The 57,589-nt window shown below is 37.1% G+C and overlaps 1 protein-coding gene and 2 pseudogenes across 1 annotated transcript; 2 read left to right on the top strand and 1 right to left on the bottom strand.

Moving 5' to 3' along the window:
• Positions 1-2,339: 2,339 nt before the first annotated feature.
• On the top strand, positions 2,340-2,455 carry LOC120591187 (uncharacterized; annotated as a pseudogene).
• A 12,703-nt stretch (positions 2,456-15,158) lies between these two features.
• Positions 15,159-51,110, top strand: DSG2 (desmoglein 2). The gene is made up of 15 exons (XM_039846712.1): positions 15,159-15,408; positions 29,552-29,587; positions 30,814-30,948; positions 34,409-34,570; positions 34,723-34,867; positions 35,707-35,873; positions 37,854-37,991; positions 38,102-38,287; positions 41,022-41,287; positions 44,036-44,178; positions 44,519-44,746; positions 45,623-45,850; positions 46,826-46,947; positions 48,158-48,493; positions 50,061-51,110. The coding sequence occupies exons 1-15, from the start codon at positions 15,283-15,285 to the stop codon at positions 51,108-51,110; spliced, it is 3,468 nt and encodes a 1,155-aa protein (XP_039702646.1). The 5' UTR covers positions 15,159-15,282.
• LOC120591005 (uncharacterized) lies at positions 18,421-18,536 on the bottom strand (annotated as a pseudogene).
• Positions 51,111-57,589: the final 6,479 nt, after the last annotated feature.

The following is a 57,589-nucleotide window of genomic DNA, read 5'->3' as shown; positions in this document are numbered from 1 at the left end:
CTTGGTGCTGGGAGACCTTAAGTGCGTCTTTTGCTCAAGCTAAGGGCTATTGGCTTATGCATTAAACTTGCTACATATATATTTCTCATATTCTCACAAGACAATTTTGAAACAGAAATATCACAGAACATTTAGGAAAGTTTAGTATGGTGTAAATAACATTTCATGTTTCTTTAATCACCTTGAAATCATCTATCCAAAGAAAATATTTTACACTGAATTCTTTCCTACAGCTTCTCAGTAACAAATCCTGTGTTAATAGTTTAAAATGCTCCTTATTTTTTTTTCATGTCAGTGGGTAGACATAACTTACCTATGGCATGTAATGATGTTCATCTTTGTGGGAATACAAAACATGGCTTTTGTCACAAGCAAAAGGGCCTCTGATTAGAATAACAGGTGAAATTTGTGAATATGTATTATAAACAGCATTTCGGGTCAAATAGGACATGAAAAGAGATGATCAGTAACCTCTACTTTTTTAAGCCTGGCTCTTTTTAAATTAAATAGCTACAGCAATTTAATTCTTGAGGGTAACAATGTTAGGTCAGTGAAGGTTTAGAATATATTATTTTATGCCTGTTACCATGACAGTGATGCAGTTCCTCAGCTCATTTCTTGTCATTCAAGATCTTCAGCCTTTAAACCCATAGAGAGCACCCTGCATCCTCACTAACATTACTGTCTTGGCTGAGTCTTCCCAAGGTCATTAGCTCTAACTGTAAATAAATTCTCCTTTTTTTTTTCTATATTCAAGACATATTTGTTTTTTCCAGATGGAATGTAAAGTAACAAAGTGTTTGCGTTTTAACACAGAAGGGCGCAGTCCTGAGGATACCTGGAAGGAAAGGGACCCCCTAAATGTCTAAACGTCTAGCATTCATCCCTCCTCTCTCAAATGCCATAACTACCAGGAAGGCATGTGCTAGGACAGCCCGAGAAGCATAGGCAGACAGTTCTTGCAAGACAGGACTGCTGCTGCAACCAGGCCTGCAGTATTGTCTAAGGAGAAGGGAACTTGACCCTATGGAGCAGCCTGCCGGGTTCTAAGGAAGTCCCCCTGCTTTTCACTGGGGCCTCTTCTCTTGCTTCTCAACAGAAGCTTTCTCTGGGATCTAGTGTGCACACAGTTGATCTGTGCTCTGTTTATACATAAGAATTAAATTAATAATCATAATAATCTTATTCCAAGTTCAAAAGTATATTCGGGATCCTAAAGTATTTTTATTTTGCCCCATAAATTGAACATATCAGGAATTAGGAATTTTGCTGCAATGTCAAACTGCTGAGGAAACCATGCTATAGCAGTAAATGTTATATAACAGAAAAAACAATTGAAAGTAAGCATGTTAGAAACGAAAATGAATCAATCTTGTCTAGGAGGAACTAAAATTGATTTGCCATGTAAAATTAAATTCAAAGCAAAAGTGTACCTGTATTTTTTCAACAAAAATAAAAATTGTTTTAAGCAGAAAATTTTTTTAACTGTCTTTTTACTTGATGTGTCATCAATTTTCAACAGTATATATTAAAATTTTAACATCGTGACATTGTTATAAAACTGTTTGGCAACAGATTTATGAGTGCTTCCTCAACAATTTAGTAAAAGCTGAACTACTCTCTATAATTAATCTCTATAATTAACAGTTATTAAGAAATATAACATAAGAAAGTGATTACATATATATTTTTTATCAATATATGACATTTTTTCCAGCTGATACCTATTCTGCATCCTCCCAGGCAGGAAAGAAGTACTTGGAGACTGAAGATCTCCTATTCAGGTGGAGAAGGTGATGGATGAAGTGCTGGATGAGGTTAAGGCAAGCTTATTAACTAGATGCTTTAACTCGTTTATTAATTGGTTGGGAATTTAGAATCATCTTTTGGGCAAAAGTTCTCACATTCTATGATGACTCAGAGAGAAAAGCTATGGTAAAGAGAAGGTAAGGTTTCTCACCCAACATGATGAAAAAATGTACCATGGCTCTGGTGACAGTCATTAGCCATAGCAGTGAGTTTGTTCCCCAGTAAACACCTGTTATTTTTATGTCTTCCTTTAAAGAGATACCACAAAATAAGTTCTTCCAGAACTTCAAATCTTGCTTCTGACTGACCTTCCTCTTTCCTAAATGTGAACTTGGACCTGGGTTACACGGAGCAGAAACTGGATTAGAGTGGATGTTGAGTGAAGAAAAGTGGATGGATGGCTTAATTTGATGTTCCAACTCAATTTCAGGAAAATAAAAGCCAGGTAGGTAAATTCCAAAAATATCATGTTTCTCCTATTTGTAAAAAATTCAAGGAATAAAAATCTTGACTTTCAAAAATCAAGTGTAGTCCATGGCCATGCCATCCTGAGCAAGCCTGCTGTCTGATCTCGGAAGCTAAGCAGGGTTGGGCCTGGTTAGTACTTGGATGGGAGACCACCTAGGAAGACCAGGTGCTGTAGGCGTAAAAAAAAATTAAAAAAAAAAAATCAGGTGTAAAAGGAAAACATTCAACTGACTAGCTTCAATGCAACTCACAATTAAGAAACAAATGAAAGTTAAGGATCTTTCCTTCTTCTTAGCAATTCAGCATTTTCTCAACTCCTTTACTGGGTCTACAAAAAGTAATGCTGAATCAGAGATTATGTGATTTAACACTAGATCAACACTATAGTCTGAGATTGTTTATGTAAGGAGGAATAACTGACCAGAAAACATGACAATGATTTAAATTCTGGGTGCCAAAAACATGTTTTCTATAATGCATACTGAGATTCCTTCTGTTTTGCCTGATCCAGACTGCACTGAGTCCTCCATGCCAAGATATCAGCCATTCTAGGTTGATGTTTTTACTTTCTTTTTCTTTTATACATTGACTTTTTTTTTTTTCAAATGCAAAACAAAAAAATCTAAACTCCATGTAGATGTAGTTAAAACTTCAGAGAATGGTGATCTAAAAGAACAAGTGCAAACAGATGCAGTTACCAGAGCAGGAAGAAATGAGACACTGGTGAGGCTACCAGGTGGCCAGGAGAATTACATATTCTAATTTAATTCTTAGATTAACCCTAAGATTACAGTCATGAAAACGGAGGCTCAGAGAAGAAAAGTAACTTCCTCAAAGTCGTATAATAAAGTGACACAAATGTAAAAGTTTAACTATAGTTATTCAGCAATAATAATTATTAGTCTCACAGAATAATCTATTTATTTTCAGCTCTAAAACTAGAGTAGAAGATGAAAAATTGGAAAGAATACAAGAAAAACAATGAAAATTATTTCTAAAAGAGAATGGAAATCTAGATATAGTTCTAAAGATTAAAGAAGCAGTAGGCAAATATATATATTATGCTATATTTCTATATTATATATTTATCTATATAAACACATATACAGAGAGAGAGAATGAAGAGATCTATATATCTCTCTATGCATCTAACATTGACAGATGAAGAGAGAGATATAGACATAGAGACGGAGAGATAGATAAAAAGAATGCAAATACATGATTTGCTGCTATTTTGAAGTAAATGTGAGGTTATTTTTCAGGGCACAATGACCAGTTCTCCATTACACTTAATAACAGAAACAAGCTACCTAGAAGTCACAAAATCTCTTTTCAGTAAATTCTTTAAGAATTACTTTGATGGCATACTTTTCAGAAGAGATTACGTGACAGGTGTTTAGATTTAAAAAAAGGAACTTTTTTAATTTGGTATTTGTATATATTGCAAAACAATCATCACGGTAAGTCTAATTAACATTAGTTACAAAGAAATTTTTTCTTGGGGTGAGGATTTTTAGATCTACTCTCTTAGCAACTTTCAAATATGTGATTCAGTAAAATTAACTACAGAGACCATGCTGTACATTATATCCCCAGGACTTATTTTATAACTAGAAGTTTGTATATTTTGACCCACTGCACCCATTTCTCCCATCCCCACAACTCCTCTTCTCTGGCAACCTCCAATTTGTTCTCTGAATCTATGAGTTTGGTTTTTGTTTTGTTTTGGTTTGGTTTTTCAAAAACAACCTTAAATGGGTCCTTCCATCTTAGTTTCTCCATGATTTGTAGAAAGCAACACATTTTATTTTGAAGTTTTATTTTTTATTATTTTTCATTCTTATTTTTTTAAGTTTATTGGGGTAACATTGGTTAATACGATTATATAATTTTAGGATGTACATTATAATTTGACATCTATATATCCTACAGTGTGATTACCACCCAGAGTCCAGTTTCCTTCAGCTACTATATATTTGATCCCCTTTACCCACTTCACTCTCCCTTAAACCCCCTATAATTGACCACCTTTACCCTGTCTACCTCTTCCCTCCTCCACCACCCTCTACCCTCTAGTAACCACTAGTCCATTGTCCATATTCCCGAGTCTCTGTTTGTCCTGTTCATTTGTTGCTTTTAGGTTTATATCCCACATATAAGTGATATCGTGTGATTTTCAACTTTTTCAGTCTGGCTTATTTCACTTAGCATGATCATCTTGAGGTCCATCCATGTTGTCACAAATGGCAGTATTCTATCTCTTCTTATGGCTGAGTAATATTCCATTGTACATATGTACTATAGCTTCTTTAGCCAATCATCTATCATAGGACACTTCGATTGCTTCCATGTCCTGGCCACTGAATAATGCTGCTATGAACATCAGTGTGCAAATATGGGTTTCGGATATGGGTTTTCAAGTTTTGGGGGTAAATACCCAGTAGAGAGATTGCTGGATCATATGGTAGATCAATTCTTAGTTTTTTGAGGAAACTTCATACTGTTTTCCATAGTGGCTGTACCAATTTGCAGTCCCACCAGCAGTGTATGAAGGTTCCTTTTTCTTCGCATCCTCTCCAACATTTGTTATTACTTGTCCTGTTGATTATAGCTATTCTAACAGATGTGAGATGGTATCTCATTGTGGTTTTGATTTGCATTTCCCTAATAGTGAGCAATGTTGAGCATCTTTTCATATGTTTGTTGGCCATTTGTCTGTCCTCTAGGGAAAAGTGTGTGTTCAGGTCCTCTGCCCATTTTTTGATTGGATTGTTTGTTTTTGTTGTTATTGAGTCGTATGAGTTCTTTGTATATTTTGAATATTAAGCCCTTATCAGAGGCATTGCTTGAAAATATAATCTCCCATTTGGATGGTTGTCTCTTTACCTTGTTGAAGGTTTCTTTTGCTGAGCAGAAGCTTTTTAGTTTGATGTAGTCCCATTCATTTATTTTGAAAGCAACACATTTTAACAACTACAATAACTATTTTACTCCTTAAAGTCATTTTCGTTTTTCATTTAATGCCATGAAATACGTAGGACCATTACATTCTTAATTTTATGCCTCAGAACATCTCTGATATTTTCTGTGTCCTGTCATTATTAAATTAGCAAACAGTAAATTTTGTGTGAAAATACAGAAAATCAAATCGTGACAATACAAGCAAAACCTTGTTATAGAAAGAACACGTATGTCCTCATTTCCTCAGAGGGCAGAGGACATATTTATATTGTTTCATAATCAAGAGAAGATTGCCAAAAACTTTCTTAATTACAAAGATGTACAGAATCAGGTATTTAAGTGGCATAATGACATGGTTTTCACTGCTGCAAGGAGGCTTTTTAACTAAGCCAAAAATGAATATCTAAACACAAAATATGAGTTTAACTTCAGCCATGCCTTTCTATGTCTAACTGACTAGTATTGATAATAAGACTTATATGGTCCGAATTCAGAGGTAACACACACACACACACACACACACACATTGCTCGCTGCCACAAGATACACACACGCCCATCTATTTGCATGGTCATTACACATGCATACACATTCACATATATTTGCCTCAGGTAACCACATAGCTTGGCATAGCTAAAGCAGTGTCTTTCTATCATCAAACCCATGGACCAAACATTAACGTTTAGTGTGTGTTGCAGGTACAAAGTTTCTGTATGCAAGAAGTCTGCTTTCTAGGTTTATTATTAAAAAGAAAAGAATCATCTAGATATTTCACCTAACTTTCTTTAGGTAAAGCACAATGAAGAGGTCTTGTTTGACTTAACTTTTAATTATTCTCATCCAGGGCTGACATCACAACTTTTGATTAGTAAAAATTGTATAATAGGAAATGGAGGTATTAGTCAAAGGATACAAAGTTTCAGTTATGCAAGCCCTAGAGATCTGTAGAGCATAGAGCCTAGAGTTAATAATACTGTATTGTATACTTAAAATTTTACTAAAAAGGTAAATCTTTTGTTAAATGTTCTTGTTGCCATAATAATAATAATAATAATAATAATAATAATAATAATAAAAAATAAGATTATGGAAGGAAACTTTTGGAATTAATAGATAGGTTTATGGCATAGATTGTAGTGGTGATTTCATGGCTATATACTTGTCTCCAAACTCATCAAGTTGTATACATTAGTTATGTACAACTTTTTACATGTCCAAAATTTTTTAATGTGTAATAAACCCTTAGTCTAATCAGTTCTGACAATATTTATTTTTCTGCATCTTCTCTCTTCTTCTGTTATTATAAATTGCTATGGGTTTTTTTTCCTGGAAGATATTATATGGCTGCTAACAGCTGAAGTTTAAGTTGATTTTCTTTATACTTTCTTGGACTCTAGAACTGTCCTCTTTTTTTTTTTTTTTGTGCTGCTCTTTGGTGTTGTCAAAGATGCAAACCGACAACAAAGGCATATGCTGCCAAGGTGACAAAAGACCTTCTCCTCTATGCAACGAAGACTTTCTCAGGGCCTCCAGAACAAGCCAACGCATGCTACTGCAACCTTAGCCAACTCCAGCTAGAAAAGGATGATGTCTCCACTGAAAGTACAAGTCAGGAGATGTTGAGTATTTTGATAGGAAACAATGAGTTGTCAGGCAAAAAAAAAAAAATCCTGCTAAAGTTTGCAGAAAATTAAAACTACTACTGGAGGACTTGAAAGAAAATTTTTAAATCTCATTCCATCTATTAGTCAATCAAAAATAATGGAATATTATACATATTTTAATGATTAACAGATAACTCTGAAATGTTTTTCGTTTTGTTTTGTTTTTTAATTTTGTGTTTTAAGTTAATGGTTAAGAGTTCAGACTTTGGAGACAAAACACTTGAGTTCAAACCCCAGCTTCACTATTTACAAGCTGTGTGTCTTTGGGCAAGTTACTTAACTTCTTTGTGCCTCTCTGGACTGCTATTATCTCCTAGTTCATGAGATTTTTGTAAAGAAGTTACAAAAATGCACTTAAGACATAATAAGTGCTCGTGAAGATTTGCTATTTTTATTGTTTTTATAATTATAATTTAAATCTTTAAAATGAACTCGAATAAAGAGTGCTGACATCCAAACTACTGAAACCATACAAACTCAAAACATCTATACTATCTGATCCAAAGTCTTGTTTTACATATGCTCAAAAAGGCTGAAAAGTAAATCGTTGATCAAAGGCAGAGTTAGGAATTAACTATGCTAATTCTCATTTTGCAACTCCAAACTGCCACTGCAATATTTCTTTTTCACTAATCTTTTGCCTTAGCCACAGCTTGTTCTATCTAGTCTACTCTGCACTGGAAATTCCTCTGAATTCGCAAGCAAATACAGATGTACAGCCAAATTCATGAAAATTGCAGACGACTGCAATTTTCAGTTGCACTTTATTGGAAAAGGGCAGAGTGGGAGGTTTTTTTCCTAAGAGTTCTAATTACTTTATTTCCACCACGTAGAATCTGACAGCCAGGTGTCTTTAGGGGGCGGAGGGGAAATAGCTACTTAAAAATTAGCATGAAAGGAATAATGCTGTTGACCCAACATCAGTTGGATGGTATGTTAAGTACTGCTAGTAGAATAGCAATCGTTGTGGCAAAAAAAAAATCACGCTTTATCTTCGCCTTATATATGATTTATGGTGCCAAGTTTCCAGCCAAGTGAAGAGTTTCATTTGCAAAAGCTAATTGACCCAACATAAAATAGAAGGAAGTGAAATTTGTCTTTACCTTTGCATATATTTTTACCTTATTACTAGAACATGATATGTCTAATGGTTTCATAATTGCTAACTCCTGCTTTCTTTAAAAATTTGACAATAACTATTTGATAAGTTTTTTAATTGTTTGATAAATTAATTCACAGTATAAATCACACAAAGCACTTTGTCACTCTTCGTTGGAGTAAATAGCTTTAATATTTAAAATATCTGTTGACTCAGAAAACAAAGTGAAATTTCATTATCATAGATCAAGAGGCACAGTGTTTTGTGCACAGAGACTTTCCAGTGTCCCTCAAATCACATATTTGGCATTTGTCCTTGTAGGACCACAGATCACACCTGTGACTCAGGCTTCACATTCTGACCAATCAACCGACTGCATCTAGTCTGTAAGAAATAAAAGTAAATAACATGTTCTATAGAAGTCCCATCATCTTGTTACTCCTGAAAGCCAAGAAGCCACAATCTTCCTGTGATTTGGGGAGTGGGGAGGTTAGATAGCTCATTCATACTTCTAAAGTGAAAATCCTAGGTATAAAGAACAATAAGCCATACTCTATGGACTTAAGATTCAATTATTGAAAATTTCAAGGTTTAGACTGGTTCTCCCACAGTGCCAAACAATGAAAGCTCACAATGGCACTTTTATGAACCATAAAGCAATTCTTCACACGAGCTTTCACATGGATTTTACTTGTTCAGCTTTAAGTCTTCCCTGTAATACTGCTCTGCTTAACTTGTTGACTTGTCATCAAATTTACTGATTACTTTAGATGAATGTTCTAATTCCAAAGTTAAGAAAGAAGTACAATGATACACTCTCTTTCTCTTTTATATCCATAGGAGAATTAGTCACAAGAAATCATCGTCGCCTGACTTACCTTTATTGTAGCTGATTCTACATGAAATGGGTGTGACTCTCTCCAAAGGTATGACATCATTCAGATACTGTTTCAGTAGTAGTTAAGATAGGTCCACCTGAAAAAAATGTTATAATAAATTAACAGACAATGTCTAGTAAAATAAAAGGTCTGCTTTCAAGGCATATGTTCATAATGAATATTATGATTTTTTAAAAAATATTAAACTATAACTCGGACAAGCTGGTAAGAGTACTGTGATTGTTAAAATTAAATTATCAAGCACAATTTTTTTCCCATTGCCTTTGTGGAGGAGGAAAAACAATTTTCCAACTTAGAAGGGTAGAAGAAAAACTATTTTCCTTCCCCCACACATTCTTTGTATCAACATTCTGCTGAACTGATTTGCTTAATGTTTGAACATATTTCTGTCTAAGAAAATATCTATTTTAAGTGGGAACTAGATGAGATGATGAAGCTCAAACTAGGCCCACTGCAAAAACAAAAAGAAAAAAATTACAGTTCAAATAAAACAGGTTTGAAAACAAACATTTTCCTGAAATGCTCAGACCCTAGAGACATTCTGATGCTCTTCTCTATGATATCTAAAAACTGCTTCAACTCTCCAATTCTCTGGCTGTATATAGATGTAACTAAGTTAATTAAATTATTATTTATCGCATTGAAAGATTTCCAATTGCTTTTATTACAAAAGCAAAGTTACTACGTAGAAATAATTTGTCATTTGTAATATCTAACTTGGGATTCAAGAATAACATTGTCACTTTTGGTAAGCATGGCTTGTGTAAGTGTGTCCTCCAAAGTAGTGATTCCCAATATTTTTTCTGACACTTGTGACAGATGACATTCAGAAATTCATGCTTTCCTGTGGATAGGTTCTCCCTGAGGCTCTGTTCACCTTCCCCTCTGGAATTCACTCTCTTTCTTCACCCAAGAGGGATTTCAAAATGCAAGTAAGTAACATCATTATTGAATAACTTTAAATGTTTTCTAATTGTATTAACAAATCATTCAAAAATTCAGAACTTGATTATTAATAAATTTCTACATCGACTGGTATGATACTAAATAAAAAAATAACCACCAAGATTAACTCTGAAAGTAAATTAAAATAAGTAATTTAATATCTTTGAATACTTTTTACTTTAAAATGGAAATTAATTTTGGAGATTCGCTTCTCTCTGCTAAAGTATTTATAGTCATCATTCTGGATCATTTAGAAAAGATCTTTAAAGCCAATATTTTACTTCCATATTTGCTCTCCAAAGCTACTGCATCATTTCTATTTTGCTTTTTCATTAAACTTTTAAGATGTCACTTGTCTATGTGACAAGTGAATGAACTGTCAGGAAACCAGTATTCTTTTCTGTCTTCTGAGGAATTCTTTTGTGAATCTCACTAAGCTCATTAGTCTCATGGGGTCAGCGTTATGGTTTCTGTCTGACAATCTGAGTAAAAACACTCCTGTGCCTGCTCTAAACCCTGCAAGTCCTGTCATGCAGGCAATGAATTCCAGTCCAGGGCTGCTGTTAGTAACCAAATACTCCCCTACCCCCACCTCTTCCCCAGCCACTGCTTATCTTTCCAAGAATTCCCATAAACAAATCCTAGGGTGAAACCAAAGCCAGAGATTTATTCTGAAAATTTTTCAGAAACTGTAGTTCAGTAAATAGAACTGACATGCTCAAGTGCCGCAATCCCCTAATGAATGCTTACTTTGTTCAACTCCAGAGGGAAAGGGGATTTTCCATATTGTTTATAGTTTCACATTTTGTCCCCGCATAAAAAAAAAAGAGTCTTAAAGGAGAGAAAGAACACAGAAATGTTCTCCACTGGCCTCTGAACTCCTCCCATTTACTTGTTCAGGCAGTTCTAGCAAAGCCTATCCTTGCGAAAATGGTGAGGTAAGGGGATGTTGTCCACAGAGAACCAAGCCTCACTGTACACCCCCACCTCCGCTGGTGACGTTTACTCACATCCTTCCAAGAATATAATGGTCTCTTGCTCTTTTCCCCTTTACCCTCATTTTACACACTCACACACGCACGCACGCACGCGCGCGCGCACACACACACACACACACACACTCAACTTATCCTCCAAAATAACCTTGAAAATATATCACTTTTTCATACATCCACACAAACAAATAATATTCACTGAAGACCTTCAATGGGTCAAGCACTGTTTTATATGCTGGATACATGGCAGTTCACAGAGAAAATCCCAAGCCCTCATGAAGTTTACATTCTAGTGAATGGCAACAGATAATAACTAAGTGAATAGTCTTTTAGCTTATGATGTACCAAGAAGAAAAATGAAGCAGGGAAGGGTAATGGGAAATTCGGGTGGGAATAATTACAATTTTTAAATGATGGTCAGAGAAGGCCTCACTGATAAGCTAATATTTAAGGGGTTAAGGTGAAGAGTAAGGTAGTAAACTTTGTACATGTCTGGAGCAGAACCTTCTAGGGAAAAGGAACAGAGAGTGCAAAGGCTCCAAGGCGGAGCATGCCTGGCCTATTTGCGCTATCATGCTCTGATAAAAAACTGATGTAAATAACATGCCACCCTCCCGGCAACATGCATGCAACAAGGAAGCCTTCTGCTTAAAGGATTTCAGACATCAGTCGGTAGGAGAGAGAAGTGTTCTGATGAGACATCGAGGCCTTGCTGTGTTTCCCAGACAATTACTGCTTTGAACACACCTCTCAACTCAGCATTACATAGTCTTACACTTTTTAAAACTAGCATGGTTTATTTTGAAAACAAAATAAAAGATCTAAGTAGATATCCAAGAACAGACAATATTCTTGCTGAGCCAAAACGTATTTTGCAACTGTAGTATCTTCTCCCAATTTTCCTCTGTTCCATGAACAAAGTCAACAATTTCCTTAAACCATTTTGATTCAGGGACTTCTCATTCAAGCAGCCATTCCTCATATATTGACTCACAAGGAGCCTGTGGGGAATAGCTCAGTTAGATACTATGACTCACTGCATGGAGCTTCTTCACTCTTTCAGGGTGTTGGTGTCTATGGCTGTGCTTTCAGGACTGATTGTTGCTGCCTCCAAAGTATAGTGACTGTTTATTAAGGATGTGCTGGCTTCTCTGTGCTAGACCATCGGGCTTGTAGTCTACAAGTTGATTACTCTAAGTTCTAGCTCAGAAAGGCAACAAAGCTTTTCCCACCCCGTCATTATTACTAGAGGCCATCCCTCCTCGCCCAAGTCTGCCAATGCTCTTCTCTCATTGCCTAAGGTGGAGGCAGCTCTTGATCCATCTAACTGGAGAGAGAGTCCATGAGAAGCTCAATATCCTGACTCCTAGTGTCTGTGATGTCACCCTTGCCTTGGCTCCTTCTCCAGATTAAAGAACAATCTTCTCCCATTTTTCCACATCTGATTTAATACATTGTCTTCTCAACTGGCCCCTGAACTCTTTCAGCTTTGTCCTGTCCATCTCTCCTGCCACACTCACCTCCATGTACATCCTGGACACTTATACCTCTCAACTATCAGCTCGCCACTCTGCAACCCTGACTTACACACACCATCTGCTATTCTTCTCCTGCCCCTGGCTACACTGTGGTTGGGGGAAAACGCACATACACAAATCAATACATGTACATTTATGTGTGCATCCATGTACACATACACAAATCCCAGACCAACATTTTCTGACCAGATCCACTATTAACTTATCCACAGTGAATATTTAAAGCACCTTCCCCTACAATACCACTTTTTACTTATAATTAAATACTTCCAGAATGTGTGCTTGGTTCAACAAATTTTTATTGATCATCTAATATGTGTTAGATACAAGAGGCTGGGCCTACTATGAATATGATACATCCTCTACTTTCAATGTACTAAAAATCTTAAAAAGAAGGATGGGTGGAGTAGCAGACATGGATGAAACAACCATTAGCCACAGTGTAACTGCCACTAGGTAGGTATATGAATCATTGTCAACAGGGCCACAGTAGATGGAGGGAAAGTAAGTAAGTAAGGAGGTCATGAAAGTAGAAAAGGGACACATTAATTTTTCCTGTTCCTTATGAAACCTTTTATTTTTGACAAAATTTTTGTTTGAGATAATATTAAAGGATAATTCTAATAAGCTAATCACTTGAAGCTTATTCTCATCCATGTGATTGTGTGAAGCAAAGTATTCTGGGAAACATAACTGAGGTAGATATTTTGGAGATATATATATATGTTAAAGCCAATTAATTGCATAAAGTATATCTTGAACAGGTGCACTATAAGTACGTTTCTTAAGAAAAATACATTTACTATAATGTTCACATAACTTATGGAGGAAAACTTGTAAGTTAAGTCTTTCGCATCTTGTTAACACTTCAATTTACTTTAAAGCAATCATTAGTGCTTTGTTGGTTATGGTCACATTTGTTTTTGTGCACAGAGATTTATAAAATAGACTTACTCTCATCCCAGCAGAAAGAAGTCAGGAGCTAGAGAATCAGCTGTGTATCATTTGACTTTTAACAAGTCTCTTCAACTCACTGAGTCATAAGTTTCAGAATTTTAAAAGAGGAACTAATTCAAGAATGACATGCAATGGCATTGGATAGTGCATATATTGACACCTTCTCTCAAAGCCTTGGAATAAATGTTTTATAGAAGGAATACTACACTGAAACTGACTTTGACAGCCTCTGGTGGAGGCTGAATAACCCAACAGAAATAAAATTTGCATTAGCTATTTCTCATTCTGGAAGCTACAATTATCTTCATTACTAAACGGTAACCAAAGTTTTGATAACACCACATAAATACCTGCTTATGAGACTCAATTGTAAGAGCACTAATTTCAGATAGGACTTATATACAGTTTCCTGGGATAATTAGTGAAAGTGTTTTGGTAAAGCCTGCCTTATTTAATTAGGAGTTTTCCTAGCATGATGGGGAATAAGAATTATTACCAAGGTGTGCTACCATCCATGTCAGGCTCAAGAGAAAGGAGTAGAAACTAGAAGATGGTAAATACTTCCTTCCTGATTCAACTATGTAACCCTGATAGCACTTTCTAGGCACTGCAAAGTGGTAAGCTTAGCAGACACTCTTTCTAGATGCTTAGTCCTCAGCTAACTTAACCACCACACTTAAATTAACAGTATGGGAAATGTCACTCAGCACTTAAGCCCTAAATATGTGGTTATCTCAGCTCAAAGAGTGAGGCTTGGCTACTGGGGAAGAAAGGGACTAAAGAGATGGTAATTGTACTGGATCCAGTAAAGTGGCAAGATTAGAACTGGGGAGAGAAGGGTAGGAGGTACTGGGGGAGGGAGATAAAGACTTCTCTTTCTAGTAGCAAATCAACCCTGTATACTTTTATAAGCTCTTCCATTAGTCCCACATCAATAGTTAACTTCTCTTAAAAGTTTCCTAATTTGTTGTTGATGCTAGTTTTTCAAATGGAGTTCGACTTAACATTTAAACTTGAGATAATAATTATAGTTATAACTACTATTTATTGAACCCTTATGTGCTAGACGCTGCAGAAAGCTTCACATAGATTTTCTGATTTAATCTTTACAAGCATCGTTATGTGTTGGGCGCTATTGATCCCATTTGACAGTATCTGGAAACTGAGGCACAAAGAGATTGTCCGAGTCACACAGCTAAGTACTATTGGAGCGAGGATTCTGACTTGTAGATACACTTTGTGTAAGAGATTTTGTAAATCATATCAAAGAGTATATCTTTCCCCATAACATCTCTAGAGTTTCCCCTAGTTGAGTCTAGTCAACAAGGGGTCACAGAACTGTCCCTTTAGATCAACCGTGATTCCTCTAATAACTCTTCTTCCTGAGCCATATAAGCTGAAAACCTGTTGGAAGCAATGAAGGGGGCTTCAGGAAGAGGTGAGAAGTCTTCGCAGTTACCTCCACCTGAAATCCTGCTCCAGAACCTCAGCTGCAGTGAGGACACGGGTTTCCGCGTCACTCGTCTTTCTTCGCGCCACCTGACCTCTGGGCCCCACGCACGTGTACAAAGCTATGGGCCTATAGGCGACAGGGCCCCGCCGCAGCCGGGCCAGCTCGCTGGACACCGCAGGTTTCTGCTGGAGAGGGCGAGGTATGCCGTATGGCCAAGCCCCACCCTATGGCCCAGAGCCTCGCTCCTCCCGGCCACTCTCCTGGGAGGAGGGGATTGGGAAAAAGAGAACGGTGGGCCTGCCACTCAAAGTCCCCAACCCGGGACGTCACGGTCCCAGGTGCGTATACGACAGCAGGCGGGGGTCACCAAGCGCCTCCCTCCTCAGCGAATTCCCCACCTCCACTTTCCCGTGGCCGCCACACCTGGGACCGCGCCTCGGGGCCGCGCAACTCTCGCGCCGCAGGGCGAGGCGGGGACTCTGGGGAGGAGCCGAATGCGCGCTCCCGGGGACCTGGCGGAGGGGACGGCGTGGAACGGAACGGGCGGCCGGAGGGTAGGGCGCGGCGGAGGTGAGGGCGCGATGGCGCGGCGCGTGGAGAGTGCCCTGCTGCTTCTCCTGGTAAGTGCCGCAGCGGGGACGCGGAGCCCGGGCGGGCGAGGGCACCGGCGAGCGCCAGGTTCGCGCCCCGACCTGCCTAGTGCCGCCTGAGACGTCCGCGCCCGCCCGGCGCTCCCTCTTTGTGCCCGGAGGTGGGAAAGGGCAAGACAGGCTGCAGCTAGCTCGAATCCTGGGGCTTTGGGAAATCTGCTGGGGCTGAGCCAGGCGGGTTGGAACGTTTCTACAGCTCAGTTGTTCTGCCGCCATACCCGAGCCCTGCGCCTTTTTGTATCTGTGATCTGCGGGTGTAAAGAGCCCCGGAGCCGGGGACACCTTTTCTAGAGATCTGGGGCTTTGTTCGGAGTCTTCTGCGGGAGACATGGAGGCAGGTAGAGGCAACAGCCATGCCTTCTTCCAGGGTCGCTCCAATTCTCCACGATTCCCCAGGTACACCGGTGCACCTCCGTGAACCGGGGAAACCAGGGAAATGCCAGTATTCATAGACTCAAAAGAAATGGCTAAAAATAGGCTTATTAAATGTATTTTGCAAAGATTTTTGTTTGCTTTTAAAGCCACATTGTTAAAATCAACCACATACAGTTTTAACTTAAGAGTTCACAAGGTTAGTGTTTTAAAACAATTTTCTGATATTAAAAATAATGAATATATCTAATAGTGTTAAGATTTCATTTTAAACGGTTACAGAAAATCGAAGTCTGGAGCCAGTCAAGTAAGGTTTTCAGAGATTAATTTTAAAGAAGAGGGCTTCGACCACTGGAAAAGTGTTCAGTCCCTTAGATCTACAAGTCTTAGCCTGGGTTTCTGTGCTCCAATTGGATTTTAAACTGTATTAGCTTTCTGTTTGTTAAAGGAATTGCACATAATTTAGAAATGTATCAGGTTTATCGGGCTTTGCTAAGTGGGTTTTGCTAAAGTGTAAATATATATAATCTAACAGGAAAAAATTCATAGGTATAAACCAGAAAAAAGCATGACTACTCCAATCTAGAGATTTCAGTGAATTCTCACTTACAGTAAATAACATGATAATTATACCTCCAAACCTTGGCCACACCAGTTCATTCACCAGTTTCATGCTGTATTTATTCATTTTGCCCAAGTCATGAGGTAATTTTCAATTCATGTTTTGTTAATAAAGCTTTTCCAAGACATAATTTAGAGGTTTGTTTTTGGTGTCCAGCATAACAGAGCAACCAATTCCATCACTGTGATACTTCCTGGCAAAGGAGAATACCAGGCTAACACAGCACCTGGCTTCCTTGGAGAATTTAATGTTAACTCCCTTTCATATAAGAAAAAAGTTACCTTTATCCTCATATGGTATAACAAAAAGACCAATTCAAGTACATTTACAGAGAAATAGGTGAATAATTTAAGCATATTTTTTCCTTTAGCAATTTAATGTTTTTATTCTTTATTTTAATATTTTAATACTTTATTTGGCAATAATTGCTCCTTAAAAAGTGAGTATAACTAACTGAACCAAAGTGGAATTCTGGACTCATCTTTGTATTTTTTACAATACATTTTGTGACATAAATTTGAGTACGTTCTGGTTTCGGTCAAAGAACAGTGGGAAGTTCAGCCTTTTGCCCCTGATGTAATTTAAGTTGGAAGTACAGGTCCTCTTTGACTTATAATGGGTCTACATCCTGATAAACCCATCGTACATTGAAAATATTGTAAGTTAAAAATGTATTTAATACACCTAACCTACTATAAACATCATAGCGTAGCCTAGACGACCTTAAATGTGCTCAGAACACTTACATTAGCCTATAGTTGGGCAGTTATCTTGGGTTTTATCTCAAGAGCGGTTGATTGCCTTCTTCTCAACAGAAGCAGGAGATACAAATGAGTATTTTGTAGACATGAGGGGATACAAAAACACAAAATATCCAAAAAATGCTAGCAACACTGTACAGTCATGGGTCATTTAACAACAGGGACACCTTCTGAGAAATGCATCATTAGGTAATACCATCGTGCAAACATCATAGGGTGTACTTACACAAGCCTAGATGGTATAGCAGAGGTCCCAACCCCGGGGTCAGAGACCTGTTAGGAACTGGACCAAACAGCAGGAGGTGAGTGGTGGGCTGGGGAGGAAGTGAAGCTTCGTCTGTATTTGCAGCCGCTCCCCGGCACTAGCATCACCGCCTCAGTTCCACCTCAAATCATCAGGCAGTAGATTCTCATAGGAACACCGGTCCCTGATGTCAAAAAGGTTGGAGAACCTACTACATACCTAGACTATATGGTATAGCTTATTGCTCCTAGACTGAAAACCTATACAGTATATTACAGTAGTGAATACTATAGACAACTGTAACACAATGGTATTTGTTATCTAAACATAGAAAAAATACAGTAAAAATACAGTATAAAAGATAAAGTGTGTGTATGTGTGAATTGGGGGTCAGGGAGGCCTGTGAAGGGAGATGCTCTTTGAGAGGGAGTAGACATCTATAGGAAGGAGGGAGGAAGGAAAAGAAGGAGAGAGAAAGGGGAGAGATAAAGCTTAATATGAGAAATAATAAAAGGGAAGGTGGAAGAGAGAGAGGGAGGTGGGGAACAGGACTGGAAGGAAAGAGATAAAGGGAAATGGAGGGAAGGGAAGTGAGTTTAGTACATGAGCATGTGTGTACATGGCAGGTAGATAGCATGCTGTACCTCTTCTATTGAAACTACCCAGAGCTAATAGTAAATTTGACATTGTAGTCAGTTTCAGCCTTTCCTTGCAAATCACAAACATTTTACTTATCCATTATAATCTTATAGGACCACCATCTTATATATGTGGTCCATCATTGACCAAAACATAGTTGTGTGGTGAGCAAATGACTGTATACTGTAGAGTGTTGGTTGTTTACCCCGCTGATAGCATGGCTGACTGGGTGTTGTGACTCGCTCCTGCCACCCAGCATCACAAGAGAGTATTGTTTATCACATATAGCTAGTTGAGGGAAAGATCAAAACTTCAATTTTTAAAAAATTATTTATTATTATTTATGCCTACAGCATCTTATCTTCCTACATGGTCTCCCATCTAAGTACTAACCAGGCCCAACCCTGCTTAGCTTCCGAGATCAGACATCGGGCTTGTTCAGGGTGGCATGGCTGTAGACCGTGGACCGTGGCTCCACTGGGGTCCGAACCCAGGACCTTCTGTCTGTAAAGCAGACGTGCTAACTGCTACACTATGGAACCACATCCTAAAAATTCAAATTTTAAGTATGATTTCTACTGAACACTTACCACATACCATCATTAAGTCACATCATTGTGAGTTAGGGACCATCTGTAAAGTGTTTGGTGAAGAACAGAAAGCAAGTCATCTGACAGAATTAGTTCTTGTGGAAACAAGTCTTTTATAGAAGAGAATATAAACTCTGGTCTCTATGGGTCAGAGTTCAGTGGCCGGTAACAATTCACTCTAGCTAGTCAAAGCAAGAAGAGATTTATGTCAAGCCATTAAGCTAATTACATAAGTGTTAGAAGGATTGAGGAAACAGACTGCAGCTTGAGTTGTCAGTAATGACTTCAAAGTCACACAGCAGGACCCAAAGCACTTAGGGAAGGGCTGTCTCTCCTGTGATGAGAAACAACACTGCCTCTCTCACAATCTGGAAACTGCCATGATTGGGATACTACTTTTGCCAGTTCCAGAACCATGTCACATCTGCTAAGGTTCATACCAGCTAAATGTACCTGTACCCTGCCCCTTGGCACCTATGAAACTAGTGGACACTAGCATCATAATAAAACCACTGCAAAAATCCAACTATATCCGTATCAATGCCTGCCAGCAAAAACAACAACACATAGCTTGTGCTTCACTTCCTTCTTTCATATCTTATATAAGTACTGATTGGTTGGACTTAAATCACATTTCAGAACTCTAGCTGCAAGGGAGTCTATGATATGTGGTCTCCAGCTTTCCTCTATAGTTCAGAGAGACCCAGCAGAAGGGAGATGTTGAGTGACACCCAACCACACAGTCATTTAGGCCAACTATCGAAAGGGGGAAAAAGGACACTTTTGTGAATAAAGGCAGAGAATCTCTTCTTCAAGAATTCTTTACTTTGGATCCACCAACTCCTAAATGGTCCATAGATAGAATTTAGGGGGTCCTTAGACAAGGCTGAGAATAAATTACATATCTACTTTCGCTAACCTCTAACTGAAATTTAACATTTCTTTAAATTATGAGTGTAGGAAAGACAGTACAATAGCCTTAGTACCTGTGACTTTGTTGCAGTAGAATTCACAAATATTTTTGCATCATACTACAGTTGTCTCAAAATAACATTTATGTCATCACTAATGGACTTTCTACTAGATCTGATTATTTAATGTGTCGATAATGAAGCGTATTATATTACTACATCACAAACGGTGGGTTTCTTTAAATTCTGATAACTATTACAACATAATTGAGTTTATTCATAATCTAATGTGGGGTTTTTTTATTATTTTAAATTTAAAAATATTATGCTAAGAAGGGGTGCATAGGCTTCACCAGACTGCTAAAGAGGGCACTTGGGGGAAAAGATTTTCTGATAGTTGCCTTGATTTTGCCTTTGACTAATTAAGTTTGTCCTTTAAAATCAAACTACAGCTTAAGGATTTAATGAAAGCAGATTGTACTGTGAACAGCTATATCTACTAGCGTGTTCATTTTCTAGGGCTGCTATAACAAAGTACCAAAAGCTGGTTGGCTTAAAACAGTCTCACAGTTCTAGATGCTAGAAGTCTGAAATCAACCTGTTGGCAGGGCCGTGCTCCCGCTGAAACCTGTAGGTTTCCTTCCTTGCCTCTTCCTAGCATTTGGTGGTTTACCAGCAATCTCCGGCATTCCTTGCCTTGTAGATGTATCACTCCAGTCTTCTATCTTCACATGGCATTCTTCATATCATCTTCCCTCTGTTCATATCTGAGTCTGTGTCCAAATTTCCACATTTTTTGAGGACACTGGTCATGTTGGATTAGGGCTCACACTAATGACTTCCTCTTGGTTACATCTGCACAGACCCTGCTTCCTAATAAGGTCATATTCTGAGGTACTGAGGTTAGGACTTCAAGCTGTCTTCTTTTGGGAGACAGTTCAACCCATAACAAGTAGGTTTGACAATCTATAATTTATCAATAACATCACAGTTATACTTAATGCACTAATGTGCTACTGGATAACAGATTTTAGCATAAATTTAAGTATAAATTAGATGGTAAATATTGAACCCTGTAAGAATAATCTATCATACCCAGGGATTTTAGAAAGGTGATATCATATTTGTTTTTGCTTCTAAAAGTTAATGGATAGTGGGGAAAAGGCAACTCAACATTAGTTTCTTTAATTATAAACTTGGGGAAAAGTACAAAAAGACATGAGCATTCATTTTGTCTAAATTCTCCCTGATCGTTAGAAATACCGATAAGCTAAATTAAAATTTCCAAGGTTGAGATTCAGAAATATGTATTGATAGAAATTTTTCATTAATCTAATTATCAGACAGGTCTAAGAGTGAAAAATACCTCTCTAAATTTTGCAAAATAGTTCATTCATGAATGAAGCATACACATATGTATATGGAAAAAAATTATACAGTGAATAGGAATTGATTGGTATTTCTAAAACTGCCAAATTATAGTAAAAATCAGAAACTAATTGAAATCATAAATAAGCTTTAGATCAATTTGAGTATTTCTTAATCACAGCTTTTTTTCTGTATTTCAATGTGCCGCAAATTTTAACAACTGATAACATTTTTCAAACATATGTCCATGTAGGATGAAAGATTGTATTCTCAGTTAATTTTAGCTTAAAATATCAGATGTATACTATATATGACACTACATTATTTTAGTTTTTTTCAAATTATTTAAAAAATTTATTGAGATTTTTATCATATGCAAAGCTTGGTGATTAGGGTAAAAGAATCTGGAACACTAGGATTTAAACTGTAGTCTAATGATAGGATGAGTAATGCCTGCAAGAATAGAAACTATGTAGAAACTAACCGCACATGACCACTCTTTAGTGACTCCCTGCGCGATAATAGGCAATGTGCTGGACATTGTGAGACCGTGAAAAAGCCTGACATAGTCTGCCTTCGTGGTGCTTGCAGTCTAGTAAACAGGTAAATAGCTAACTTCCAAATGGTTGATGGTAAGAAGAGTGATGATAAAAGAACTCAGAGTACCATAGAGTCTACAGAAGGAGCTCCAGGACTGAGCATCCCAGCCAAGATTTGAGAATAATTATAAATTAGTGAGATGATATGAAGAGAAGAAGTAAGAAGAATGTTCTAGGTAGAGAGAAGAGCACATGCAAAGACTTGAAGACATAGGTGTGTAGTTCCTTGGAAGACCTGGATGAGTTCACTGTAGTTATAACAAAGAATATAAGACAGAACAACGTGTAGAAAGATGGGTCTCCAGCCTTGATACCAAGGGAGGTACAAAAAGCTAATAGACTAATGAATGTTTTTAGGGAGAAGTGTTCAAATCAGCAAGAAGAGGAAAAGAATTTTGGTTGGGTTGGTCAGGAAAGGATTGAGAAAGATGAGAGAGTAGTCGACTGGGTACAGCTTTGCCTCTTTATTTTTAAAAAAGGAGGTATTCCAGGACTTTGGCTATTGTGATCAAAGACAGGCAGAAGAACCCAGAGAGCACAGTGCAGGGCAGGAGGCAGCCTGGCAGGAGGGTCGGTTCAGTAACAAGAGTTCTCGAGGAAATGTCAGGGGTCAGGAGTATGGAAGGAGCATTTTGATTGTCACAAGGCTCAGGATGCTACTGGTATTTAGTACTTGAAATCCAGGGATGCTAAACCTGCAGTCTCCAGAACCTTCGAGAAAAATTGGCTACTCATGAAGATTTTTCCCATCATAAATGGTAGTAGCACCCCCACTGAGAAATGGCGACTGGCAAATAGTGAGGGGTTCTAATTAGAGATTCCTCTTACTTATCTCTGTCCTCTTTAAAATGCCAAATCTCTCTCCAGGTGATCGAGATTTTATGCATTCATTCGTTCAACAAATATTGAGCACCTACCTACTCTGTACCAAAGTTTTTCTATGTCTTACATCAAAATTACCATCATGGGAATTACTTACATAAGCCAAGCTAGTGCTGCCTGGCTTATTAGACAATGAGATTTGCATGGAGGTGAGAGGAGATGAGAAGACAGAGTTCAGATTTCCATTATTCTAAAATGCCTCCATCTCACTATTCTTTCAAATTGACTACAATGCAAACTTAAAAAAAAAAAGTTAAAATGAATTTTCCATACCCACTGCCTCATCTTAGAGATCCAATCTCCTTTGACCCCAGAAGTACTCATTGAGAAATTGGACAAGGGGCTGAAGTCAATCATCATCTTCCTTTAACACTTACCACTTGTCTCTTTTTAAAATATCTCCTTCCTTTGCTTTTGCAGTATTCTGCTGGGGGTCCTTTCACCTCTAGGAAGCTGCAGTGGTTCTCACCCTCTTTTCCGCCCAGCACAGTAAAGGGATATGCTGTACACCTCACCAGGAGACCTATCAGATACACACAGGAGGCAGGGGAGGCAAGAGTGGGTGGCAGCAGCCATGGCTGAGAGGGTGCTGCCCTTAGGACGGTGTGTGTGTGCAGCCCCTGCCTACCTTTGAGCTGCAGCACCCTACTCTGTATTTACCTCCCTTTCCTATCTGCACAGACACAGATTCTGCTCTCTCTCAAGGCCAAACCCATTACCACCTGCTGCTCTAAAAGCCTCCTGATTTCCCTAGCAGGAAGTAATTTAATTTGTCTTTTCCAAGCTCCCCAGAACTTGTTTTTGTAGTTGTCCTTCACACTGTTAAGTTTTTCTGCCTCACATTATACTTTCTGTCTCCTGCTAAACAGTAAACTTATTTGAGCAGAATCTACATGTTACATAGCATCTGTAAATTAATTTAATGCCTTGGACACAGAAGTAGCCTTTAAAAATTTAAAAGTTAAGGTATCTTTCGATGTTTAGAAAAGCTGGAATCATAATCCGAATTTCATTTGTTTAGAAGAAATATTTAATACCTGGATAGGTATTAAATTGAGTGGTAAATTTTTGTTTAACACATTCAACAGTTACTACTGTGCTTATACTACATGCCAAACAGTTTTCCAGGTGCTCATGAACTGTCTTGTGGTCATGGAATTTGCAGTGAGGGAAGAGGAATATAGGGAAGAGAACTCAACATTTTTTGACCACTCACTGTGTGCCAGTAATTTGATTTAGTGAATGTTATTAATGGGCGAAGCCCAATAAAACCCAGATCCCCTCACACCATAAGCCTCTTGTTAATCCGAAGACATCACAATGACTTTCTTTTACAGCAATTTTCTATACTTTGTCATCGATAAGTCCTGAACTTCTGGAACTAGGTAATTGGTTTTGTTTCATTACAAGTTCAAATGCTAGAAAGGAAATAAAAAAAGAGATGTGAATTAAGATTCGTCTGGTTTCAAAGATAATAGTCCTACAAAAGTATTCATACTACTCTTGAAAAGCCATTGATTTTTTACTGTTTTCAGCTTTGCCATGCACTTATTTGAGGTCAATTGTAAATGCCTGTTTTCCACTGTGGACCTTGGAGTCAACTAACTGTTGGCTGTTTTCTGGTAGTTCCTGAAGTTAGCCTTCTTGATAGACTAGTGCCATCTACTGGTGAGAAAGAACAATCTGAAGCTCTTAGTTTCTTAAACTTCTGGGAGGAAAAATCTGTTTTTCTTTACCCTATTTTTAGTATAATTTTCAGGAATATATTGCATCAGAAAAGGTGGAAACCACTCATCATTTTTGTCTATCAAATTCTGTGAGATGTGTTATACAGATTTACTTATATTTTCCCTGATTCCCAAAACATTTGTAGCAGTTATAGGCAGTACATACAAATAAAATGGTAAAATGTTTCCGAAAAATGCTCAGGATCAAATAAAACTTTAGCTAGAAGAAGAGGTATGAACCAGGCGAAAAAACTATTTAAAGCGATCCTGTTGTAGTTATTACTGGTAAAGTGGGAAAATCGTCTTGTGATACACATAACTCAGGCCTAATTTCCTTATTTAGAATCCATAATGTTTCACACCTCTCTGTAATCTGGAGTTTATTATTCAGTTTATGAATTACCCAGGCTCTCTTCTTCCTTTTCGCTTGCTACTCTGTGATTTTACACATTGGTTTTCAGAAGTGTTATTCCCAAACGAGCAGCATCAGCATTACCAGGAAACTTGTTAGAAATACAGATTCTCCTACCCCACCCCGGAACTGCTGAATCAGAAACTCTCAAGTGGGGCCTGGCAGTCTTTGTTTTAAGGTGATTCTGATGCCACTCAAGTTTGAGAACGACTGTTAACATCCCTACTAGAAACTCATTGGGAGTAGAAAAAAAAATTAAATATGAAAACGCTCCCTTTTTAACGAGTTGTTAAAGTTCGATTAACTACTTGTCTGATTTTTTTTTTAATGCTCTAGGGGCCAAAGAATTGACACTAAATAAAATAATGTTGACTTTTTGGGGCCCTCAGTTTATTTATCCTTGTTTCTTACACCAAGGAAAAAATAGGAGCTGTCCGTGATTACACAGAATTCATCTTGAAGTGAGAATGCACAGCATGATCTAACAATGCGAGGGTGTCACAGCATTGCCAAATCCATATCTTAAAAATCATCGAGGCAATAAATGCAAAGAAAATATCTCTTTGAAGCTAACTTCACTATAACTCACCCCAAATCCAGTTCGTTACATTAAGATTAGCCCAAACATCTGAAAAGCAGGCAAAAAATTATGATAAATCATATAATTATTACAGTTAAACTTAAAGTATGTATTTTTACTATCTAAAATTCAAATTCAGAGTTCAAAACTTAAAGTTCAAAATATTGCTTTTCTTGGCTATCAAGTCTTTTTTAAGTTAGCAGCTGTGAAAACAAAAATATAATTGTTTAAATTAGCTGTTGAGTGAAGCAGCTATAGGAATTACACCTATGTATGGGTCATTTATATTTAGCCATAAAATGAGAAACTTTATAGACTACCTTCCTGAGAACTTATCAGCCAGGAGGAGCTGTCATCCATTGACTCATAAATCCTGCTGGATTCTGCTTGTTAAACTCATCAAGGTGACTTCAGAACAGGAAGTCTTTTTTAAAGGTGCAGACCTTGAGAACAAAGAATACATTGATTGATTTGATTTTTGCAGTACTGTTTGACCTTCCCTTGGGCCTCTGCCAAAACCAAATTATTTTCTTACCAGTTAACAAGGGAGGCCAGTTTTTTACAAGATGCGTAGGACTCAACTGTAGAAATTAAAAAAAAAAAATTCCAATTTTAGTAAATCAGGAATGCTTTTGAAGGATTTATCTGGTCCATCTAAAACCACTACTTTGGATACAGAGACTAGAAGCTTTCCTCTTCAGTCTTAAAGGCAGATTGCACATGACATTTTTCTATCACCAAGTTCTTTGTGAGAAAAAAATGGAGTTACAAATTTCATATGTTGGGAGAAACCATAACGGTCATCTTGTCCAGCTGTCCTTCCAATGCTTGAAAGCCTTTTACAACATCCCCACAGGAGGTCACTCAGACTTACAGAGCTGGAAATGTTCAAAGAGGAATGGGAAGGAGTGGGAACAGAGGACAGAGACAGAGAGTGTCAGTTATTTTATTTATATTGCCCACTACATGCTACCAATTTGGAAATTTACATAAATCTTCATGGTCCTCTGGAACTCGTAGGACCTTCTTGCACCTAGGTGTTACAGGAATTTCCAATCAGAGAAACATGGTCTAAATCAGGATTTCTTGGCACTTTGCCATTTGGAACCAGAAATTGCTTTAGATGGGGGGTGTAGGGGTGGCATTTTAAGATATTGAGCAGCATCTCTGGTCTCTACTCACTAGATGGCACTAGCACCTCCCCACCTCCACCCCAGCCCTGGATGACAACCAAAAATATCTCCAGACAATTACCAAATATACCCTGCGGGAGATACTGAGTCCCAAGGACACATCCAAATTATTTACTTTAGAAAAGAATAGTTAAAATCTTAACTTTTTAAAATCAAATAAACAGTTCCGCAGTTGACAAAATACTTGTACAATTCTCTTGGTTTTTTGTACAATGACTGTAGAGCAAATATTTCAATCTGTCATGCCTTATTGTCTGTGAAAACAAGCTACTGCAGTAGGTGCTGTAAAAAGCAAATAGTAGAGCTATTACATAGATTCCAAGAAACACGCAGCTTTAAGATGCACACAAATTTTTGAAACTTTTTAGGGTAACACGTATAGAAAAGTGCACATATCAAAAATGTACTGAATTACTGAATTTTCACAAACTGTACAGAATTACTGAATTTTCAGAAACAATACACCATGTAACCCAGAGTAAGAAGTAAGATTACCAGAAACCCAGAAGCCCTGACATCATCCCCACTGACTCAGTCCCCTCCAGCAGTACCAGCCTCAGTCACGCTGCTATTATTCCCACTTGTGGCCTAGCTATTCCCTTTGCAGGGGGCTCTGTCTGCCTTGTCTCCTCATTCCATTCAGGTGTCTGCAGATATAACCTCTTCTGAGAGCTTCCCCACAGTCCTAAGTTACTCCCTTCCATCCTACTCCTGCTTTAATTTTCTTTACAGCTCTTATCACAACCTATTTTTGTCTATCTCCTCAACATGTAAGAATCCAAGAGGGTAAAAATGTTCTATCACTTAGCATATTGTAGGAGTTCAGGAAATGGAAGGCATAAGTGAATAAATTCAAAGTTCAGAAATTTTAAGATAAGGAAAATGCAAGTCTTAGAATTGAGGAAATACCATTATAATTCTCTTGACTGTGTGCCTGCTATGTGCCAGTCATTGCAATTAATACACGGATACTTTTTATTTTAATTTGTATAATAACCTTGCCAAGTGGATATATCAGTTAGGTTGCTTTCAAATACAAGTAACAAAACCCAACGTTTATTTAACAGTGGATTAAATAAAAAGAAATTTAGTATCATAAGAAATGGATCAGAGATAAGATGGCTCCAGATTTGACCAGTTCTGTAACTCAAAGATGTTATGGTTACACTTTGGCTTTTCTGCCATTTTATTAGCTTTCTCCTCGTGTCCACAGATGGCTACGAACATTCTAAATGTCACATCATTACTCATCAGTTTCCAGAAGCAGGTGAAGAGAGAGGCTCTGCATGTTTCTCTTCTGAGGATAATCTTTTCTAGACTCCTGATATCTCATTGGCCAGATTTCTCTTATGCGTTGTTATGAACTGAATGTTTGTATATTCCCCAAACATTCACATGTAGAAGCCTTAACTCCCAGTGTGATGGGATTTGGAGGTAGGGCCTTTGGGACACAATTAGGTTTAGATGAGGTCATGAGGAATAGTATGATAGGGATACAGTAAGCGATACAAAGACAAGGCGATAATAATTTACGGTCTGAGTGAGCATACTTTTGAGAATGAAAGGGTTACTAACAGGGGATGCCTGCACAACAGGTGTCGGCCAGGCTCTCGTGGGCAAACATAAACATATGGCCACCCTAAAAATGAACACCAGCCCTGTAGAGGGGAGCCCGGATGTGTGATGCAGCTCTCTAGAGCAATGTTGTCAGTACAGGGTCAGAATCAATGAGAATAATAGTTAGGCTTTTGGAGTTGGGGGAAAAGAGAGGCAGGGATATTAGAGAAGGTCAAAGGAATGAGGGATCCCTGAGTCACTGACATTTTTGGAATGGCTAGCGATAATCTAGAATTGTCCAATAGAGATGTCTACAGTGATGGATGTCTGCAGTATCTCAAGCCACTTACCTTATGCGGCTATTGAGCAAATGAATTTATTAATTACAAATAATTTAACTGTAAATAGTCACAAGTGGCTACCATATTAGCAAGTGCTGGTTTAGATTAAGCCAAGTGAAGGCAAGAGGTGGTTAATGGGCTATAAAGAAAATGAAGAGGGAGAGTTGTTTATTGTGCAGATTTTAGAGTGAACATAAGTGTATTTAGTTCTGAGTAATGATGAAGTCCAAACTGTGACAGAGCTTGATAAAAACCAAAGAAAAATGTTGGTGAGACTGAGGAAGGTGAGGAATTAAGTCTTAATATGGGCAGGTGTGTGTGTGACCGCAGAGAATGATGAGGAGTTAGCTGTGTGGGGGGGGTGGGGGTAAGGGAGGGTGAAATACCATGCTGAAGGCCTTGAGGAAAGGTAGGTGAGTCCCCAAGAACATGAGATGAAAACCACAGAAAAAGGAGAAGATCAGGGATTGGATAAGATTTCAAAAATAAAGTTTTTGTGTTTTTTTTTCAGATAGTGGTTGTGTTCTCAGCTTCCTGGAGGAGGCAGTGTGGATCAGAAAGAGTGCAAATTGCACTCTCTGTCCCAGGTCATGGGGGGCAGGCAAAGGGAAAAATTAAAATTTGTTTCCTTTTGACAAAGGAAGATAGTAGTGGTGGTTAAACTTTTTTTTTTTTAACACTATAATATCCCAGGTGGTAGGTTATCCATTAACCCACTTCCTATTTAGAAAAAAAAAAAAGTGCAGCTCGCTGCCAGCGTTATTTTAATTTTATGTAAACACTCTCTTTGACGCTAAAGCAAATCTGACTGGTTTTCAACATGAAAATAAAATATAAAAACTGTTCTTGGAGTTATTTCTAAAGAGAGTTTATCTCTAATCCTAATGTAACAGAAATGTGTACGTCAGTCGGATTCATCAAAGGAATCTTCGGCTAACAACTGTTGGAGAACGATGTTAACATCACGCGTAGGAATGCTACGTTTTCTAGGATTTGACATTTTCAGCAATTGAGAATTACTATATTTCGTAAATGGAACTACCACTACTAAAAACAGAATGGTATAAATAGAATGGTGTCATTTGTTTCCAAAGACTATCGATATACTAGAGTGATGTGAAAATAATAATAAAAGCAAGCTATTTTGTGGTAAACTTTGGCAGTAAGGTTAGGACCATAATTTGCGGTTATCTCGGGGTAAGCGCTGCAGCCACAAGCGAATATTCTTGGGGCAAACAGGAAATGAATTAACAAAATTATTTAAACTGAATTGAATGATAAATTGTATCAAGCAACAAATAATTTTATTTTCCAGGTCTGCTTTAACTTTGGAAATGCACTCCATTTAGAGGTAAGGAACCAAGAGGATTATTTCTGTCTTTTGGACTCAGAGGCTTAATTTCATGGAAGACAATTTGGCTTTTCCTCACCAGATTAAAAATGGACTTAGACCCAGCCACTCTCACTCAAATAAGTCCAGAGAACATATACCCAGGGATGTTCTATACAGCGTTTTTTGACGATCTCACTGCCCATCAATATAAGAATGTTAAAACAATTTGTGGTAAGTGGTAGAATGTCCATGATGAGGTACTGAATGAAAAATCAAGGAGCAGAATGAGAAGTATAGTGAATTCTGTTTTTATAGGAAAAAGACCTTTATACATGTGCAACTGTGTGCTCATAAGGAAAGATCACAAAAAATATTCATCAAGCTGTTAACAGTGAGTGCACAGAAATGCAAGTGAAAATATAGAAGGAAGTTTTACATTTTCCTTTATAAACTGTAATGTTATTTTAATGTTTTGGTACATAATTTAATTTTTTCAAGTGATAGAATTTTTTTTCAACTAAAAAGAAAAAAATCACTGACCTAGTGATAACCACTCTTTCAAAGTACATGTTATGTAGAGCAACAAAAAGAGTAAAATGATAAACCTAATGTAATAATCATTTCTGATCTTAAAATACTAGGTCAGATGTATTGAAAATTTCCTCAGATGAAATATATATGTATCTATTAAAGCCCAATTGAAAATTCACAGAATAGTTTTCTACTTAAAGGTTCTGAAAACTAAAGATGGGCAATTTAATCTTTCACCCCATTTCTAAAACAATTAACTAACACTTTCACTAATTTTAATGAAATTGATATCAATAGGTTACTAAGATTTAGTCTTAAAACATTTAGTAATTCATTTTTAAAATATGTCACCACAGAAAAATGGAACTTCATCTTCAGTTAGTAAGAAAAAAATTCTTGACATGGTATTTTAATTTAATTTGCCCATTTGTAAAATCACTAAATTCCTCTTCAGCTTTTTACTTCCCTCTGGGAAGTCTTTTCTTACTGCTAAAAACTAAACTACTGTTTCACTAGTTTGGAGACCACCTCTTGAACACCTATGGTTTGCCTGCGTGTTTACGTTTCCTCCTTGAAAATGAAGCCTGTTAAGAAATATGAAATTTATACCTTAAAATTTACACTGTTATTTTTAAAGTTTTAGTAAATTACATGATACCATACTGATGTCTGAGGGTACGTAATAGTTTTTTGGCAATATTTTATGGTTGTAGGTCTTAAACGCAAGAAATGAAAATAAGCTGCTTCCCAAACATACTCATTTAGTGCGGCAAAAGCGTGCCTGGATCACCGCCCCTGCGGCTCTTCGGGAGGGAGAGGACCTGTCGAAAAAGAACCCGATTGCCAAGGTACCTTCTAATAGAGGAACAGAAAACATATGTACATTACTAAAACATGGTGTGAGAAGACTGTCATTTTCACTTTAAAATTTAAAGCCAATTGTATAATGTACTTACTCAGTCTTGAAATATTCTACATGTATTTGAAAATTAGCAGAGCTTAATTTTTAGCAGAAAGAACCAACTTTAAGATCCTATTTCCCACTCTGGAAGATGCAGCATCATTCATGAAAAAATATATAATTTGAGGTTTTGATTCGACTAAAAGTTAAGGCATCTATCACTAGTCGAATCTTTATGTAACAAAGTGTTACAGTACTTAAAAGAAGATCTTATCATATGTAGGGGAGGAAAAATTCTTTTTCCTGGCACCCTGCTAGGTTCTCTGACTGGGGCCCTGTTGGACTGACAAGAGAAAGATTAATAAGAGAAAAACAAGTTTATTAACGTGTATTTTGCCTGTAACACATGAGAGTACCCAGAGAGGAGTAACTCAAAGATTCGGTTGGAATTTGGGCTTACATAGCATCTTAGCAAAGGAACAATAAATTTTTAGAGAAATGACAAGGTAAAGAAAGCAGACCTTGTGGGAAGGCAAATATATGGGAAACTAATGGTAGAAAAAGGCTAGTTAGTAAAGTTTGTTTTGTGGATTCCTTGTACCTACCATCTCCAAGCAGATAAGGGTCTAAAGTTGTCGGTTATGATTAACTTTGTCCTTGGTAGAGAGAGGAATGAGGTCACTGTTACAAATTTATGTCTTGTTTTTAGACAGGGGGTCAGCAGAGAGCTTTCCTTGTATCTACTTCTTGATTGCCTTCAGCTCAAAACAGCCCTCTACCAAAGTGACATATTTTGATGGCATATTATGCCACCCTACACTTAAAAAGTAATTTTCAAAATGAAAATAACTGATACCTAATAGGTAGGGTGACCATACATCCTGCTTGCGATAGTAGTCTTGGTTTTTATGCCCATCGTCCTGGCTTAATAATTAATAACTTCCTTTTCACGCTCAGTGTCCTATTTTTTGATAAATTGTGTGGTGATATCTCAGGCTTAGCATGTGCAAACCTGAACCCTTGATTTTCCCCCTAAAGCTGTTCTCCATAAATTCTGCCCGTTTCAGTAAGTGGCATTATAATTCCATCCAGTTTTTCAAAAATGTAGCAAGTACTATCAGTTCCACCCCCAAAGTATATTCCAGGTCTACTCATTTCTCTCCACTGCCAGCCCCCTAGTCCAAGTCAGCATCATTTCTGAGCTATATTACCAAAAGACCTCCCTGACATTGTGTTTCTGCTTTCACTCTTGCCAACTCCCACCCCATCCCCCACAGTTCAGTCTCCCAAAAGCAGCCAGAGTGATCTTTTGAAAAGACAAATGAAAGCATGTTCGTCCCTTCAGTGAGACCATTTCAATAGCTTCCTGCTGCAGTAAAAGTAATAAAGTCTTTACCCTGGCCTATAAGATCTCTTGGGGATTTATTGGCCGTGACCTCCTCCTCTCTGACCTCAGCTCCTACCACCTCACATCCCCTACTCTGCTACACCCCTAAACCGACACAAGCTCATTCCAGCCTCTCACCCTTTGCACTTACTGCTTCCTCTGCCTGGAATCCCCTCTCCACAAATATTTGCAGTATCTCTCTACATAAAGCCTCTGCCCAAGTGTCTTCTCCTAAAAGAGTTTCCTGTCTGTGTCCCATTCCTCCATTCTACTTGGATTATGGCACAGTCCACTCCAAGACATTGTCTCCTGCCTGGCTTGCTTGTTATATCTTATTATATGGCTCCCTCAATGGAGTGTAAGCTCCCCGAGGATAGGGGCTTCGTCCTGAGGCTCACGGCTCATGCCCGGTGCCCTGAGCAATGCCAACGTTCAGTAGGTGCTCAGTAAACATTTGTAGGAATAAATGAATGTTCATATCCAAGTTTTCATCTTTTCAATCTTATAAACGTACGTGAAGAGCCTCTTAAAAGAAAGAGCAACTATAGAACGGAAGAATGCAGTTTCCTTTCCAGCAACATGTTATTATATAAAAGCCTTCTAAAAACCAAAATTTTAAGTATAGGTTTACATAATAATATATATACAAACAGTTACGTTTTTTGTTTGGGTTTGGTTTGGTTTTTCTGGGATAGCTGAGTCATTCACATCTTCTAATAGATTACCCTAAAATGCATTGATTCTTTGGGATTCAATAAGCATTAACTGTTCTTCTCACTGATTTTAATTATACAAGTTGTTAAGAGGAAAATTTATATAAAAAGCAAAAGATCTTGTTCAATTTCCCCAACTTTCCAAATTCTCTGTCTAGAGGTAATATTGTCAACAGTTTAGTATCTTCCAGATCTTATGAAATGCATAGTATATATATACTTCTATACTCTTATGTGCATACGTGTATGTACACAAACCAACAGTTATGTTCGCATGCAGTTTTATTGTATTCCGAACATAAGTGGAATTCTGTAATACACATAATCATTAAAAATATAGAATATTTTTATAAATATTATAACATATACATATACATATTCATGTGTGTGTATATGCATATACTTGGCAAAAAAAAAGAGAGACAGACAAAAGCACAGAGAAAGACAAACAACTAGGCAGACAGAGACACAGAAACTCAGTTACATGTAATTGTGGGACTGCACTGGTTGACCATTCCACTCCAGGAGCAGAGTGGGTATATATAGCAGGAGGTTGGAGACCCCATCTGCTGTCCCCTTGGTTATTCTCAGCAGCGACCCCATAGCCCCAGCGCATGTTGAGAAACCTATAGGAAGAAAGTGTTCTAAGGTTTCAGGACAAAGAACTGACCGAGCAGGTCGGTGGTGATGACCTCAATGGTGTCTGAAGGAGAAAGTCAAGGAACTAATAGGGGGCCACAAAGACACATTTACTAGTGAAGAATTAGAGATACAAGTAAAATTATTTATAGAGGATGAAGATTATAAGTCCAGAAGACCCAGCAGGTTAGAAAAATTAATTTGCTGAAGTATTCTAAGCAAGGAAGGCGCTTGACTTCTATGGAAGTATGCCTTGTTCATACTTTCCAGATGATCAAGTGTATTTATGAAGGTGATTTTGACTCTGCAGTTTTTACCTTCTATGCTAAATTTAAAATCTACCCCCTACAAGATGTACCCTCAGCAATATCTTAACTTCACCACAACCCTAAGAGGTAGGCAATAGTATCTCTTGGCTTTACGAATAAGAACAATGAGGCACAGAGAGGTTAAGTAACTCTTAGTATCACGTAACTAGTGAGTGACTGAAACAAGATTTGAACCCAGGTTCTCTAACACCAGCACATCTGCTCTTGAGCTCTTGTGTTCTCCAACCTCCGTCCTATGACCATCATGACACCTTCAGAGGGACATTTTCCATTAAAAATGTTTCCATGTAAATTATGGAGAGTTTAACTTGAGACATTCTTCTGTTATTTTCATGTTAGATACATTCTGATATTGCAGAAGAAAGAGGAATAAAAATTACGTACAAATATGCTGGAAAAGGGATCACAGAGCCACCTTTTGGTGTGTTTGTGTTTAATAAAGACACTGGAGAACTGAACGTGACCAGCATTCTTGATCGAGAAGAAACACCATTTTTTCTGGTAAGAAGAACAATTTTACATTTATTAGTTTATAGGGGTTTTTTTTAGTAATAGTTAGTATTTATTTTACTTTTTTTTTTTTTTTTTTTGATGCTGGTAGTTTAATTACCTTAGCTTAAATCTAATCTCTATTGTTTATATCGTAATTTCAGCTAATTGGTTACGCTTTGGATGAACAAGGAAATAACTTAGAGAAACCATTGGAACTCCGCATTAAAGTTCTCGATATCAATGACAACGAGCCAGTATTCACGCAGGACGTCTTTGTTGGGTCTGTTGAAGAGTTGAGTGCAGCACGTAAGAGTCTATTATTTTTATGAATGAACACTCAAGGTCAGCTTAACCCCATTGTGTAACTGAAGACTAAATCCTCTATCTTAATGGAAGCTGAGTATTAACCACAGGACAAATAGTAATAAATCTTTTGCTTTAGGTTTGGAACTGGGTTTTTTTGTGTGTGATAAGTTCAAAAGATTGTATATGGCATTTTTTTACCCTCAGAACAGATATGGTAGATTGATGTGACACATTAGGTCTCTATAGCAGCAGTTCTGCGAAAACAAATGGCTGTGGCCATGTTCCAATAAAACTTTATTTGCAGAAATAGGTGGCTTGGCTGGCTTTGGCCCACTGACAGTAGTTTGCTGATCTTTGACATATATTATTTCTACTGTTAGGTTTATTGACAATGTTTAATCCAGTGCTCTATATGAAGACACAAGAGAGATTGCTCTTTGATCATAGTGTAAAGAATAGCTGTGCTTCTCCTGAATTGTTTGTATTTTAATAAGTACCTGTTTGTATCTGTTCATTCTTCTTGCTTTGTATTGGTTATTTGAACTATTATAAATAAATAATAAATTTGTGGCCCTCCTGTAGCAGGTGTTCAGGACTTCACCTTAAGAATTGTGTGTACTAACCTTGGCTTGCCCTCATCTTGTTTTTTTCTACTACTATATTCCATTCCCACTTATTTCCTCCCCGAATTCAATTTTTTTTTTTTACCTTGGTAAACTGATTTTGATAAGTACTTGTGATCCTTTTTGGAATGAGCTGAAATTGTAAATAAAAAAATAATGTATGTGAGTGTACTTAAAGTTGAGTTTCACTTTGGACACCTCTGTTTCTAATGCCAGATACACTTGTGATGAAAATCACCGCAACAGATGCAGATGAACCCAATACTCTGAATTCCAAAATTTCCTATAGAATTGTATCTCAGGAGCCTCCTTATCCTCCAGTGTTCTACCTGAATAAAGATACGGGAGAGCTTTATACAACCAGTATTACCTTGGACAGAGAGGTAAATTAATATTTTATGTTGCTCATCTTTTAAACTCTCCTTTATTCTTTCTTGAAGGTACTCCTCTCTCTTTATTCCTTTTCTAATTTTCCTTCTTTGTTGTATATTCCTCATCCATAGGATACTCTTGGAACTATCTTCTCGTGGGGATGCGCTGTCCAGTATAGTAGCCATTGGCTATATGTGGTCATTGAGCACTTGAAACGTGACTAGTCCAAACTGAGATGTACTATAAGATAAAATCATCACCCAAATGGTGATAATTAGTATTAAAAAAAAAAAGATTAGTATGAAAAAATAGTAATATAAATAATTTTTTGTTGATTACATGTTGAAGTGATAGTATTTTAGATACCATAGGTTAAATAAAAAATATTTGTTTGAAATTAGTATCACCTATTTCTTTTACTGTTTTAAGTATAGCTGATGGAAAACTTAAAATTACATAAGGACAGTGCTGTTCTAGGCCTCTCCAGTCGGGATTCTGCTTGCTAGAGAGTTGTAAAGCAGTGCTCCTTAATTTGTGGTTTTGGAACAAAACACCAGGAGTCTCCTCTACGGCAAATACATATACAGAGGAAGGAAAAAGATGAAAATAGCCCTATTTAGCGTAATAGAACTATTTGTAAAGGAAGAATTATTGTAAATCTCAAATTGGAGAAAAATTTGAATAGGTTTTCCTAGGAAAGCTGTTCTCTCAAACATTTCACTTTTTTTTATTTCTAACTCAAAGGGGAAATTTTAGATGAAGAAGGGAGCTAGATTTTTTTAAATGCTACATACATGAAGATTTTAACAGTGCTCATGAGAAAAATGTTGATGTACATAACAACATTGTATTGTCATCAAATATAAGTCACCATCAAAGTGTAGTCCATATATTTTGTATTACGTGGAAAAATGATTTTACTACCCAGAGAGGGAGAGGGTTGTGCTCAACATTCCTATCAAGATCTTTGTAAAATTAAAGAATTTTATTACTCTTAAAATTCTACTCTAAACCTTTTTACATAAAATTAGCATGAGAAATTATTATTTTGAAGTAGTGTGTGATTTTTTTTTTTAATAAGCTGCTGTCCCTGAAGTATGGAAAGTTTAGCCAATAATAATGACTGTTACTTATTGGGCATTTGTCATGTGCCAGGTGCCATTCCAAACCTTTTGTATATATTAACTCATTTAATCCACCTAGAAACCCTGTAAGACAGATCCAGTTATCCTCCATTTCACACAGAAGGAAATTGAGGGTCAAAGGGATTAAGAGTATCCAACACAGCTAGTTAGTGACAAAGCCAAAACTGGAAACCCAGGCAGCTGGCTCTAGGACCTCTTCTGTTCTGCCTTTCACTGAGCAGTTCTACCCTGCACAGGACCCCCATGCATTGGCACTGGCTGCCCAGCTCCTTCTTAAACTCCAGTCACACTAACTAGAGCCACTGTAAGGGTACCATGTAAAAAAGAAGGGTTCACCGTGGAGTAACATCTGAGACCTTGTTCTCAAAAACACATTCTCGAAGAATCATATCTCTCAGGATGTCTGGACAAAGTTCACCAAGCTTTGCCTTCACTAAACAACTTTTCTTGAGGACTAGGTCTTCTTAGCCTAGCTATTAGCTGAAAATGAAGTGTGATGCAGAAAAAACCAATTCCTATAGTCCTACCATCACTTCCAGGATAGAGCAAACTGCATTTTAAACAGCACTCTTCTGTGCACAGGCTGTTTTAAGGAGAGACTCATCTGATAATACCACCAATGACATATTTAAGAATTTGGCTATCAACCGTTCCTCCAGATTTTTCTTCCCTTCTAGAAAAGCTCTGATATCTTCACATGAATAACAGCAGATTATAAAACTTATTTATAATGAATAAAACATACTATGGTTTATTCTATTGATGATAAAATGAACTAAAACCAGAAAGACAGATTTGAAAGCAATTCATTTTCACCCCAGGTGGATATTTCTCATTGCCCTGCAGGAACACAGCAGCTATGCTTTAACAGTAGAAGCAAGAGACGGCAATGGACAAATAACTGATAAACCGGTAAAACAAGCTCAAGTCCAGATTCGTATTTTGGATGTCAATGACAATATACCTGTAGTGGAAAATGAAATGGTAACTATTATTTTTATAACAAATAAGTCTACTTATTCCTATTTTAGTCTTACCTAAAATATATCGCTTATGTTTGTGTTATATTAAAATAAAAATTCTGTGTTTTGCAGTATGAAGGGACAGTTGAAGAAAATCAAGCCAATGTAGAAGTTATGCGCATAAAAGTGTTTGATGCAGATGAAATAGGCTCTGATAATTGGTTAGCAAATTTTACATTTGTATCAGGAAATGAAAGGGGATATTTCCGCATAGAAACTGATACTCAAACTAATGAAGGAATCATGACCCTTCTTAAGGTAAGTACTTAGTGTTCAAAACTGGAATGGGTAAAGTTGGTACAGAGGAGGAAACGGATATATTTTGAGCCCCAAATACAAGTGCTTTATAAACTCAATTAACGGGCGCCACTATTTTGAGACAGGTGACATCCCTATTAGCCCAAGTTCTATGGTTAGTAAGTGGTCACACTACAGTTCAGATTCAGATCAAGCAACTCTAATCCTAACCTGACAGCATCATTATCGCTTAGCACACTTCCAGTCTTACTTGCAGCCAGTACCTCACTATAGTATTCCCATGTCATGACCTCTTACCTCTCCTGAGTGTCCCCCAACTTATTATCTTATTTGATCTGCTAGTGATGAAGTGATAGAAGTGTTAGAAGTATTCTCAATTGACATAAAAAGATATTCAGCATCATTAGTCATTAGGGAAGATGCAGATTAAAACTGTATGAGATGCCACAACGTACCTCCTAGAATGGTTATTGTCAAAAGACTTGACAACACCAAGTACAGCAAAGATATGGAGAAACTGGAGTTCCTATACATAAAAGGAAACATTAAAGGATATAGCTAGTTTGGCAGTTTTTTAAAACATTAATCATAAGAGTAGGTACCCAATGATCCAAAGATTTAGTCCTAAGTATCCACTCAGGAAAAATAAAAACATATCTACACAAAAACTTGCATGCAGATGTTCATACCAGTTTTTATTCATAATAGTCAAAAACTGGTAACAATCCAATGTCCTCCAACTGGTGAGTAGATATATAAAATGTGGTATATTCACATAATGGAATATTATTGAGCAATAAAAAGGAATGAAGTACTAATACCTGCTCCAACATGGATGAACCTCAAAAACATTTTATGTAAGAAGCCAGGCACAAAATACTACATATTTTATGATTTCATTTATGTGAAATTTCTAGAAAAGACAAAACAGTGGATATAGAAAACAGATCAGTGGTTACTGGGGGCTAGGGCTGATTGACAGCAAAAAGGAACTTTTGAGGGTTATAGAAGTGTTCTAAAGCTGGACATTAGTGATGTTTGCAAAACTATATAGGTTTACTAAAAATCATCATGCTGTACAGTTAAAATGAAGGAAATTCATTGTAGGTAAATTATACTTTAATAAAACTGTCCAAAAAAAAAAAAAAGATAAAGAATGGCTACTTTAAACTATGGAAATAGAAATAGTAAATCATCACATGAGAAAAAAGTCTCAGCTTTGTTTATAAATGAGTTTAAAATCTTTAATATTATTAAAAATAGCAAAAGTGGAAATGATAAATATGTTGACAGTTGTAAAAAATAGAAGTATATGCCCTCATGCATTGCTCTTGATGCTGAAATTTTTCCATTCTCTTTAAATCATTTAACTATGTATAGAAAACACTACAGAACAATTTTTGTTGCCTTGTACCTAGCTCATTTATTTTTAAGCTTGTCTTAGCCTTCTATGGTCTTTGAATAGAATATAATGATATTTGGTTAGAAGCTTTTATTTCTCATCCAGCATACATCATGCCATCAAAATGAGCATGTCAAGTGCAAAAGCAACCTAAAAAAAATAATAATAACTTTCACGAGGATTCTATAATCACAGAATATTTTCTCTAGTCATTTTCTGGTGTGTCCTTTTCCCATCACCATAGTGACTCATATAAAAAGAGGGGTAGAAAAAGTTGTTATCCACCCAGAACCCTACAGAGAGGAAAACAAATTTTCTAATAAACAATCCAAAAACAAAAGTGAACAGCTCTACTGTAATTCATGTAAACGTATATAAAGTATTTAATGTTATACAGAAGAAACAATCAATAATAGTACATCTAAATGAACAGGGCCGCTAGAAATAAAAAGCAACGGGACTGAAACTTTGAGTAGGTACTTCTTTTTGCAGTAGAATATAACGCAACAAAGGGAAAATAATTTGTATAAAAATGTTCAGAGCAGTATTGTATTTAAAAACTGCCGATAGTCTAAATGCCTAATAGAAGGGCTAAGTAATTATATCTAGAGTACCATAGAAATGTTTACTTTAAAAAATGGACAAATTGGAACATAAAATGTGTCTACAGTGATAAACCGATTATAGCAAATATACATTATAAATAACACAGCACACACAGAATGTTTGGACAAAGGTTAATCTTTATGGCATTAATAGCAAACCAGATATTAATAGATATTATTATACTAAAAAGGAGAAGAGTAGGTTCTTTGTTTAAACAAATTTGAAAACCCCTGGGTTTAACAAAGTTAAACAATTGTCTCCTCCAGGAGGTCTCAGTTTTCTGATGTGCTAATGTGCAGTGAAAGTCCATATTAAGGGGGCAGCTGGCAGTGTCACCACTACTTATGTAGCCTTTTCACCAGGACAAACCCACGAAACACATTTTAAAGGATATTAACTTATATCGAATGTCCATACACTTGTTTTCCATTAATTAAAAAGACTACTTCAAATTGTAAAAATTAAGCATTTTTTTCAATGATTTTAACCTTTAAAAAGTAACTCGGAGATGTTTCCTAATCATCTTTGACATTTATAAACATCCAAATCAACAGACTTTTTAATTATATGTTATCTATATGAACTAGAACAGTCAGTGCTGCTGTATTTCCCATGCGTTAAATTATGTACCACATTAAAACGACTCGTGTGTGCATGTGTGTACGTTCTATGTGTGTTCTAGTTTTTTTCTGTTTTGAAAGATTTCCTTTGTTTTTGCCTTTCTAGGAATTAGATTATGAAGAAATGAAGCATCTTGACCTAAGCATTATTGTCACTAATAAAGCACCTTTTCACAAGTCAATTAAGAGTAAATATAAGCCTACATTCATTCCCATCAAAGTAAAAGTGAAAAATGTGAAAGAAGGCATTTATTTCAAAAGCAGCACAATCTCCGTTCGCATTAGTGAGAGCATGGATATATCAAGCCAAAGCCAAATAATTGGAAAATTTCAAGCTTTTGATGAAGACACTGGACAGCTAGCCCACGTAAAGTAAGAGATAGTTATGAATTTCCTCGTTTTTGATTAAATGCCTATATTAAAAAAAAAAAATCATAATGAAATTTGAACACTTCATTTCTTGCTACCTAGCATTATAGTTTTCCAAAAGTGTGTAGATGAAATTACCCAGAGTCGTGCTTGCAACTGAGGCAGGAAGAAACTTCCCCAGCCTGCCTTCTTTCTATCACCCGAGTGTGAGGCAGAAGCTAGTCTCTCGCCTCAAAACAATTCTGGCTAAAGAAGGCTAAAAAGCAACAGAGAGAAAGTTCAAAAAAAAACTTTCTATAATCTGTCTTATTTCCTGAAAATATTCAAAGTAAGAAAGCAGCAAATTTTGTTGCAAATTCCGCTTTACACAAGTTTAAAGAAATAGTTGCATAATGTGTTTTAATGTGGAGAAACCAGCTTCATTTGCACATAAATCTTAGAAATTAATCTTCATTTGAATCCATGTTATTTGGTTCTGGGATTGATGAACCTTTTATGTGTGTCTTGGTCATGATAACATTTACTTAGAATACATTCGAGGACCTTCTAGATGCTTCCACTGTGCTAGAAGGGACTGGATTGTACTCCTTTTGCAGTGACGCCTTAGGTTTGCATGATACATTTAAATTTTTGAAGTAAATTTACATTAGATCTCAGAGATGTGCCATGGAAAGACAGGTCTCTACAGAACTATTTATGGAACTCAGTCACAATAATTATGGTTGAATTCAAAGAAGCCCCACCCAGACACACGGCCTCTGTTTTCCTACTGTCAGAGTCTTTTGGTTGCTTGACTGTTCTTATGCCTGGGTAAGGACATTTACCTTAGTGTCCTTAGGTGCCAAGACTTTATAAAACATTAGATTTACATGCCTAGTTGGTCATAGTGAGAATGGGAATGGGAATATGAAAAAGCTTTTCAACAATCTCTTTCCTTTTAGTGACTCTTCTTTTAATGCAATTCATCAGCCAATAGTAGCAAATAACCTTTACTCAAAATAATAGTAACAAACAGCTTCCACTGTGTTTTCTGCAGTGTCTTGGTGACCCTTTTTTGCCCACCATTCCTGCAGAAACCAGCACTTCTTTCTTTGAGTTTTGTAGCCTAGTTTCTATTTCCACGACTCCAAAACCTAACAAGGCAGTTTCTAACTGAATCCCCAGAATTGAAGAAGAATGCTCTATATGATAATTTCTCACTGCCATCCACTGAGAGTCTTAAACTTCCTAATTTATTATCTTCCAATAATACTGTGGCTATCTATTGAAACTTCCGTTTCCCACCTAACGATTTAATTTTGGCTACTATTTTTATTAAGGGTAATAAATATATCAAAAGATTATATGTCCTACCTAGAAAAATAATGAACTGTGTTTATTTTTCAAAAGTATTTTCTTCTTTAGGATGCAATTGCAGTAGTTTAGAATGAGAAAGATCTTAAAGATCAATTCAAACCTATGATTTTACAGATAAGTTAAATAATTTTCTATGTTCACCTGACTAATTAGTGGTTTCTATTTAGAAATGCTGACAAGGACAGCAGAAGAATTATTCCCTTAACTTCTCATAATTTACTATTTTACTGATTATTCGTATGCATTAATTGTTATGGATATTTGACATAACATGTGAGCTGCCATCCTACTTTGAACGGTGTCTAATTTTTACCATAAGAGAAGAGAAAATTCCTTCAGTGAGATCATACACAACATTCCATGTGAAATATGATTCTTATTACCAAGACTCTGCTTTTATTATTTTATTTTATTTATATATGAATGTGGAAAACCATTGATAGCAACTAAGTCCAGGCTTTAAAATTCCAGACATGAAATTCAGAAATACTTGTGAAAATCCAAATGTATTATTATTTACTGAGAGAAATATTAAAAGGCAAAAAAATTTAGCTAAAGTATATAATTGAAATTTTTTAAATAGCATAATAAACGAGCATTGCTATAAATTAGCCATAAATTTCCTATGTGCCCAAACAGCCACTTAATAGAAAATAAATTATCAATCTGATTGATCAAACGACGTATATTCATATGTTTAGTTCATATTTGTATTTGGTTGTATTTAAATTCTATTGTATTAAATTACATACATTTCTGAACACATAATATGAAAGATCTTGTCCTCCCCAAAGTTATCTCTTTCCATACTAATTCTTGCTTTGAGGGAACAAACCCAGGAGTTACTTCATCAGCACTTTCACGTTTAAATGTTTCTAACTGAAAGAAACATATTGCTCCTGACAATCAGCATTATCTCAAAATGTTAAAGTACTTCCATTAAAAGCAGTCATTGAGTTTTAAAACTGATATTTTTAAATATTAATAACATGCCATTATACGGTAGAACATAAGACTATTTTTCTCCTCCAGTTCTTGTTGGGTAACAAAGTATTCTCCAAAGCTTTACCCCAGATTTAAGAGAGACTAGATTGAAAGCTGTAGGACAGACTACAGAGTAACTTGCAAACCTCCGGGGTTAGTAGCCAAGCAATGGTCGCCTTTGCATATGCCTTGGATATGTTACAGGGTTAGGGAAGGTTCCAAAATAAGTGTGATATGCAGTAAAGAGAGGGGCTTTTAGGATAGTTTCAAGAAATTAAAAACATTCCAAATTAATGCCTATAGCAAGAACATATACACTGAAGCAAAAATTAAACTTTAAAAAGTTGTAGATATTAGAGATTCTCAATTTATCCAGAATTCAAAGTTAATTTTATGTTTGTTTTATAACAGATACAGCAAATTGGAAGATATAGATGGTTGGGTCTCTGTGAATTCTGCCACATCTGAAATTAAACTTGTAAAAATTCCTGATTTTGAATCCAGATATGTTCAAAATGGTACATACACTGTAAAGATTTTGGCTATATCAGAAGGTAAGTTATTAAATAGATATTTTTCTTGGTTATATGTATTTTGATGTTATTTTCCAGTATCAGAGACCTTCATTTTGATCTTCTAGAAAAACCAAAGTTCTCCAAATAGATGAACCTTTGCATTTCTACTTATTTAGTGGATTAAAAGACATTACTTGATATGAATATGAAAACATATCTAGGGTAGGAAGTGTCCTAATTTGTTAGTACCTTCTCCTTGCCAAAATTGCAAGATAATTCAAACTATGTTCATTGTTGGCAATATAACCAAAATATATTTTTTTCTTATTTTTTTTAACACCTACAGCACCTGGTATTTATATTTTTTCTTATTTTTAAGATACTCCTAGAAAAACCATCACTGGCACTGTTGTTATTACTGTTGAAGACATCAATGACAATTGTCCCACACTGGTCAACCCAGTGCAAAATATCTGTGATGACCAGCAATATGTGAACGTGACTGCGGAGGACCTGGATGGGTACCCCAACAGTGACCCTTTCACTTTTGTCATTGTTGACAAACCAACTGGAATGGCAAAAAAATGGAAAGTAGTACACAAAGAAAGTAAGCATTTAATCTTTAGTCCATAGCATTATCTCATTTAATCTTTATTATCTCATTTAATCTTTAGTCTATAGCATTATTTCCGCATTACAGCTGAAGAAACCTTGGCTTAACTAGAGTTAAGTAGCTTGTTCAAGGTCACGAAGTTGATGAGTGATGGACACAACACGAAGAAGGGTCTCTCTGATCCTTCCATACCAGATGGCCATGTGCATATATTTATATCTTAGACATATCTCTCTGGTTGATGTGAGCTTTTGTGTGCCCTTCCCAGTGGTTTTGAATGTATAAAAACCTATCCAGAAGATAATTTTGTTCTAAATAATTAGTGTTGATTTCAGAAAACTTTCAAATATAATATCCAAGTTTATCTTAATTTACAGGTTTATTGTTATTTTAAGTCTAAAATTTTTACAATCACTTTAAGAGGCTTTGAATAATGTTAAAGTTGAGGATGGGTACAATGGGGATTAATTATGCTCTTCTAGGATTGAAAATTGCCTTAAAAATTTTTTAAAGAAATGGTAAAATTAAGGTTATTCAATGGAAATGTCATTTAACTCATCATATGTTTGTCACTATATTGCCAGTGTATAATTCCTAGCATTTGGTAGACCGTACACACTTGTTAAAATTAATCATCAGAAAACTAAGGCATGTCCAAATCTGATTCTTTGCTATTAACCTGCACATTCGGAATATCTGGACTGATTTTATCAAGCACACAGAGTGAATTCAATAGCGAAATTAAGGAAGAATAAAACTTCTAACTAGAGCTAGATATTATTAGCTATTTAAGAATGTTTCTGTAATTTAATCTCACCTTTTCCTTGGTAATCATTCATCTTTATTTATTTTTGCCTCTTATCCTTATAGGTACCAGTGTGCTGCTGCAACAAAATGAACAAAAGCTTGGGAGAAGTGAAATTCAGTTCCTGATTTCAGATAATCAGGGCTTCAGTTGCCCTGAAAAGCAGATCCTTACACTCACAGTTTGTAAGTGTCTGGATGGCAGTGGTTGTGTCGAAGCACTGTATGACTCTTATGTTGGCCTGGGACCCGCAGCAATTGCGCTAATAATTTTTGCCTTTTTGCTCTTGCTACGTAAGTATATTATAGTCACTCTTTAGCTCTTTTAGTAATTAAGGACACTACTAGTATTTTGTTACTGTAGAAGTCATTGATTTCTTTACACTTATTCTGTGAAGGTTATTATAGTGCTCCTCAGAATTTTGTTGTATGAAAATGTATCATTTCCTGCTTTAAATAACCAAGGTTATTACACATGCTCTTCAAACACCTTTTAACATAAACCTTGTTGGTGTCCCCCTTATTTGCAGTGGACTATTTGCAGGTGTAGTTAATTCTTAACTACCTTGATCAAGAGGCCAGCACTGGCCTTCACTTATTCCTGGAAGTAGAATAAAATTTAAAGAGGGAGCTCTGAAATTCTATTGAATTCTAGATGAAGTGTTATATCTATTCTAACGGTTTTTAATGTAGAATCATTTTAAAAAACAGTACTCAAGTAATTTGAGGGTTAATTTAAACCCCATGCCTTCTGCCAAATTCTACTCTAGGGTGAAGTGATAAAGTATTATAGAAGTTCCAATGTTCTAAAATACCAGATGTATTAAAATTTTTCTATCCTTAGGAGCTTTTGATCTTTTTAGACACACACACACACACACACACACACACACACACATAGTAGTGAATTTTTTCATATTAAAAAGTAAAGTGGTTAAAATTGTCTTTAAGTTGCTTTTGATGATTTGGCTACTATAGAATCACGTCTCGGTGTTCCACTCAGTAACCACACACAGCCTCTTTATAATGGACAAGGCCTCTGAATCTGTAAGACCCCCTCGTCCTGCCTGTAGACTTTGGTATGGCTATCCCAAGACAAGCTTGGTAAGGTCGGATCGAGATTTAAAGAAAAGAAAAATTTTAAATAGGGCTGTAAATAAGTGAAGACTGAAATACAGGAAGTGATATGCAAATTCCAAAATTATGCAGCATAAATTTAGAAATATGTCAGGACTAACCTTCTCTGTACTCAATTTTGTTTCTGCCCAGTTGTACCACTTTTACTGCTCATGTGCCATTGCGGAGAGAGTGCCAAAAGCTTTGCTCCCATTCCTGGCACCATAGAGATGCTGCATCCTTGGAATAATGAAGGGGCGCCACCTGAAGACAAGGTCAGGTTATCAGATATCAATGGGACTTGTCTTCTTTTCTGATTTTAAATAGCCCTTGGGATGTGTTTCTAAATTTTAGGTCATAAGAGAGTAAAGTGGTCATTACAGATTTTATTCACATGCCTTTGAATGACAATATATTTTGTGTTCATTGCCAGGGCAGAGTTGAGGTGGTTTTGCTCTATTATGACAGGTCCTGTGTTTTAGAGAATAGAGAAAAAGGGTCAGGTAATGACACAGGAATGTAGAACAAAGGTTAGAGAAGGCAAGAGTGTGTAGGAATTTAGGATGGAAATTTGTGTCTCAATATTAAATAGGCAGCCTTTCACAAGGCTGCTTTCACAAGGCTGCATTTCCATTTCCCTCAATACCTAGAGTTGGCAGGGTTAAGCCCACCATCCCATATTTTTACAATACCAATTGTAAAATGTTGCAGAATCCACTCATCTGCTACTTCATAACCATCTCCCATTGTCTCTTAATTGCATCTTCACCCTGGGTGTCCCAGGGTGAAGTTAGTATCCTGTCTAACAATATGATTTAGCAGCAAGTGTCAGAGAACTCAGAATGACAGTGGCTTAAATATGTATGTGGGCAGCCAGGACCAATGTGATGATTCCTCACAATATGGCTCCTTTTTCCATGTTGTTCCTCCGTGGATGAGTTCCATTCCCTGCTGTCTTCATGCTCCAAATACCAGCTGCCTCCACATTTCAAAAAGCAGCTCGGAGAAAAGTGAAGAACCACTCTCGAAGAACACTTCCATTTCTGCTTCAGATTACATTAACCAGAACTTAGGTGGCTATCTCTAGTAGCAATGGAAGACTGAAAATATAGTCTTTATTTGGAGTGGCCATATGTCCAGCTAAAAAGAAAAAAGAAAAAATGGTTCTATAACCATAAGGAAGGCACTAAACTCTAGAGGAAAATGGAAAGGCCATTGGTGCCAATAGAGCAAATGAGCTGAGACCATATTTAACTAATTTTTGTTTTCTCCTTGGGTTATAATCATCTAACAAAACAAAAGGTAGAATGGATCTCCTCAGAAGTCTTGAAAAGAAGCTATTCAACCCAAAACATTTTTCCTAGTTTGCCTCTGTGGAAACATTCCCTTCATATGCCCACTTAGCTCAAATCCTTCTATCAGCCACACTGACCCTTCATCCTTTCATCCTTCTGACTCAGTGCTCAACTGTATTTGCTCTCACAGCTGGTGCCATCGCTTCTGGCAACAGATCACAGAGAGAGTGAAGCAGTAAGCAGTGGAGTTGGTGGTATGACAGTCAAAGAAACCACCATGAAAGGAAATAGCTCTGCTTCCTTTACCAAAGTGCTGCATGAGATGTCTGAGACGGACAGAAGATGGGAAGAACACAGAAGCCTTCTTTCTGGAGGAGCCACCCAGGTTGCAGGGACAACAGGAGCCATCACAGGCAGTGAAACCATGAGAACCACAAGAGCCACAGGGGCTTCCAGAGACATGGCTGGAGCTCGCGCAGCTGCTGTTGCAGTGAATGAGGAATTCTTAAGAAGTTATTTCACTGAGGTAAGGGTTGGTTTTTATGTATGGGGGAGAAAACATTTATATATGACTATGGTATTCTTAGGGTAATCATTGTCTCAGATCTAGGTGAGACTTAGTTTTTGTTTTCATTTTTGTTTTTTTAAGAGAATGCTTACGGGTAATAAGGAGAGAGAGACATGACCTGTTGTACCAGTCAGTCAGCTAAATTATGTGGTAGGCACAAGTGACTCCACAATATTACTTGCAAAGGTTATTTTTCACATTCATGTTTTTGCCAGTTGATGCACCTCTGCTTTTCTCTACATTGTCTTCATTCCAAGATGCCAAGAGAGCAGATTGTACCTGGGAAGCTGCCATCCTTGAGGCACAGAGAACGTAGCAACGCAGAACCGGGCAGTAGCTTCTAAAGCCATTAACTTTTTTTACATTCAAATTTTATTGGCCAGAGCAAGTTACATGACCAAGCCAGATGTCAGTGGGTCAGAAAGTACAATCCCTCTGCAGGAGCAGACTTGAGAACATGTGACCAAAAAACGCAATCGATTTTGTCCATTTAAATTTTGTCTTCTGAATTGAGAGTACTTTGCTTCATTATTGAGGTGGTTCACAAAAAATTAGGAGGAAAGTTGCAGGAAAGGTCATCTGACACAGTCAGGAAGCTCATGTCTGGAATTAGGAATTAGAAACAGGGCTGGATGCCTTTCTTGAGAACAAGGCTCCTGTGTCCCATGGGCAGAATCAGGGTGTCAGGCATCTGAAGGACACGTGAGAGAAGTGAGGGTGTGGACTCCCATGGAAGCCAGTTTATTTCTGTTCCTTTTCTTCTGTTCCACTTTCTATTTCCTTCCATACTCCCTGTTTTCATACCATCTGCCCACCCTAAGCTCGACAGAGAGGTAGTGATGTGTTATCATCGAGGAAAACCACTTCTCATTGCCCCTTTTCTGTCTCAGGCCAGGCTCCATTCCAGTGCTCTGTTTGTTTTATTTTGATATGTTTTTCTTTTCTGCACTAATCCGCTCCAGTCAGTCTTGGTTATGTAAATGTGCTCTACTTTTACTTCAGAAATCATTTCACACTTATCAGAAAATTTGCAAGAATAATAGAAATTTTGAACTCCTATATACTCTTTACCCAGATTACCCAATTATTATCACTTAGCCATTTGCTACTTGCTTTTCTGTTCCCTCTCTCTCATGCACATATACATTCTCTTACCACAGTACAGTGAACAAATTTAGAGATTTAATAATGACATATTCCATATATCAGTTTAGCCAATTATCACGAGAATGTCTTCTATAGCCATGTTTTTCCTGTCTCAGACTCAATTCAGAGTCCTTCATTTAGTTGTCATGACATTTTAATCACCTTTCATCTGAAAACAGTCCCTTCTGCCTTTTTTATCCTTCACAGTATATATTTTTTTTAAGAATGCAGACCAGTTGTATTTGAGAATATCCTTCAATTTGTGTTTGTCCAATGTTTCCTTGCAGTTAGACTCGGGCTATACATTTTGGGCAGGAATATAGTCTTGTTCTTAAATTGTGTCACTAATTATATGCCTCTGTTTTTATTTCCATTTTAGAAAGCTGCTTCTTATACTGAGGAAGATGACAATCATATAGCCAAAGATTGCCTTCTGGTTTATTCTCAGGAAGAAACTGAATCTCTACATGGTTCCATTGGCTGTTGCAGTTTTATTGAAGGAGAGCTAGATGACTGCTTCTTGGATGATTTAGAATTTAAATTCAAGACACTAGCTGAAGTTTGCTTGGGTCAAAAAATAGATATGGATATGGAAATTGAGCAGAGATCAAAACCCTTGAGAGAAACGAGTCTGGAGGCAGCTTCACATTCACTCTTCGAGCAAAGTAGGCTTAATTTAGAGAATGCCTACTCCTCTGGTAGCTTTCAAGTTCCAAAACCTTCACGTGAAGCAAATGCAGAGAAAATAACTCAGGAAACAGTCACTGAAAGTTCTGTATCTTCTAAGCATGGTCAAAAGGTAGTTACCCCACTCCCTGATCCACTGGCTTCTGGTAACGTTATAGTGACAGAAACTTCCTTTGCCACAAGCTCTACTATGCCACCACCGAGCACTGTGATCCTGGGCCCTAGACAGCCACAGGGCCTTATTGTGACAGAGCGGATATATGCTCCAGCTTCCACCTTGGTAGATCAGCATTATGCTAATGAAGGTAATGTCATGGTTACCGAGAGAGTACTACAGCCTAACGGAGGCATATCTGGTCCTCTAGAAGGCATTCAGCATCTGCCAGACGAACATTATGTTATGGTGAGGGAAAGAGAGAGCTTCCTTGCCCCCAGCTCAGGTATGCAGCCCGCTCTGGCCATGCCCAGTGTCGCAGTAGGACAGAACGTGACAGTGACAGAAAGAGTGCTAGCACCTGCTTCCACTCTGCAATCCAGTTACCAAATTCCTGCTGAAACCTCTATGGCGTCAAGAAAGACCATGGTTTCTGGAACCGGGGTTTCTGGCCCTCTGCCAAATTTCGGTTTAGAGGAATCTGGTCTTTCTAGCTCTACTATAACCACATCTTCCACNTTTACTTTCTGTCCAGAAAGTAACATTGGAGACCCTGTTGAGTTGGTCGAAGAAAGCTTGCACACCTGACCCAAAGAGGTAGAATCATTCAACCAATGTTGAGAGGCTTATTACAGTTTTAATTGCTTATTATAGTTTATAAGGGAAAAGATCAACTTTTCTGCCTATACTGTAACGTCACATTAATAAGTATTTCACAACACTAGCATGTGACACATCAAGACCTAAAGCATGAAGACTGTTATATTTCTGTGACCCCAGAGCTCCCACCCCAAGTGGCACATGAGAGCAAATTTATGTTGATTTTATGAATCTACAGACTGTATTCCAAACATCACTATGTCAAAATTTATCCAAGAAAACATTGTTTATCAGGTATCATCTAGAAATGAAGAGTTTCAGGTCACTTTCAGGTAATTAAATCTTAATTCTTTAACATGCCAAAATTTCTTGGTTTCACTATTATGGTGTCGTTCAAATCCTATCATTGATTGTTTTGTCTACATTTTCTATTAATTTCTGAGAAAGGGTGTTAAAATCTCCAACTGATTGTGGCTTTTTCTATCTCTCCTTTAATTCCTTCTACTTTTGCTTCCTGTGTTTTGGAACCTGTGTTATTAGGTAGAAACACATTTAAGATTATTGTGTCTCCCTGAAGAATTCACCCTTTACTCATTATGGGATGTCTTCTCTTTATCTCTTGTAACATTCTTTGTCTTGAAATCTACTTCACTTAACATTAATACTGCCACACCAGCTTTCTTATGCTTAGTGTTTGCACAGTATATCTTTGTTATTTTTACTCTCAACCTGTCTTTGCCTATGTATTTATAATGTGTGTTCCTTATAAATATATAGATAGTTCTTACTTACTCATTCTAACAATATCTGATGTTTAATGGAAGGTTTTAGTCTACTTCCAGCAGTTATTCATATGATGAAATTAAGCCTACCATCTTGGTATTGTAACTACACACAAACTTCATTTCTTTAATATAGTTTTTATTTTTTTCTGATTCAAGTGGGTTTTGCCCGGACAATGGCATTGTGACTCACTTGTTTTTTTCTCACCCCTATTCTTCCCCCTTTGGATGACTGCTCCTTTAATGATTAAGCCGTATAACATAAGATTAACCAAGCCTCAGGTTTATAATCACGAGGACAATAGGTTTCAGTTAGACTAAGAATAACAGCTTTAGATGGGCTACAGCCCAGACCCATTGAGGCAGAACAACCCCACCGGCCACATGACCTGACTGGATGGTGCCTTGGCTGATTCCAGAACCAGACACAATGACCAATTGCTCCATCCTCACCCAATCGTCCAACCGTAATACCCTCGACCCCAACTTCTTTGGTCTCCACGACTCTTGATTTTTCCCTATATAATCTGTACTCCCAAGAACACCTGGGAAGCCAAGTGTTTTGGGGACATGCAACTCTAATAAACCTTGCTTTCTTTGCTGCAAAACCTGCAGGTATCTCTTCTTTGGCTTGGACCCTTTTTGCTCTGTTTTCTTTCAATCCCATCTGCTCCTTTTTTTCCTACAGCCTTTTGTGTGTTTCAAGTTCCAGGATTCCACTGTAGCTTCTCTACTTACCTTTTAATGTAAGTATGTTCTCGTGCTTATTTTTTTTTTTAATTGGTAGTTCATGGAAATATAATCGAGAGCACAATCACCTGCCCACCTAGAATAAGTCTCCATAAAGGTAGAAGAGAAAGAAAACAATTTTATCATTGAATAAGCATTAAGCAGGAAAGAGATGTGCATCATAGGCAACCCATAAAGAAATTGCAAAGACAGAAATCTCACCTTTTTATATAGCCAGAAACAACCCATTATATACATGTTAACAAGATAAATGAGAACTTGTCCTCAAGCAAGACTTACCAGTGCCATTTGTCACATACAGCTCATTTTAAATTCACCTGGTATTTGAGGTGGCCGTTGTGTTTGCTGATTGCTTTTACCTAAAGAAATAATGAAACTTCTAATATATCTATGACAATTTGGAGCCAGGCAGTCATGGAGAAGGGGATAAGACAGTGTTGTTTTCCTTGATGTCCGTTCACATCTTTGATGTTCAAAGAGATGGCTTCCAGGTCCTTGAGAAAGACATTTCTGCTTATAAAGTGGCAAAGCCTCATTTAGTTGTTAAAAGATTTATATAGCATCTGGAAGGGACAGAGAGGAATTAACAATGGTAAGTTTTCTAGAGTAAATGCTCTAAGAAAGGAGAAAGGAGAAGGATATTCTCTCTGCACCAGGAAAAAAATTGATTTTTCTTTTTTAGATTTGTACCTACCCTTACATTCTAGAGCTATGCTCTATGTGGCAAGTGGCCACCAATTGGATAGTGAACAAACAGACCATTTCTATCATTATGGAAAGGTTGTTTTGGCAGCAGAGCTGTAAAAAGTACAATATGCATCTTTATCACAAGCGACCTTCAAATATTCTACTACTTCACCAAAAATGTACTTAAATCTTGAACTTCCACTTTGTGGATCTCGCTATGTCACTGTCTGACCATACTCTAATCAAAGAGGCACTTAAACATTGCCTCTTGTCCGCCACACCTTCCTTTATACCCCACCCCATTGGCTGTACTGCATTATTAGCATGAATATTCTGAAACCTGTATTGAGTCCAATAGTGAGTGGAAATGAACATTTATTGATCCACAGATTACAGAACCTCCACCAATTCATGAATCAAGTTGAGAAAATGAGATGAGGAATGTGTACGCTGCTAAAAATCTAGATATGCCCCAGACTGCACATTCCTCACTTGCCTCTTAGTCACTCTCCACCCTTTTTCATCGAGCCATAAGACCCAGGAGCTAGTCCTTTAAGGATGCTTCAACAGGCATCTTTGCCCTGAGGCTTCCAGTTGGGTTTGGTGAGTGAAAGGCATTGACTGGAGATGTAGCTCTTCACATAGAAATTCCCTTTCTGAGTTCCAGGACCTCCACCCTCTCCTTGCTCCTTGAGGCCTATTGGTAGTGATTGCACCCTCCTAAACTGTTGCTCGACTCAGGACTGTCCCTTGAGGCTTCCCTAACCTGCCTCACCTTTTGTAAATGATCCATTAAACTCTCCTTACTTCCGTGTGCTTTTCCCCTCACTGAGACAGTCTTTCAGCTGCTCAATGATAAATCACTTTTTACAAATCATAAGAGCCCCTTTTAAAAATTCCTGTGTATTAGTTTGCTCTGGCTGCCATATAAAGCACCACAGATTGGGTGGCTTAAACAACAAATGTTTATTTTCTCACTGTTCTGGAGGCCAGAAGTCCAAGATTAGGTGTTGTATTTTTCTGAGACCTCTCTCCTTGTTTTGTAGATTGCTGTTTTCCCCCTATATCTTTTTATGGTCTTCTCTTTGTACGGGTCTATGCCCATATTTCTTCTTCTTATAAGGACACCAGTCATATTGAATTAGGATCCATCCCGATGTATCGTTTTAACTTAATTACCTCTGTAAAGATCTCATGTCCAAGTATAGTGAGGTACTAGCGATCAGTATTTCACCATTTGCACTTTGAGGAAACACAACACAGCCCAAAACACCTAGTAAACAAACAGACGTAGCTTGAAAAGCTGTACTATTTTTTCCCCCCATAAAAGTCATGAATTTTTTTATTCCAACTATTTGGTTAATTATTAATGCAAATTGCTTATCACAGTAATAAAATTTAAACCTGAATTGAGAATAGCCTGAAAGAAGACTAAAGAGTATCTACTGAGTCTTTAGAGAAATCTCAAAGATAATCAAAGCGAAAGCACGCTTGGCTGTACAGTTTCTAAAGCAGTGGACCTAAGTATTGTTGACAGCAGCTAGCATTCCCAGCTCAGTGGCAAAGGCCACGTGCTTCATACTGTTTTTTAATGTATTCAGAGGTTTTGTAGCACGTGCACCACAAATGACTCTTCAAGTAAGCTAGGGGAAGCATAATGATTCTCTCCTTTGGAACTCATTCTAAGAATTAATTGTTTTCTCTTGCTTGCTCTGAGGCGTCTATTTGTACAACAATGGTATGTCCTGGTTTTCTTTTGTACCACAAATTTAAGTCAATATAAATTATTCTTTATCTTCCCTGCTAGTTAAAAAAAAAAAAAACCTTGATTCAGAAACCTTAAAATAAATTATATATTGACCTGCTTCTTCATTTTGATTTCTATTATAATGTCTGTAAGGTAATTCACTTCAAAATCACTTCTCTATAAGAGGTGTGATAAACACATAGACAAGTTAATTTTAATGGAGTGACTAGTGTTTGAAGAATTCTAATTAGACATTGACACTCCAGAGATGGTTACTTAGCCCTTCAACTATTATTATCAAAATCCACATGTGAAAGCTTGCTAACTAGCATAAAGGAGAAAAATAATTTTTCATTGATGAAATGAGTGGTTATGAGACTAGTGGATTGTTCAGGCACTGGGGACATTCCCCGCCGCACTTCCATGAATGAGGCATGAGAATACAGCAGGCCTAACAGTCTAACGGCTCCTGTGAAGCGCTTGCCATCTAGTCTCATCAGTTCTATGTTCTTTCACCTTCTGGAGCATCCTGCCATCTGATCATCCACAGCACTGGCTTCTCCTGTCTTATGAGCACATCCACCTCAGAATAAACGGTTCATCAAGTGCTAGTCAGAAGGAACTAAAATGAAAATAGAAATGCCCTGTGTTACAAAATCAGGTTGTATTATTGCTCCGGTTCTTGTCTGCTCATAAATATGTGTATATTTTAGGAAATTGGTTTAATAATTGCTTGATTTCTAATAAACCACTGGTATAGCTCCATCTATAACTAGCAGAAATTATCAATATTAAAAAATTTTTAAGTTGCTATTCGCTTAATGGGTCTAATGGCTTAGGAAAATTAGCAACACTATTTTTTTTCTTGGAAGATGTACTGCCTGAGTTCAATCCTTTCTTTGTTTCATTCCAATTTCCTCACATTTGAAGTGTTATTTTACCAAAATATTTTATTTTATTACATGTACTTTGTTGGAAAAAGTGAAATATAGATTAAAAAAGGAAAAGGAAACTATTTTCTATATTTCTCTGATTGCCTCATATATATTATTCTTTTTTCTTATCCCCACCTTCACCATGAATTGAAATCTCTGATGGTAGGGATGAGTTTTTTTTTGATATGTCTTCTTATGGTACACCCAAACAAGATGATTGTGAATTTTGAAAATTCAATGAAATTTTCAAAGTGAATTTCCTAAACCTGTGTGTGATCAATGATGTCAGTGTCCCACCTGCCCATCTTTCGTTTAATTAGCTGCATCCCAAACCCGAGTTTGTTCTTATTGTAAGTCATAATTAATAGACTCTGAATAGGTCTGAGGAGTTCTGATATGAAGAGAATAGAAGTTTTAGCGCATGATGGGAACAATTTGTAGCGCTTTGAAATCTCTTCCGTTTTTTTCAGAGTTTCTCTATTCTGGTTGCTTGGACCGTCAGAGATTTTACTCGCTGTATTAAAGACTTTCACTCAAGAATGATATTAGGAGGGACCCAGGTGCCTGAATTCCCCTCATTTACTGCTTTCAGCTTCTTCCAGCAGAAAGTTTGGTTTTACAATCTTCTTGAACTGGAGCCTGTTGATGTAATCGCGAGCTTTGTTATTCCCAGCCCCTCCAAGGACCACTCTTACAATTTCTCCGGTTTTACCTGGGCTCTTTCTCAGAATAAAAACACTGAGTTGATGAAGGAAAAGCAGCCTTTGGGAGTACCACCATAAAAAAACATGAGGAAATGCACAAAATACAAACATCGTATTTGGTTCTAAATATACTCCTGCTAGATGAAGCCCAAGTTGAGTTGGCTTAGCAGTAAACTATGTGGACATTCGCCTGGTAATAACCGATTTTTTTTCACTTGCAGATCCTCTGGACTACAGAAATTGATGGAATGATAGAAGCACAATTGTCTAACTAAACCTGTGCACAACCAAAAACCATTGCCTTGGTAGTATCGGGGTAAACAAGTGTTATGTGCTCCCTGGACACAAGATGGCACTATGCACGCAGCAAAAGATGCAAAGTCCGCCAGTATCAAAGCTAGAAGGAAAAAAATTAAGCAATTTAGTAAACTCATAAGCAATGCAAACTCACAAAGGCCAATACCTGCCTTTGCTAACTCTACTGTTCACAATAAAGTGTGATGTGCTTCAGAATTGCCTGGGAAATGATGTCCAAATTATGAAAGTCTAATAAAACTTGTATGGCTCTTTTGGTAATGAAATAAAAAATATCTTTCTGAAGGACAGTCATGAGCCTGTGGTTCCATTAAAAACATTGCACTTTGGCGGAAATGATGCTGGCCAATGAATTTACAAATAACACACTCAACCGAGTGTGAGCTAATTTTAAAAATAGATGTGTTGACTTTTCTACAAAACTAGATTAAATTATACAATTGGTTGAGTTCTCACCACGTGCAGAGCACAGTTTAGTGGCTTTAAGTTTCTTCAAAGATTAATAAATTTACCCTCCAGGGGCCCACACTATAGTGGATGTGGTAGT

The sequence above is a fragment of the Pteropus medius genome, unplaced genomic scaffold (genome assembly GCF_902729225.1).
Source record: "Pteropus medius unplaced genomic scaffold, Ma_sr-lr_union100, whole genome shotgun sequence".
Taxonomy (NCBI): Eukaryota; Metazoa; Chordata; class Mammalia; order Chiroptera; family Pteropodidae; genus Pteropus; species Pteropus medius.
Note: the sequence above shows the minus strand (reverse complement) of the source record. Positions and strands in the feature narration are given on the sequence as shown.